The sequence below is a fragment of the Theobroma cacao genome, chromosome 1, assembly GCF_053813885.1.
Source record: "Theobroma cacao isolate CCN51 chromosome 1, ASM5381388v1, whole genome shotgun sequence".
Lineage (NCBI taxonomy): Eukaryota > Viridiplantae > Streptophyta > Magnoliopsida > Malvales > Malvaceae > Theobroma > Theobroma cacao.
Genome location: NC_142639.1, coordinates 32,855,943 through 32,928,031, shown reverse-complemented (window position 1 = coordinate 32,928,031; position 72,089 = coordinate 32,855,943). Strand labels below are relative to the sequence as shown.

Sequence of the window (72,089 nt, the reverse complement as noted above, 5' to 3'; positions counted from 1 at the left end):
TATATACATGATGTCTACCCTTTCTTTTAAACATCATTAACCCATGTAGTTTCCAATTTATTACAATTTTAAAAAAATATCAAAATTTTCTATTATTTCATACGATTATGACAATTTTATTTTGAAATTTGAAATTGGCCTATAAATTCCAGCGTTATATTATAAGACTTAAAGTGGAAATTATAATTAGGGCCTTAATTTTATTTGGGCTTAAGGTAAAATATGTTAATTGCTTTTGATCCCAATCGGCTAATAAGATATTAGGCTAGTCGGCTAGATGATTCAAATTGCATTAAAATATAATAAACATCATATTTATTTATGTTTATAAATTATTGATAAAAATTTTAACTAAATTGAATGCAAATCAAATAATATATCAAATACCAACATTTAAATATGTCAAACGTTTAGGCTTGTAATAGCAAATCAAATAATTAAAATAGGGGTGGTCAGTTCTCAAATACCAACATTTAATTGCTTATCTATACATCTTAGTCACCTGCAAAATTAGACCAAAACCCAATCTTGTTTTGAAGCAGACCGAACACTGCTTTTATACTTCCAGAGCCGACCTTAGCCTTAAACTAAAATTAAAGCAATGAAACGTTTAGGCTTGTAACCCTAAATCAAATAATTAAAACACAATAACATCATTAAAAAAACCTAGGGCGCATCAATTGATAAACAAATATTGATCAAAATCAAATAAACAAGATATACAAAATTAACCCATAGGGCTGGATTTGTGGAAGGGATCGAACGGCGAGTAAGGCAGCACCAAGGGGACTAAGGCGACGGGGACAGATTCATTCAAAGAGTGTTTGGGTCATGACGGCAAAGGTTCAAATCGGAGAATATGGCAGCAGGACGACGGGGCCAAAGGCAATGGAGAAAGACCGATTACTGTTAAAATAACGTCAGAACCGAAGTCAAGCCACCGGGAACGCCACGGAAGTCGAGCAAAGGTTTTAGAGAGAAGGGAAAGCGCCACAGGTAGAGAGCGAAAATGGCAATTCAAAATTCGGGTTTGGGGAGAAATTTGTGACTTTATAGCTAGGATTTTATGGATCAAAACTACGTCGTTTTGACGTAGGGTTAAAGGGACCGAATTTTGGCAGAACGGCAACGTATTGGGCCAAAGGCAACTAATATTCATTTTGGTTTAATACCCAATTAACTTTGGGAGATAAGTTTTAAGTATGGGCTGGTGGAAGAAATGGTTATCTTTTAACTCTTTTAACATGTGGGCCAAGGTTCAAGTCTTGACAATAACAGTACTTTTAGATTTATTTTATTTTCATTCAAAAAGTTTTTTTTTTAATATTACTCAATATAAGTAATAGTCAGATATGACTAAATTTTTTATATACATATATAATGATCACAACTTATAGGTTATACATTGATATGTATTAACCAAACTTGTATAATTAATTATCAATATGATTTTTATAAAATGTATGATTTTTATCCTATTACATTAATAATTATAATCGTCAAAATAAAATTTACTATAATCTTACATAAATTATATATTAATATATATATGTAGACCCTTATTTAATATATCTCATATAATAAAATGATATTTTTTAAGCACAAATATTAATAAGTTTATTATAAAACTTCAATCTTAATTTACATATATTAGCTACTTACAATTAAAACGTAAATAATGTAATACATATTTTTTTATATGATTTTTATATCTTATCATGGTTTTTTATAAAATATAAAATTTTACATAGTTATTTTTTAAAATTTTGGAATAATATAACATTACCCTAATTTGGTATTATATTTCAATATTGTATGATTCATTAAAGTTAAAAAAATTATACAAAATTACTCAAAGGAAAACATATTTAAACTTTAAAAAAATTTTACTCCAATAACTATGTATTTGGTTTTAGTAATATCTAATTTTTTAAAAATAATTAAAAAAATTATAAAAATTTTAAATTTTATAACTGGAAAATTATGATTATTTCCAACGAAAAATTCCGCTGGAAAGTTACTTTTTTCAATGCATCATTGACTCTTTAACTTTTCCAACGAAAAATTTCGTTGAAAATAATTAACAGTTAAACATGTGTTCTGAAGATGAAATTTTCAATGAACTTTTTCGTTGGAAACTGTCAAGATTACACCCTTTTTTTTTAAAAGTTTAAAGTTCCAACGGATTTCCAACGGAATATTCCGTTGGGAATTTAATTTTCCAACGGATTTTCAATGGAAATTTTCGTTGAAAAATTTCCAACAGAAATCCGTTGGAAATCCGTCGAAACTAGTATATAAAAATTTTAATTAAATTCCGTTGGAAATCCGTTGTAAATTCGTTGAAAATAAAATGATTTTTTGTAGTGTTCCTTTTATATATCTTTGGAAAAAAGTCTTTTAAAAAATCATCTGCAAAACCTGACCTTATAAACACATGTCATGACATACATGCACTGAGTAGCATGTTATTACGCTAGGAAAGTCCCTAAGAATAGACGTAACTCGGTATTGTACCTAACGGTACACTTGAGTTGATTTAACCGCGAACTAGTTCAAATAGGAATCGTAGGATGAAATTTAATATTTTATAGTCCAGGAATGACTAAAAATGATTGTTCGGAATTTGAGGGTTCATTTGGAAAAAAATTGAAAATTTTGATGTTCAGGGGTAAAATCGTCATTTTGCCACCTAAGATAATAATTTGATCATGGAGTGAAATTTTTGACCAAGATTAACTATTTGTAGTATAATTTAATGATAGTAAGTAAAAATTTCAATTCCGGCAATTTTCGAAACATAGGGGCAAAACGGTAATTTTGTCGCCCCAATGTAAAAACCGTAATTTTCACCACCCAAAACTTGTCAAAATCATAGGATTTACTTATTTTTGGTATGAATAACTATGGTATGTTAAGTGGTGAAAAATTGAAGTTTAAAGGATGAAATTTTAAAAACGGGCCAATGGAAAAGTGACACATGGCACTTTTTAATTGTTTAATATTATTTTAATGGAAAATCAGCCCATTTAAACCCCACATCAGGTGATGGCCCGCCATAAGAAGAGAAGAAGAGAGAAAATAGAGAGGAAAGGAAGAAAAGAGAAAAACCAAAGGAAAACTAGAAAATTCAAAGGGGAAATCGCGTTTTTCGTTCGTTTACGCGTCTAACGGTAAGATTTCTCTACTTTAACTTGATTTCTACCTTTCCTATGCCTTTGTTTTCATTTAGCATGCTTGAGGAGAGAGATCAAAAAGTGATACCAAGGGCTGGCCGAATTTCAAGGGGGAGGATTTTGAATTTTTTAGGTTTTGATTCTTAGTTAAATTGGTAATTTTAGTTAGTTAAATGTGTATAGAAATCAAATTTGGCAAGAAAGCATGAAATTCTCACAATACCCACCCTTGGCCAAATATTCAATGATGTACAATGATGATGAACTGATTTTTATTCTAAGAGAAATGAAGAGAAAATGATGAAAAATTGTTAAATGTGATAGAAAAATAAAGTGAAAAATTAATCGAGTTAATGTCCCATTTTTGGCCAAATTTTCCAAGGAGAAAAGTGAGCTGATTTTGATGATTTTAGAAGGTTATTGGCTGATTTTTAATGGTTAGAAATGTTGGAGAGAAAATGGGACAATTTAGAGCTAAAATGGAGCGCGTTAACAATTTATCGGGTAAAGTGTTAAAAATAGGTTAATACCGCGTTTAAGCCGTTTTAGGCTATTGCATTTCATACCATGCATTAGTATAGGATTTAAGTCAATTATATAGTAATTTAGCATCAATGTGGTGAATTGTGTAATTTTTGCAATGTGTCTAGGAGAAGAGCCTTCCAGTAAAGGTAAGGAAGTCGTACCAGACGAACAGTGATCAGGGCACCTAAACAGCATTTAATTTGTACAAACGATGAGTAAACCTATTATTATTGTAAATTATCTAGAGTTTATTTTTAAATGATCTTTATATATTTTATGAAATGAAAATGAGATTAAAATGGGACTTTTGATGTTTTAGAAATAAAGGTGCCAAATAAATTCATTGTGTTGATTATTTGAAATAAGAAACTTTTAACCATGAAATTGAGCAATTGGAGGCTGCCAATTATCTTGACAAATATATTTTCTTATGAATGGCTTATGATATATGAGTATATATGTGGCCATATTTGATAATTGTATTGAAAATTTATGTAAGCTGTCTTTTACTATGCAGGCTGGGTAAATAAATAAAAGCCGCGTTATACTGTCAAAATTTTATTAAAGTTGGTGGGTTTAGTCACTGCAGTGACAGGTTTCCATGGATTGCCTATTAGAGGGGTACGGTAAACCCGGTTATATAGTTACTCCGATAGTAGAGGCGAAGAGGGTAACTCCCGGGGTAGTGTTAGAGTTCACTTCACGTCGAACCTCCACGTGAATGTGTAACTCGGCCAACGCCAAGGAACGACTTGTTTTCAAAACTAACATGTGTTTAACATGTAAATATCTTAACAACCTTGGTGGACTCGGTTAGATGCCTTGGTCAAGGTATCCCCGAGGATTAGTTTTTGGTTTGAGCCCTGTTTTTAATAAAAGTCATAAGCCTTAATAACTGTTTTGGTAAATTACAAATATTTTATGGTTTAAGAAATAAATTAAAAACCTTATGAAATTGTTTGTGATTTATTGTTTAAACTAGCCTCCATTTTACTCGCCTTTAGATATTTATAATAATGTTTGTTTACTCATTGGGATTGCAAAATCTCACCCACCTCCTTTCCAAATATTTCAGGCCTGTGGTAGTTTGTAAATACCCGATTTTGTCAAGGATTCCAGTTGACCCCTCTATCTCACAGACAATAGGTTACTATCACCAACGCTTGGTGTATTTACGGGCCATTTGTCATTGTAATTATTATTGTACATTATAACTTTGTAAATTATTGTATATATTAATTTATTTTACTTACACGTGTTTCTATAAATATTGTTTTATATAAAAATGTTATATTTTAATCAATATTTTGATTAGTAATATTTGTCTATAAATCCTTTTAAAATAATTTTGTCTTTTGATTTACTTGAGCCGAAAACGATTGGTAATTGTTAAAAACGGAATGTTTAACAACGATTGCTCACAAGAAAGGTAAGAAACTGATACGTAAGCCTTGCGAGGTTTCGATTGGCATTTCGAATAATGAGTGTAAATCAAGACATCGTGGCTATTGTCGTGGGCCCGAGAGAAGTTCCGAGTCGTGACATTATCCATGGAAGCCACTCCACCAGAAACACCAAGATCATATCTAAGAAGGGATCCTCCCATAACAGCAATAATGCAAGCAAAGATAAAATAATTGGTAATTTTATACTCAAAGAGATGAGCTTTCTTCAAAGTTCTCGTATCGTCGTCGAACCCTCCACCAACTATGTCTCTGATCTCTTTTTTCTCTTCCTCCTTTCCTTTTCCTCTCCCTCTATTTGTGTTTCCTATTAGCACCCTCTGAAAAATGCACCAACATAAGGAAAAAAATAACACAACTTTTGCTATTATGACATAATTGGTGAGGTTGATTGGAGGAATTGAAGATTCATGAGTTTATTTTAAAAAGAAAAAGAAAAATTAAGATAAAAATTAAGTAAATATAACTGAAATTAAAGAAAAAAGAAATGGGGGAGTACTTAAAAATTGGAAGGAGATTGAGAGGGAAGACACGGAGCTTCGGTTGCATCCAAAGCCATGATCACTTTTTCTTTGTGTTCCAAAATACTGTTTTTTTTGTTGAACAACTTGGAATATTCAATCCAAACTTTAACTTGAAATTCGAGAAGCTGAAGGTTGAAAAAATCCTAAATTATTTTGAGTTCAATTTGTTTTATTTTTTCTTAAAACATAAATTAGATGATTTAGTTTGTTTTGGAACATAATGTTTGTTCAACGGAATTGAGAAGAAGGTAAGTAGGGTTGTTTTTTTTAAATCTTTAACCAATCATTTTTGAACATTTGTCAAGTTAAAAAGGTAAGCACATGAATCTTAATCAGTAGCTTTTAATGCCACATGGGCTTCGTGATAGATGACGTGGTATAAAAGTACCACGTGTACCATTGACTAATGGAAACTTTCGTTAGATAATGGTTAGTGGGAGGGGTTCATTTAATTTGAAATAAAAGTTTAGGAGCTTATTCTAATTTAATAAAAAGATAAGGGTTTAATTAACTTGTCATGACTCGGAACTCCCCATCGGGCCCGTGACAACCGCCGCGAGGCCTCGATAAACATTCTTCACCCCGAATGTCGATCGAAACCTCGCAAGACTATCGTATCAGCTTTCACACTTCCCCGGTGAGCAATAGTTATCAAATATCAAAAAACGAAGGATTACAAATCATTTCCAAATCAGAACATAACATTTTTTTTTTGCTCATAGGGGCATTTTCGTTATTTTTGTCAAAAATCTCAAAACTTGCTAAAAATGTAGTAGGTAAGCAGAAAATATATATTTAATGATTTAAAAACAAATTAAGTATCTAAAATGTTCATTTGAAGTGAAAATTTGACCATTTGAATATAATAAAAATATTCAATAAAATAAACTATTTTCTTGTAAAATAATTTTCATAAAACTATCGGTACATAATTCTTATAGCGTAAAAGTTAATTATATTCATATATACTATAAAGTAAATAACCAAAGCATAGAATTTCTTTTACAGTGACACATGGGCCCACATCTAACCAAAATGCATCGGAAGCTGGAAACCTACAGCTTTTACCGATTCGAGTCCAAATGAAGGTCCTTGTCAAAGTCAGCTAACTATGGAATTCCCCGAGCTTGAAATGTGAGGAAATAAGGGTGGTGAGATTATAAAATCCCAGTGAGTAAACAGATACCATCTAAACTATCTAAAGTCGAGTAAATGGAGACAATTAAAATAAGTCATCATACTGTAATTTCATTACTTTTCAACTCATTTCAACCAAATAAAATCAATCCATATAATCGAGTAATCAACTTGGCTTATGAATTTTTTAAAACTTTGGCTCATGCCAAAATTCATACTCGGTGATACCTTGCGCAAGGCATCCAACCGAGTCCGCCAAGGCTGTTAAAATTTTTGTATACACTTAAAATATATTTTTAGTTTGAGAAAAATACAGCCGTTCCTTGGAGTTGGCTGAGTTCCCCTTCACGTAGTGGTTTGGTGTGAAGTGAACCCTAAACTTTACCCCAGGAGATACCCTACGCACCTCTCCGTTCGAGGTTAGAATATAATGGAGTTTACCGTGCCCCTCTAATAGGCTGGACCACGAAACTCCCTCTACAGTGAATAATTAATATATACTCCACTAATCAATAAAATTCATTCTAGCATGACATGGCAATTTATCGCAACCTAGCCTCTCAAGGCTGAATACTCAGTACAAATAATTTTAACACCAAAGTCAGTTTAGCCATTCATGCTCATATATTGTCATAAGCCATTCAATTTAAAACCATAAATTTACAACACTAGCAAGCAGTCTCCAATTACTCTATTTTTAAAACCAAAATTCGATTTTTCAGAATATTTATAAAATCATTTTATAAAATCACAGTTTCTCTTAAAACATAGCAATTTACCATTTAAACCCATTTTTCATAAAATCGCACAATTGTATAAAACTACTCTAGATAATTAAGACGATAATAAGTTCACTCACAGTTATAGGAGTCGATGTACTCCTAATCCCAATCTCCAAGCACAATATCTGTACTTTTACCAGTGTACTTTGCTCACCACCTATCCACAATGTATAATACATAATTCATCACATCAATACTTGACCATTATAAAATCAATTCAAGCTCGGTATATATGCATGATATGATATACAACTTATCCAACTACCACTTAAATGCGATGCTGACCTAATTCGGCCTATTATCTCCAATTTAACTCCAAATCAATTCTTCTCACTTTCTACACTCCAATTATACTTAAATTATCTTAGTGATTGTGAATGAGATTCAATTTATCAGTCCCGGTAGCAAATTACGGAAACACCCCTAGTGGGTAAAAATTCATATAGAAAATTTTCATTATTTTTCTAGGCTCATAATTCATCATTATTCATCATAATTCCTCAAATAAACATCAAGATCATCAACCAATATTCCCCTAAAAAATTCGACCAATAATGGTAATGGAGGAAAATAAATTCTTTTCTTGTTGTTCTGTTTCTAAATATGCTAAACTAATTAAAAACACTAACATAACTTAAAATCAAATTAATCTAACTTTCTCTCTCCTAACCCATTTGATCAGCCATCAATTCATTATGAAAACATGTAATTTAATCATGAAAAATAAAGAAAAATGCTTGGGAATAAGAAAACTCAAGCTTAATAGAAAAAATCTCACATTTTTCACTTAATTTCCTTGAAAATTCACACTTTTTCTTTGATTTTCTCTCTCTAGGGTTTTGCTTTTATTTGCTCTCTCTTCTTGCTAGTTTGGCCGGCCATGGAGTGGAAGATGGACTGATTTTTGTGCCTTTTAAAAAGAAACATAATAAATTAATAAAGGCATGACACGTGGCATTATGTCATTGGCCCATTTTTAAAACTTTAAAACTTTTAATCCTTTTTATCTCCACCACACAATTAGTCAATGGTCAAAATGAGGATAAGAGATGACCATGTGCTGGAAAAATGTCCTGGTGGTAGAAAATTACTATTTTACCCCTAGGGTGGTAAAATTACCATTTTACCCATATACTCCAAATTATATCGGAATTAAAATTTTTCACTTCTAAACCTCAAATCATACTCCAATAAGTCAAATGGGGCCAAAAAGCTTTTCTAAAAATTCCCATTTTGTCTCTAAGTGGCAAATGACCATTTTGCCACTAGATAGCGAAAATTTCAGTTTGACTCCAAATTGATCATCGAACTCCGAATCACCATATTAAACTATTCTGAGAGTTTAAAATTCTTAATTTCATCGTAAATTCTCTATTTGATCTAGTTCGAGGCTTAAATCAACTTTGTTGTACCTCTAGGTACAATATCGACTTTTGTAAATTTTTCGAGACTCTCCTAGCATGCAAACATGCTATCCATCGCATGTATGTCATGACAAATATTTTTATAGAGTCGGGCTTGTCATCTTCTCTCCCACTTGGATCAACCATATGATCCTTCTTCATGATTGATTTCGATATCCGGCTAAATATTAATATTTTAATATTATTTTATTAATAAAATATTATTTTATTCTAAAAATTTTATCTTGTCTCCTTGGTTCCCAAAATACCTTATTATGCCTCATTTGACTTTCGAATCGCCTTTTATCACTTTTAAACATTTTAATTGACCTCAATTTGCATTCGATCAACTTTATTTATCACCATATCAAAGTATGAGGTATTTCATAACTTTGTTTTTTACATAGTTCAAGAGTTTATTTGGGTATTTAACCTTTTTTTTTATATTTTGCTATCAAGATTTATTTGGTATTTTGCGTGGGTGATTATCACGAGGTGGTTAAGGCCTAGATTGTTGAACACTTTGGCGCAAGATCTATATTGATTAAAGACTCTAAGAATTGTGAGTACTATCATTACATAAAATCTTATGAGTTAATATTTTATGTACGTAAAAATAACATTCATCACAAAATGTACAAGAATCATTTTGTCGTACACGCAATTTAAAAAGATGTGTCAATTTTTTGGACAACCTTGCAAAGGCAAGATAGTATATATAATACAACAAAAAGTGATTGTTGTGTGCTTTGCTTTTGTCATGTGAAATATACTTAAAATTAAATGTAAAATACAAAAAAAGATTACGTGCAAGTATACGCGATCGCAACAAGTAATAAAGTGGTAAATAGAGTGTCGATCCCTCGATGAGTCGGTTTACTAGTTGTTGCTAATTACTAAAATTAAAATAAGTTAATTTTATCCAAGCACTAAATTTTGAGAAATGATTAAAAAGTAATTTGATTAACTGATTTTAATCTAAGAAGTGCAAATAACAAATTGAGGTGGAAGTAATGGTTTAATACTCTAGGATTATGGTATCCTTTAATATTTCATTTAGAATTGTGTTTACTTAATTACTTAATCTTAATGGAAATTGATGCTAGTTTAGAATCCTAAAGCATGTGTAATTCTCTATCAAGATATTACAATTGTTACCTAACTTAATTGAATCGCTATATGTTTATAAGAAACAACTAAATTAAGTTCCTTAAGCCAAGGTTCTAAAAATTGACCATATGCGGCAACTAGGTGTATATCTACCCTAATTGCACATCAAAACACTTAAATTCAATTCTAAGTGTAGTGAACACACATTACCCAAATCAAGGTTTAATTTAGACTAACACTCTCAAGTATCATCTAAATAGCTAAACATATTAAATGGTGATCAAGCAAATAAATGGGCAATCAATTCAGATTTGAGTAAACATCAAAGTTTCCATAGAAAATAAGTAATAGATCAGCACAATATCCAAGCTATATATTAAAATCCACCATAACCCTAGATTAAGAGTTCTTGCTCAATATATTAAAAATACAAACACAAATCTCAACAAGATGAAGCATTTCTTTAAAAAAAAGTTGGAGAAAGAAAATCAAATCTAGAGTGACAAATTCTCTAAAACAACTTTTTGATCCTTCAATTTCTTGATTTCCTCCTTCTTTTCCTTTTCTGGTTCTAGCCTCTTTTTTCCCAAATTAGTGTCTGAATCTTCCTTTATTTCTGAGCCAAAAAATATTATATTTATACCCTATTTATTGGACATTTGATGTAAAATCGAATGTCCAATAATTTGCAGAGTCACATGTTGATGCCTAGGTGCCCAAGGTTTTACCCTTGGTCTTTTCAAGGTGCTGTGCTACACCTTCAGCACCTAGGGGCCCAAGCTGCTGTCCACATTGCATGCAGTCTACTGCAGTCAATCAACTCCCTCTACAGTTTTTACCATGATCCCTCCTGAACTAGGTGAAGTGTTGAACATCAAAATTGTAGCTCTTCCTCTTAGCTTTTCACAGTTGAAGAATCATGTTGATCGGAGTTTTGTATCTCAAGATATGCTTTGATTACTATAGCATAGTCTAAGGTCAACTTAAGCAAAAGTGCATTATCCTTTACAACCTTGACTTCTAATCTCTTTTACACCTTTACTAACATATAGCACAATCAATAAAAAGTACAAACAAGACTTAATAACATGATAATAAACTCAAATTACTTAATTAAACTACTAAAGTATGCATAAAATAAATACTAAGAAAAATGTAAAAATAAGACCTAAATTAATTAAAAATAAGAAGACATTAGTCATTTTTAAGCTCAAAAGAATGCAAGATAACTCTATAAATTAGAGTTATGAGTGATCTTAGAAAATTGATTTTAGATTTTCAACCAATTCTATTATGTTCATGTCTAGTGCTGCAGCAAATATTAAGAGTTTGGTTTTGAGAAAAAATATGATAATAATTATAGGACTATAAAAGTTTGATTTTGAGAAAAATATGATAATAATTATAGGACTAATAAAGCTACTCAATCATGACTTATTGATAAGTTTTTACCTATTTTTTGTAAGGATAAATACCATTATAGGATATATATTATTTTCCAACGAAAAGTTCAAATGTGAAGTTCCAAAAACAAAAAGAAAAAAAAAAAGAAGACATTAGATGTTCTCTCACTCCAACAGATGCTACGTTAGGCTTATAAATAGAGTAAATACTCTCCAAAACTTCATTAATATTAAGAGTTGTTATGAAAATATAACTTAAAGAACAAATAAAGACAACTTGAAGGAATAATTAAAAAGAAGAAAAAAAGTATTTAAAAGGAGAGAAGATATCTTATTGAAGTGTGTGTTTACAAATGAACTGAGGGGGGCTATTTATAAGTAAATAACCCCATTATCACGATAGAATTTACAAGATGAAGATAACACTTAGGGATTAGATAGATTAAATCCTAATCCAATCTAATTTATATCAAATCTAGATATAGATAACATAAATGAATATTCACAAAAATATTCATAATACTCCCCGTTGAATATCCATTATAATAAGAATATACCTCATTAAAACTTTACAAAGAAAAAACCTTATGGAAAAAATCCGAGTAAAGGAAAAAAAGTACATAATTCTTTTCAAGAATACGATTTTAAGATATTACCTCATTAAAAACCTTATCAAGAAAAATCCAGTGGGAAAAACCTTGAAAAAGGAAAGGAGTACAGTACGTATTTTATTCTTCTTAATGACTGCATTATTTAAGATTTTTAAAATAGCGCATTCCGATCTTTTGTTCCAACTTTTCAAATGTTGTAATAGGAAGGACTTTAGTAAACAAATCCGCTAGATTTTTACTTGAACGAATTTGTTGAACACTAATATCACCATTTTCTTGGAGATCATGAGTGAAGAAGAATTTTGACAAAATATGTTTTATTTGATCACCTTTAATGTATCTTTCCTTTAACTGTGCTATGCAAGTAGTATTATTCTCGTATAATGTTGTTGGAATTTCTTTCTTAGTTGACAAGCCACATGTTTCTCAAATATGTTGAGTTACAGATTTTAACCAGACACATTCACGACTTGCCTTGTGAATTGCTAAAATTTCTGCATGATTAGAAGAACTAGAAACTATAGTTTGTTTTACAGAACGCCATGAAATAACGTACCGCCATATGTGAATAAGTAACTTGTCTGGGATCGAGCTTTGTGTGTATTTGATAAATATCCTGTATCTACGTAACTAATTAAATATGATTTTAATGCATTTGAATAATATAAGCCCATATTCATTGTTCTTCAGAGATATAAAAGTATATGTTTAATTCCATTCCAATGTCTTCGAGTTGTAGAAGAACTATATCTTGCTAATAAATTCACAGCAAATGATATATCAGGTTGTGTATTGCTAACAAGATACATTAGTGCTCCAATTACACGAAGATGTGGTACTTCAAAACCAAGAAGTTCTTCATTATCCTCACGAGGTCGAAAAAGGGTTTTTTTTTACATCTAATGATCTTACAACCATTGGTGAACTCAATGAGTGTGCTTTGTCCATATAAAATCATTTTAGCACTTTCGCTATATAATTAGATTGATGGATAAAAATTTCATTTGTCAAGTGTTCAATCTGAAGACCCAAACAAAACTTTATTTTTTCAAGGTCTTTCATCTCAAATTCTTTGTTTAAATAATCCATGACTTTTGATAACTCTTTAGGAGTTTCAATAATGTTTAGATCATCAACATAAACAGTAATTATCACAAATTTAGATTTGAACCTTTTTATAAAAACACATGGGCATATAGGATCATTTTTATAGCCTTCTTTTGACAAATTGTCACGACCCGAAACTCTCATTGAGCTCGTGACAACCGCCACGATACCCCGATAGACACTCATTTTTCAGAATGTCAACCGAGACCCCACAAGGCTTAATATCAGTCTCTCAATTCCCTCGTGAGTAACTGTTGCCAAAAATCATGTTCTAAAAGATTTAAGCTGTTTCCAACTCAAAACAAATAAAATAATAATTTTCGTCTCACAAGGGTATTTTAGTCATTTTTCTTAAAAAATTTCGAAACCGGTTAAAATGTAATATACGAGTACAAAATATATAATTCATAATCAAAAGTGAGGTTTAAAGTCTAAAATCTTCATTTAAAATGAAATTTTGATTATTTGGATATAATAAGAAAATAAAAGAAATGTTAAGTAAAATATTCTATTTTCTTATAAAATAATATTTGTAGAGTTATACGTAAATAATTTTTGTAGCGTAAAAGCTAAATAAATTCATACATAATGTAATACAGTAAGTCAGAGTATGTAATTTAATTTACAATAACAAGAGGGCCCCCGAATAAACAAAAGTAAAGAGGACTGTGAACTTACAGTTTGGAAAATGCAGATCTAACGGTAGTCCTCGATGAGATCAGCTATCTACAGTCTATACTGAACCTGAAATAGATGGAAAAAGAGGGTGGTGAGATTATAAAATCTCAATGAGTAAACAGACATCATCATAAACATCTAGAGTTGAGTACATGGAGACAATAAAGTAAATCATTGTAAATTGGGTCACAGTATTAGAATACATTTCATTTAAAATACGTGAAGAGGCTTATGAATCTCAACAAAACTAGGCTTGTGCCATAAATCCATTCTCATGGACACTTTGGTCGAGGCATCCTACCGAGACCACTAAGGTTGTTAAAAATTCACATTTCACATAAATCATATTTTTATTTTGAAACATAGTCGTTCTTTGGCGTTGGCTAAGTTCCCCCTCACGTGGTGGTTTGGCGTGAAGTGAACCCTAAACTTTACCCCAGGAGATACCCTACGCGCCTCTCCATTCGAGATAAGAATATAATGGGGTTTACTGTGCCCCTCTAAAAGGCTGGTCCACAGAAATCCCCTACTGCAGTGATTAATTAATATATATCCACCATATAATAAAATTTTGACGGCATGACAAGGCTAATGAAATACTACCCAGCCTGCAAGGGTAAAATAAAACAATTCATATAATTCATAAAACACAGCCTAGCCAGTCATGCCAACACAATAACAATATAACAGAAGCCATCAATTTAAACAATCAAATTGCCACAATTAACAGTCTCCGTGTACTCTATTTTTTTCAAAATCATTATTAGTTTCAAAACAATTTATAATTTAATTTCATTGGAACACCTTTATTTATAAAACATGAAAATTTACCTTTTAAATCCATTTTTCTATAGAATTCATGAAATTATCTAAAAAGCACCCTAGATAATTAAAATAACAGTAAGTTTACTCACAATGTCTAGAATGCAGACTTTCGAAGTACTCTGTTTACTGGTCATCAGATGCAATTTCCTTACCTTTATCAGAGGACTCACCACCTTAACACAGTACAAAAATTGAGAAATTCACCACATTGATACTAAATTGAAATTAAATTAATTTAGGCTACTAATGCATGATATGGAATGCAAAAATGTTCGAATAGCCGTTCAAATATGGCATTCGACCTAATTCGTACTATTCTCGGTCTAATAAGCTAAAATCTTCAATTTAACTCCAAATCGATTTTTTCATTTTCTACACTCCAATTATACCTAAATTACCTTAGTGACTGTAAATGAGGTTCAATTTATCGATTCTGGGTAAATAATTACACATGTTTATATGTTGAGCAAAAATTCATATTTTTGCACCAAAATTTTCCATTTAATTTCTAGCCTTACCAAACATCAAATATCACCAAAATATCATGAAATATCATCAAATTCAGCCACAATATTCTCCCTAGGAAATTCGGCCAATGATGGTAATGGGGGAAAATGAATTCTTTTGTTGTTGTTTTGTTTCTAAATATGCTAAACTAACTTAAAACACTAACATAACTTAAAATCAAATCAATCTAACTTCATTCTCTCTCCATACCCATTTGGGCAGCCATGAATTCACCATGAAAACATGAAATCTAACCATGGAAAATAAGGAGAAAAACATGGGAAAGTTAGATCACAAGTCAAAATCAAGAAATTTTACCTTTGATTGCTTGATTCCTTGAAATCTCACACTTTTTCTTTAATTTTCTCACCTAGGTTTCTTGTTTTTCTTTTTCTCTCTTTGTTCTTGCTATGGCCGGCCACATGAAGAGAAAATAAGCTGATTTTTGCTGATTTTAAAGGTAAAAAAATAAATGAATATTAACATGCCATGTGTCACCATTTCATTGGCCCATTTTTATTTCTTAACTATTAAGCTTTCTTTCTCCACCATATAAATCCCTTCAATTATCCATGATAAAATTGGGTAAAATCCATGTGCTGGACAAGTGTCGAGTGTGTAAAATTACAATTTTGCCCTTGGAATGGCAAAATTACCATTTTACCCTTATGCTTCGAAAATACCTAGATTACAATTTTTTTCACTTATCAACCTCAAATTATACTCCAATGAGTCAAATGTGATCAATCTTGATCAAAAACTTCTTTCAATATTTCAATTTTATCCTCAAGAGGCAAAATTATCATTTTGCCCCTAAATAGTAAAAATTCTGATTTGACTCCAAATTAATCCTTGAATTCCGAATCACCATTTTAAGTCATTAATTGATTGTAAAATTTTCAATTTCACCATAAAATCTCTATTTGATCTAGTTCGAGGCTTAAAGCAACTTTGTTGTTCCTCTAGGTACAATACCGACTTTTGTAAATTTTTCGGGACTCTCCTAGTATGCAAACATGCTATCCATCACATGTATGTCATGACAAGTATTTTATAAGGTCAGGCTTTACACAAATATTCACTAAGGTGATTATACCACATGGGCCCGGATTGTTTTAATCCATATAAAGATTTATTTAATTTGATTGAATAAATTTCTCGAGAATTTAAATTTTGTGCTTCAGACAACTTAAATCCTTTAGGGATTTTCCTATAGATATCATTATCAAGTGAGCCATATAAGTAGGTTGTAACTACATCTATGAGATGTATTTCAAGCGTTTCATGTATTGCTAGACTAATTAAATATCCAAATGTAATTACATCCACCACAAGAGAATATGTCTCTTCATAATCAATACCAAGTTTTTGGGTAAAACCTTGTGTGACAAGCCGTGCTTTATATCTCACAATCTCTTCTTTCTCAATTCATTTCCGCATAAATACTCATTTATATCCCACTGGTTTTACACCATTTGGTGTCTAGATTATAGGTCAAAAAACGTCACATTTTGCAAGTGAATTCAATTCCACTTTGATTGCGTATTTTCACATTGGCCAATCATTTCTACGTCTATATTTTTCAACAGATGTAGGTTCAAGACCCTCATTTTCTTTCATAATATTGAGCGTTACATTGTATGTAAAAATATCATCGGTGTTTTTTTCATTTCGATTCAATCTTTTTCCCGTTATGACATAATTCATTGAGATCTCTTCATTTTTATTGATTTCAGGTACTTGAATTTTTTCTAGAATTATGTCAGGGGTCTTTTCTAGAGTTTTTGTTTCCTCTTCTTAACCATCTTGAATATTTACTCCTTTTCTTTTTCGAAGATTTTTATCTTTAGAATAGATTGGTCTCCCACGCTTCTAGCATGTCTTAGACTCATTAGCAATAGCCGATTGTCCTACATCAATTTTGATTAGAGCATTTACAGTTAGTATATGAGATTTAATTACTCTTTTTAGGTCAGTAAATGCGTTTGGCAGCTATTTTGCTATATTTTGCAAATGAATTATCTTTTGAAATTCTTATTCACATTGATTTATGTGAGAATCAAAACTAGATAATGATAATGTATTCCAGGATATTTCCTTTTCTAACTACTTATTTTCTCCCCCTAATGTCGAAAAAATTATTTCATCAAAATGACAATTAGTAAACCTTGCAGTGAATAAATCTCTTGTTGAGGGTTCTAGATATTTAATTATAGATTGAGATTCATATCCAACATATATTCCTAACCTCCTTTAAAGACCTTTCTTTGTGTGTTGTGGTGGAGCAATTGGAACATATACCGCACATCCAAAAATTCTTAGATGAGAAATATCTGGTTCTTGACCGTAAACCAATTGTATAGGGGAGAATTTATGATAACTTGTTGGCTTAATGCGTACAAGTGCTGCTACATATAAAATGGCATGTGCCCAAACAAAAATTGGGAGTTTGGATTTCATAAGTAATAACCTTGCAATAAGCTTAAAGTGTTTGATAAACGATTCTACTAGACCGTTTTGTGTATGAACATGACTAACACATTGTTCAACATTTATTCCAATTGATATGCAATATTCATTAAAAGTTTGAGACGTAAATTCACCACCATTGTCACGACGAATTGTCTTGATTGCATAATCGGAAAAATATGCTTGCAAATGAATTATTTGTGCCAGTAATCTTGCAAATGCTAAATTGCAAGTTGATAATAAGTACACATGTGACCATCTTGTCAATGCATTTATTACAACCATAAAATATTTGAATGGTCTACATGATGGATGTATGGGTCCACATATATCACCTTGAATACGTTCCAAAAATATAAGGGATTCAATCCCAACTTTAGCTAGTGATGGTCTTATAATTAATTTACCTTGAGAGATGCAGTACATAAAGAATTCATTAGATTGAAAAATCTTCTGGTTTTTCAATGGATGATCACATGAATTTTCAATAATTTTTCACATCATTATTGATCTAAGATGGCCTAACCGGTCATGTCAAACATTGAAATTATCAGTAAATTTTTAGTTTACTATAGCATAAGTTTAAATCATTTTAATTTTTGTGTAGTACATTCTAGATGACAAAACGGGTAATTTTTTCAATACACATTTTTTACCCAATATAATAAATGTAATATAAAGGTATACAGTGTCTCTTTCATTCGTCATCTCAATATGATATCTATTCAAATAAATATTTTTAAAACTTAATATGTTTCTTTGAGACCTAATAGAAAATAATACATCTTTTATTATAAACTTTGTTCCTCCAAGTAGTGAAATATTGGCTCTTCCGAAACCTTCAATTAATTTTGTACTACCAGATATTGAATTGACATTAACTTCTTCTGTTATTAAGTGAAAAAAATATTTTTTATCTTTAAATATAGTGTGCGTTGTAGCACTGTCTATTAGACAGATATCTTCATCATTGATTTTGGATTTAACCAGATGAATATCCATATTTTCTTGCAAGAAAATAAAATATATATAGTAAAAAACTTACATAAGAGAATATTAAATATAAACTTTATTATTAAAACACATAAAAAAAACTTCTTAATAGACATATTAAAATACATAAATTTCTTAATAGAATTATACTAAACATATCAAGTTCCTAATAGAGTTGTACTAAAAAACATCAACAAACAATTTAAGAAATTTCATTATTGGGATTTCAATCACCAATCAAATGATTAATCCATCTTTTAGGGTGAGCAAAAAAAATCAGCAACATCTAAGTGTGTTATATCAACTTGGCTATCATCTTCAACAAAATTTGTTTCGATATTTTTTCCTTTATCTTTTAGTGATGCTTGATAAAGTTCAATAAGATGTTTTGACATACGACATGTACGTGACCAATGGCTTTTCATGCCATATCGATAACAAACATTTTTTATATTATTTTTATTTTGTCCACCTTTATGTTTTTCTTGTATCTCTTCATTATTTATCTACTCTGATGGGTGTTTTTATTATCAGAATAATAATTTGTGTAACCACTACGTTGTGATGACGACCTCTTCCACATCCACGACTAGAATTTTTAAATGATGTCGCATTCACTTCAAGGAATAGAGCAGAACCAGTTGGGTGAGATTCATGATTTTTCACAAATAGCTCGTTTTTTTCCTCAACCACAAGGAGACATTAACTTAGTTTAGAGTATTTCTTAAAGCATTTTCACAATATTGCTGTTGCAAGAGCACATTTGAGAAGCGAAAGTAGAGAATGTTTTTTCTAACAAATCGACATCAGTCCTTTTCTCCACACAATTTTAGTTTAGAACTAATTATATATAATGCTAAGTTATAGTCACTTATAGTTTTAAAATCTTGAAATCGCAAATGCATCCAATCATAACGAGCTTTTGGTAGAATTACTATTTTCTATTGGTCATATCTTTCCTTTAGACTTTTCCAAAGATCAATTAGATCTTTTATTATGAGATACTCAATTTTTAATCCTTCATGAAGGTGATTGCGAAGGAAAATCATTGCTTTTGCCTTATCCTGATTGGATGCTTTATTTTCTTCTTTGATTGTGTCTCCAAACCCCATAGCATCTAAATGGATTTCAGCATCTAGAATCCAAGATAGATAGTTCTTGCTAGTAATAGCAAGAGCCATAAATTCAAACTTTGTAAGATTTGACATGGTAATAGCTTAAAAGAAGAACAGAAATGTTAGTCTTACACAATATATGGTAATTGGCAAGCAAATCAATAAATTGGCTAATGAAAAACGATTAATATAAAATTGAAAATTAACTTATTATAAATTGGTAAAATTTGGGCAAAACAATAAAATGACAATAAACAAAAATTACTTGAAAAAAAATTGAACTTCGATTTTGAGAAGCTTGAGAGTGAGAGATTAGAGAATCATGCTGATAACGTGTTATGAAAATATAATTTAAAATAACAAATAAAGATAACTTGAAAGAATAATTAAAGAGAAGAATGAAAGTATTTAGAAAGAAATTTTATTGAAGTGTGTGTTTACAAATGAATTGAGGGAACCTATTTATAGGTAAATAACCCTCTTATCTTGATAGAATTTACAAGATAAAGATAACACTTAAGGATTAGATAGATTAAATCTTAATCCAATCTAATTTACATCAAATCTAGATATAGATAATATAAATGGCTATTCACAAAAAATATTCATAACAAGAATTATATTTTAAACATATATTTGTAGTATTTCACTAATAATCTATTTGATTATAAAACAACTCAAGCCAAATAAAGAACAAAAACAACACCAAAATTGAGCATGAAAGAAACTCTTTCATTTTCTCAACCCGCTTGACAATTTCAAATATAGAATAATAAAACCATAAAATCAATGCATTTAAACTTGTTTTAGTTGAGTTAGAAATTAAACAAATTTGAGCATACACATCATTTACATAAAAAATTTTCTCTCCTATCATAAATATAATATAATCAAGAAAATCATACCAAAGGCAGACTAAAAGGGAAATACTTTTGTTTTGTACTCCCTTAAAGGTTATTAGAAAAGGGTAAAAAAACAACAAAAGAGATCTAAAAAAGACAGAACTTATATATATATATATCAATGTATTAAATCAATGAAGCTTAAATTATTCACATTTTTAGCATAAATTCACAACTTTTAATATCAAATGTTGATAAAATTTTACCAAATAAAAAATCATGATATTCTGGCAACCAAACTTTTGTCCATTATAAATCCCATTGCATAATGTGAGTATCTTCTAGTTATTGTAAAACTTAAAAATCTGCTTTTTTTTTTCTTTTTTTTAATATTATTTATTTTCCATTTCATACTTTTAGGTTTGTTTTTTTGTATTCTTCTTTAAACAAATGAATGATTTTTTTATGTTAAAATAATCATTTAAAAATTAATTAAAGTAGGGACCTAAGCAAAGGTAGATTGGAAAACATGTATGGTATTTTTTTTTCTATGCTTTTATCGTGAATATTAAATTGGAAAATTTTTAATACTTTTCATTATTTTATATTAAAAAAATAATAAAATAATTAAATAGATATATCTGTTTTTAGAGTTTAAAAACTCGATATATAAAACAATAATTTTGAAAAAAAAATTATACTTACAATAACAAATAGTGAAGTGTAATGTTTTTTATGAGATCAAGTGAATAATTGGGGACACAAAATTATATGGACATCACATGGACATTAAAATCCATTGATATGACAAACAAGGCCCAACTAAATTTCAACGTAAATGACAGATCCACAGCCCAACGAAGAGAGTTAAGAATCTAAAGTAGAGGTTTCCAAAGTTTTTTACAGAGGCTGATGTGAATCAATGTGACACCTGTTATACAGCAATCGGTTAATTAGAGTAATATTTTTTTTTATTTTTATTTAAGAAAACAAATAATTAAAAACCTTAGAGATGAAGTTTTTCATTAAAACGAAAGTTTTAGCTTTAACAAAACAAAAACAAGTCCTTCTTCTGCTGAAACAATGCTTGGTCACTCAATCTAAAAACCCAACAAAAAGAGGTATTACTCACCTTCACGTCTCCTTCCTTCCTTTATTATTATTATTATTATTCTCACCCAGAAGAAATTATTTTTCATCCAGGAAAAAAACAGAAGGAAAGGGTTTAGAGGGCAAAACTCTCTTTAAATTCTTGAATTGATTAACTTGTAATTTTAAAACGATTCACTTCTAAATAATTTTTTTTTTTATTTTTCTTCCACGCAACCAAAACCCTCTTCTTTTCTTGTCTTTCCCTTCTTCCAATTCTCCAGCATCATTCAATCTTTCTTTGGTTGATTTTTGTGTCTCTTTTGCCGAATTATAGTTAGTGGATATCGGCCAAATTCGTTGTTTTTCACTATTTCTTCATTCTTTCGGCTGATATTGGAGCTGCTCGTTGGTGGGTCGGAGGTAAATTCGACTATTTTAAGTTATTTATTGTGATAAATAATCTTGGCATGGAGTTTCTTTCAGCTAATTTTTTTTTTTCCTTTTGAAGAATTTATATGGATATAAATTGGGTTAACGTTCGGTTTAATATAGTTTGTTTTTAATTGTAATTGATACTAGCTTCTTTGGTTGACTTAAAATTCGCCAAAAATTGCCTCCCCTTTTTAGCATGTTTTGCTGCTAAGCTTTTGACAGAGTAATTTTTTTTTCTTCTTCTTTCATTTCTTTGGGATATTCAAAATTGATTTAGTTGAATGAAGAATTGGCACCAATTTACCTGCTGGTTGAAATTTTATCTCTGTTTGATGTTTTTCTTCCTAATATTTATTTTTACTGTTTATGTATTATTGTTTTGCGTACAGTTGCTACCATTTGTGTTCAAGGATCTGCAAAGCTACTGGGTTCAAATTGTTGCATCTTTTAGCCTGTTGCCAGCTGGTTGATTGAGGAAATAATTGTGGTGTTTGTCCAACTTATGATTTACAGGTATTTGGACTCAATTAATCAGTTTAAGGTTTTAGAAAAAAAGAACTTTGTGATGATGTGTTCTTTCCATGTCTTGTTTAAATGTTGTTTCAGTACTTGGATTCTAATATTAACATGATACTGGCGCTAAGTTCTGTACGGTCAATGATGTCGCTTAGTCTCTTTATTGTTGTGATGCACTTTATGATGGATTAGTTTTCTGTTTTGCTTCTATTTCCCCCCTCTTTCTGTACAAGTGAGCATGTGCATACATCATAAAATGGAATTTGTCTGATTTTTTTCTTATTGGCAGAACCTTGCCATAAACATTTGTGTATTTTGGGGAATGGACTGGCTGCTTTTCCTCAAGATTTACAAATGATGTTCAGGGTGCAAAAGGCTGCAAATGCTCTTGGCATTAGGTGGAGATGGAGTGGTGAATCCTCTTTGGCCACAGGCTTGCTAGGTGATGTGCCTCCTGAGATTGAGTTGTCTGACTATGGGAGGGTTCCACCAAGTCCTGGTAGTGAGAGCCCTTCGGGGCTTCTTAATGGTGAGAGTCTGAATGTAGAACCCATTGCTGATTTGGACTTGTTCTTTGAACGGCTTTATAGCTACTATTGTGAGAAAGGGCTTTGGTGCATAATTATAAAGTGGATTGTTGAACTTCTGAGCCTGGGCTTTACCATATGTTTCTCGGGGTTTTTCTTATTGTTTGTTGATTGGAATGGTCTCCGCAATGCAAAGTGTGGGATGGATGCATTTGAGTCTGGAATTAAGCCATGTGATCTTGCTAAGGAAGCTCTTCACCAGCGCCCATTAACCCCTTTAACCCTTTCAAAAGCTATTATTGTTGGATATTTGGGGCTATTTTCCTTCTATTGGATATTCTGTTTTTTGAGGTTTTTTGCACAATTAAAGGACACTCTTGGAATACGTCATTTCTATTTTAACAGGTAAGTTTATATTTGATAAGTTATAAGTTGGAAGTTTTTATTTTCCTTTTTGGTAGAGCATTTACTTTTAGCAATATCTTATATATATTTATAATGATTTTACTATTTTGAAATTTAAATTGGCAGTCTCCATGTTACTGACAATGAAATTCAAACCATGCCATGGGCAACAATCCTTGAAAGGGTTGTCCAGTTACAAAGTGCACAACAACTCTGTGTGGTCAAGGATCTTTCCGCTCATGATGTGGTTATGCGATTGATGCGAAAGGAGAACTACTTGATCGGAATGCTTAATAAAGGAGTGCTTGCTTTTCCTATCTCAACCTGGTTCCCTGGTGCTGGTCCAACTGTGAAATTTGGCCCTGGTGGAACACCGCATCGGCTGATACTAACAAAGACACTTGAATGGACCTTAAATTGGTGTATACTGCAGAGCATGTTTGACCGGTATGTTTAATTTCTTATGAACATTTGACTTTCTTCTTTATGTACGTTACTTTTCTGATAATTGCTGTTATGGATATAATCTCATGATATGTTCCTAGTTGTATGATGGGCTGGCCTTTCAATGTGTATCTGTAGCGAAACAATCTATAGAGGCAGGTGTCATGACTTTCTATTTTCAGACTAATGATAAAATTACTTATTTCTTCAATTTAAATGCATAATATTTCAACTTCAAGAATGCTGTATAGTCCTTATTGTTGAGAGGAGCTACAAGATGCATCTTTGGTGTTGAATGCGAAAATTAAATGCTGTCATTTATTTGTTCTTGTGTTTTTCTGAATATGTTGAGAGTGGCTATTGTGGATCACACTGGAGAAAATGGTTAGGGCCATTGAGACCTGTACATTTTTGTACTATCGAGATGATGTATATATTCTTCATTTCTTTGTATCATCCAGTACATGGTTTTGGTACCTAACTGCTGACTGTGGTGTTGCAGCTTTAGGAAATCTTAGATTTTGCATTTTTCCTGCGAAGTCTGTCACGTTGGGTAGTCCTGCTTAGGTTGTGTCTTTGATGGTTGATATTGTTTCACGAAGTAGCAAGAAAAGAGTTGGTTGGAAATTAGAATAGTGTTTAATTGCTGTTTCTTTTATAATGCTGCATCTTTGTTCATTCTTGACCAGCACTGCATGTCAAAATGCTGAAAAAGTTTTACTGATCCATTTTTTTCTATGTTTAGGGAGAAAATCCTTTTATTAAGGTCTTCAAGTTACAAATGTAACCCTGAAACTAACCTTGACAATTTTTTTGAGGTTTTGTTGATATTTGTTGCCAAAAACATTTTCTATTAGTATTTTTTTTTTTGAAAAAAAAAAAAATTCTACAGGTTTATGACCAATTTTTTGGAATGTGTGTTTTTTGCAGAAACTTCTGTGTTAGAAGGGACTTTGTTTCTAATCCTAGAACATTGAAGAAGAGGCTTATGGTTGTCGGGCTTGCTATGCTTCTTCTCTCTCCATTTCTTGTTATATTCATGCTGGTTTATCTCTTCTTAAGGCATGCTGAACAATTTTATAACCATCCAAGCACAGCTTCATCCCGGAGATGGTCAAATTTGTCGAAGTGGATGTTTAGGGAATTCAATGAGGTATGGTCATTCCCCCTTCTCTCTGCTTCATTTGTAAGTTAAATCATTTTCTTTTGTGCGGTAAAGTCAATAAGGATTTGGTCACTGCCTATCCTCACAAGTTCGTGTTATTATTTTTATCTAGTAATCTTGAGCTTTAGTCAAATGTTTGAAGTTACATCTTTGTGTCTGATTTGAAAATCTTAATTAGTTTAAATCGAAGCAAGAATTTAAATTTATTATGAGGAAGAAAAGTTGTTTAGAACCTATTGTAAAAATAAGATGCAATATTTGTTTCTTGAGATGGATATTTACACTGCTAGATCTCTTGTTCTTACATACTGTAATGCTGTATTATACTGTTGTCTTTGTCTTTACAGGTTGACCATTTGTTCAAGCACCGGATTAATAGCAGTGTACTGCATGCTTCTGAGTACCTAAAGCAATTCCCCTCACCAATTATTTCTATCATCGCAAAGTTTATCTCTTTTGTATCTGGTGGCTTTGCTGCTATTTTGATCATTATTGCCTTTCTGGAAGAATCTTTGCTAGAGGGCCATGTAATATCTTTGAACCTTTACTGTTTAAGATTATTGTATTTTCTGTTAAACTCTTTCATGTTTCATTTCAGTTATTTACACACTTCTTTCAAATTTGTAGATATTTGGTCGGAACTTGTTTTGGTATGCAGCTGTTTTTGGAACCATAACGGCTATTAGCCGGGCTGCAGTTACCGATGAACTTCTGGTCCTTGATCCAGAAGGAGCCATGTCTATGGTGGTCCAACATACACATTATATGCCAAAGAGATGGCGTGGTAAAGAGAACACTGAGATAGTGCGGATAGAGTTCGAAACTCTATTTCAGGTAATCATGCTTAGTTCCTATTTTTGTTTTACCTGTAAACTAGGAGTTGTATGCTTTTTCAATTGTAAAAATCTTTGAACATACGATGTTTTACCTGCCATAGAGCCATATGTTTAGTTTGCATTTGTCGTTGCTTTTCCTTATTGTCTGAAGCTCAGTTTGGAAGATATGACAGATACTTCTAGTACTTAATTTTACAACTCACAGTAGTCTATGGATTTTCAAGTAACAAAACATCATTTCTTCTGACCAGTTTACTTCATCAAGTTCTAGCAATCAAATTTCTAGGCTAGCCATGTTTTCTCTGGGCATTGTTAAAATTGGATTGGGAGATACAATCAAATTAACATTCATATGAGAAATGCTTTTAGTTCTTTGCTCTTTACTTTGACTTTTTGAACTTTTTTTTTTGCTCAGTATACTCTCCTTTATTTTATTTTGTGATGCAGTATACTGGGATGATGTTGCTAGAGGAGATGGCCTCAATTTTCCTCACTCCATTCTTGCTTCTATTTGTTGTCCCAAAGGTTATTGATTTTTTTTTTTTTGGAAAGTATAGTTATTGTCATTTCTTATACTATACATGTAAGATTTTGAACTAAAATGCTGTGTTTTTGTATTTTGCAGCGGGTGGATGACATTTTACAGTTCATTGCAGATTTTACTGTGGATGTCGAGGGTGTTGGTCATGTTTGCAGGTAGTTCTTTTTCTTTAAATTTTTTTGGACCAGTTTATTAGTAGCTATATCATGTGCCCATCAAATGAGATAATGTGTTTGATTATTCCCTTCTTCATTTTGCAGTTTTAGTGCCTTTGATTTCCAAAACCATGGCAATGGCAATTATGGCTCTCCGCATAATGCATCTCGCTCACAGAGGAGTTCCCAAGGGAAAATGGAGAAATCATTCTTGAGGTATGATTATAGCAAGGTTAATCAAACTTGAATGGTTGCTCTATCCTACGCCTGCACGTATCATTCTTGCTATTTGCTAGGTGAATATGGTGTTGGAAATCCAAAATCACCTCAAAATCTTATATCAATATTCTGTGATAAAAGCTGACAGAAAGTTTTGATTTTCATTTTAAAATACCATCTGATGAGACATAATATGCTATTGCTTTGTACAAAATGCCTTTATCTACACCTAATTATTATTTTTTGGCTGATTATGTCAAATGCCTTCCTGTCCTTCTAGAGTTATTACTTCCCCCAATTCTTTCATAATTTGTTTTTCTTTCTTTCTAATTTCTTTTCTCTCAAGTTCAGTTTTTTTATTTTTCTTGGTTGTGGTGCTTTTTCTCTCATTGTATTGTGTTGAATCTCCTTTCTAATTTTTTTTTTTCTGCTGTATAATTTCATCTTGTATTATTTAATTATGATTGTAGTTTCCAGAGTTGCTACCCTTCATGGGAGCCAGATGCTCAGGGTAAGCAGTTCTTGTCAAATATTAGAACTTTCAGGGAGCAAAAGTTGCAAGGGCAGGGTGCCAGACATGCATATTCTCCTGGTAGATTGTGGCGAGGTAGCCCAATGAGAACTTATGGAGATAGAAATGGCCTTTTATCAAGGGAAATGCAGCAGAATATTCCTGCCACCGGCTACAATTTGGGTTCTTTATGGCTAATTGATGCTGATCAAAAGAATCACCCATATCTCCTAGATTGGTATTATACCTCTCGACCTCATCATGTAACCAGTTATAGGAGAGACACTGCGATGAGGCCGTTTGAACCAACTGAGCGACAGCATGGAGATTTTTGGGTGCCAAGCAACATGACACATAATGAAGCAAGAGATGAAGAATACTGGCCACACCATTATGATGATCGCACACGGTCGCATCTTGAAGCTTCCCCATCACCTCATTTCTTCCATGACAGCGTGCTTCAGCATCATGATACAAATGACTTGGCGCACCATACTAGGAGCCATTGGTGGGCTAGAAGTGGTTCACATGGTGCACAGCCCCAAGCAAGTTTTCTTGAGCCTCCTGATTTTAACCGCTATTCTATGGACCGTCATTATGATAACTTCTCTGAGAGAAGTGTAGAAGAGCAAGAACAATTTCTTGATTGGAGGGATTCTCGGAGGTTATCCCGGACGACTTACCAGGATGATCTTGAAGCTGGAGGGGATGTAAATCTTCATTTTGATGATATTTATAGCAGACCTCCTGAAACTCCCACTGTAAATTTAAGGCCCCTGAGCTTCCATTGATCAGTAAGTACGTTGATTGCGGAGTGGTACTTCCCTTCAGATGAATGGTACTTCCCTTCAGATGAATGAAGTGCAAATGGGTTTCCATTGCTGGATTAGGGTTTTATGTTCTATTATTGAAAGGAAACTCTGTATTCTTTGTTGTATATAGATTCATCATGAGGTTAGTTTCTAGAATGCCTCAACTCAGATTCGGAAGGCAACATAATACTCCAATGAGTTACTGTTATCCTTCTGATAGTGTATAAACAAACAATTACAAGCCATTGATCATTTAAAATTACATTCAATTTCTATATTTCTTTGTACATATTGTCTTTGGTCAAGCAAATTAATATTGGCAAAATAGTTTATCTGCTTTGCAGCCTACATTTGCAAAACAAGGTTTACATTACACAAAATAGGTGGAGGAATTTTTTGGTGTCGCAGAAATCAGGGCACTACAACCAAACGCTCAAGTGAAGAAACGACAGCGTTTTAGTACTGCTCCTCTCTTCCTCCCCCTGTTACCCTTGCTTACAAAACGAAACAGAGAAAGTCACCGCAGAGGGTTTTTCAAGGGTTTAACCAAACCGAAGAAAGAAAAACCTAAACTCCCAAAATAACTAAAATCCCTCGAGACTTCTTAATTTCACAATGAAAAAGGCTTCACTTTCACTTCTTTCAAACTTCAACGGCCGAAGATTCAGGACAATTGTCCCTCTTCACTATCAGAATTGCACTTCTGACAATTCTCCATCATCATCTTCTTCGTCGCTTCACTCAACCGCCCGCCGCCTCCAAACCTGTGGCAAAATCCATGGCTTAATCCTCAGAACCCACCAATTCCAAACAAACCCATCACGTAATCTGGATACCCTTGTGGAAAAACCAACCCAATCGTCCTCCAGGCAGAGAAAACTGAGAGAAAAATCTGATCTTGAGGAAGCTTTTGAGTCGGCTAAAACCGCTGAAGAAATGCTCAGAGCATTTAAAGAAATGGAAGCATGTTTTCATGAGAGAGAGCTGGGGTTAGCTTCATTGAAAGTTGGACTCAAACTTGATCAAGAAGGTGACGACCCTGAAAAGGCTCTTTCTTTTGCTGATAGAGCATTGAAAGCATTGGATCAAGATGGTAAACCTTCTTTACTTGTTGCTATGGCTTTACAATTGATGGGTTCTGTCAACTATAGTTTAAAGAGGTTCAATGATAGTTTGGGCTATCTTAATAGGGCTAATAGGTTGCTTAATAGGTTAGAGGAAGAGGGTGTTGCTAGTGTCGAGGACATTAGGCCGGTGCTGCATGCGGTGCAACTTGAACTGGGGAACGTGAAAACAGCAATGGGGAGGAGAGAGGAGGCTCTTGGGAATCTTAAGAAGGCTTTGGAAATCAAGGAGATGACTTTGGAGAAGGATAGTAAGGAATTGGGAGTGGCATATAGGGAGTTGGCTGAAGCTTATGTTTCAGTTCTAGATTTTAAGGAGGCCTTGCCCTTTGGTTTGAAGGCATTGGACATTCATAGGAAGGAGCTGGGTCATAATTCGGTGGAGGTTGCACATGATAGGAGGATTCTTGGAGTTATTTATACTGGTATGGAGGAGCATGAGAAGGCATTGGAGCAGAATGAGTTGTCTCAGAAGGTTTTGAAGAACTGGGGTCTTAGTTCTGAGCTGCTCCAAGCAGAGATTGATGCTGCTAATATGCAGATCGCATTGGGGAAGTATGATGAGGCTATTAATACTTTGAAAGGCGTAGTTCAGCAGACGGAGAAAGATAGTGAGAATCGAGCTCTGGTGTTTATTTCAATGGGAAAGGCTCTTTGTAACCAAGAAAAATTTGCAGACGCAAAAAGGTGTTTGGAGATTGCTTGTGGAATTCTTGACAAGAAAGAGACAGTCTCTCCAATTGAAGTTGCTGAGGCGTACTCAGAGATATCAATGCAATATGAGACTATGAATGAGTTTGAGATTGCAATTTCTTTGTTGAAGAGAACGTTGGCTTTGCTTGAGAAGCAGCCTCAAGAGCAGCACTCAGAGGGAAGTGTGTCTGCTAGAATAGGGTGGTTACTCCTGTTGAAAGGTGAGGTGCCACAGGCCATTCCTTACTTAGAGAGTGCGGCTGAGAGATTGAAAGAGAGCTTTGGTTCCAAGCATTTTGGGGTTGGGTATATTTACAACAATTTGGGGGCAGCCTATTTGGAATTAGATAGACCTCAGTCAGCAGCACAGATGTTTGCAGTTGCAAAGGACATCATGGATGTCTCTCTTGGTCCTAATCATGCAGATTCAATTGAAGCTTGCCAGAATCTTTCAAAAGCATATGGTGCCATGGGAAGGTAAGATTGTTTTGCTTAGTTTTTTCTTTTTCACCATGCAAGATGCTTTTATTAGTTCAGTATTGTTGGAGTTGCATTTCAATTACCCTTTTGTTGGATTAGTTACATGGTGACATCTTTCCTGCTTTCTAACGAAGTGTGTACTTATCTGAACTCTGAAGCCTTTAATTATGGCAAAGTTAATATATTTCTGCTGAACAGTCATATCTACCTATACTAATTGCATCAAAAAGCGGTTTACCTCTCGTTCATTGTTAAATGGGAAACAATTTGGGTATTTGGTTTTACTGAAAGAGTTGATGCTTCCATCTTATTGTATGTTGGCTTTTAATATTTGATCACAGTTTAGTTAGTTTTCTAGATGATAGTTTAGTTATTTTTTGTTTCTTGTGTTAAAGTAATAGGTAAAATGGATTTCAAAAGTAAATAAATGGAAACTATTGGTGGTCGCACAGAAGACTGTAACCTTCAGTGTTCACAGTTCTCTTTTCTTCTTGTCCTGTACTTATTCTTCCTTGACCGTCACTGTCTAGCCATTGTGCCTTTGTCATCTTTATGGGTATCTCATTGATAGATTTGTACAAATTATTGCTCTGAATTTAAGCCAAAAATATCCTGCTACCTCAAACTAATACATATTGGGCTAATCTAGACAGGTTGTACTCTAACTTGGACCTTTGGTACCTGGGTCTTCAGCTCTCTTTCTTAATGCAATTGTGTGAAGCTTTTTTAAATAATAAAAAGGAAAATTCCAATTTGACCTGGCACCAGTCATTGGAAAGTTTCCCTTTTCGATTTAGGATTACCACTTGGTGAGAGTTAGCCTTGGGCATTACTGAAGTGAAATCTGTTCCAGGCCATTCAAGGAAGAGAGAGAAATTGAATATTGAGGGAAAACAGATTTCAAGGAGTCTAAAGGTGAAACGTTCAAGGTCCAACAATGTAATAAAGTGATAGATAGGCTATGTTCTTGTACATTCGTGCAGCTTCTTCTGCCAACAAAAAAGCTACCACTTGGTTTAGAAGAACTTAAATTCTAATGTGTTATACAAAATTTCCATGCATGTTGCACTGATTCATTTTGCACATGTAGATGTACAAGCATGCATTGTCATGGTAACATCTATTGAAACAAGTCTGTCTTGCAATGTATTTTGCCCTTCTTAAATTTGGATAAAAAATTCATTTCTTGAATGTATCAGCTACGCCCTTGCAATGGAATTCCAGCAGCGAGTAATTGATGCCTGGGAGGGCCATGGATCAAGTGCACAAGATGAACTCAAAGAAGCCCAACGTCTTCTCGAAGAATTAAAGACAAAGGCCCGTGGTACATCCACTAACCGGCTTCCGACGAAGGCCTTGCCTTTGCCACAAAATAGTCTCGCTTCCAAATTTTCCATACCCGGTGTTCCTGTTGACCAGAATTCAGCAAGCTCAATATAGTAGACTTGTATTAGTAGCTGTGATAGCAATGTTTGTGCAGTTTTGTTTGGGCTTGATTTTGTCAGTGAAATGGTTAGGAACATTTTTTGTTCTATTTAATCTTTAGTATAGATGTGCAGCTGGTCTTTTAAGGCACTCAAAGTAGATTCTCTTTCTTCCCCAGCCCTTGTTGGAAACAACTTTGGACATGCCAATCTGTTAGCAAGTTTTGTGCGGGAAAGCTAATTAATATAATGCTGCTACTTGTACTCAATTTGATGTTCTCTTAAACCAAATATGTTTTTCATCTTTGTCAGTGCGGTTGCCTGAAGAATGCAAATGAGATAGATGCGATAAAAAAAAATTTGGTCGAGTGAAGAAGTTAAATTTTAACCTGTTGCATGATACCATCATTACTCTTTAAACTTTCTTATCAATAGGCATTGTTAAGAAGGAGCAGTGTAGTCTCTAAAGTCTGATGACCGACCGTGCCCCCTGAATTTTAGTCTCTGTTCCCAGGTCGTGAGTCATTGCTCTGTCAGCATCAAGCAAGATCATGGTTGTCACCCAATTTAACACTTCCATCGTCTTTCGAGCATTTAGCCACTCGTCCCCCATTGTCTCTTAGCTCAAAATAATGGCATAATTAATGGTGTAAGAACAAATTTTTGGTTAATTAAAATTGAACAAAATCATCTTCAGCAGTAGCAAAATAATTACTGCAAGACAAAAGAAGTCGGTGATCATTGCTAAAGGACCTCCGTCGTTCTACCTTGTAGAATTATAGTTACTCATTGTTGGGCCCCTACCCTCTGGCTTCCATTAAAATGCTCCTCTTTGCCTCTTCTCTTCCTCTCTGTCTCTCTCTGAAACTCTAAACAGAAGCGCATGGAAGCAATCATTGTCATTCATGAAGAGAAACAACTCATTATTGAATGACATCAATCTTATCCACACATAGTGCCTTAAGCAATGATTCTCACACCCATGCCTGCGTTTTCGGTAAGGAACTAAGAACCCCATTTGTTTTTCTCACTATGTAACATCAGTGAAAACTGAAAAGTCACTCACTCTACACTCATCTGACTCTCTTTTTTGTTATACTCATTTGCCTAACGAAATTTTCCAACTTAAAACAAATTAGCAACCAAAATTAAAGTTAAACAATCTCTAATTATAAATCAAATTCAACAGGAAGTACCGCATTTCTGGGTCGTCGGCCGTGTCCAAATGGAAATAAAGACCTCCGAGCTCCATTACTGCATTCTTCGGTAGTATTAATCTCGCCAGGATGTCTGTTTCTTTGAACAATGGCTTGAACAGATAAGAAAAGTTTTCGGTCCACAGCAGAATCCAATGAGAAAGATCTCCTGATGGGTTGGATCGAGAACTGATCATCTTTCTGTCTAACGTCAATGCACTCATCTCCCATAATTGAGACATGGTGGCGCTTTCTTGATTTTAAGTTTCCGGGCTTCTGCTCCAGCTTTTTTGGCGATTGAGCTCTAGGCTGCAACTGCATTAATTCTTCTCTTGAATTGTCTCTCTCTTGTTGCCTATGTGGTAGTAGATCACCTCCATCTTCTCCTCCAAGTTCTATCACTACAAAGTCCTCGTCTCCACCCATCAGGCTATCCGTGTAAGGCTGTGAGTCTTGAGGGGAAGAGCTAGGTGCTATGATTTGATTGATTGGATAGCGCGTAGTGCCTGAAATGCTTGTTCTGCAAAGAGGACAATTGGCACTGCTTTGGAGCCATATATCAATGCAATCTAAGTGGAATGCATGGCCGCAGTTTGGAAGAACTCTAAGCATGTCATGCTCTTGAAACTCATTCAGACAAACCACACAACCATAGATACTTCTCTCATCACCTTCCCTTTTGAACTGAAAAGTTGGGATTTCTCGAATGACTGATTCATCAAGCCCGCGATTCCACATCATTGGAGAGAAGGCAATGAATGTATCTTCCTCTTGTCTTGCTCGAAACAAAGATATTCGTCGTAGCAGATTAAGTTGGTGCCAGTTAGAGCCGCAGCATCTGCTCACGAAGATATAATAGCTAACTAGCAAGAAAGCTGTACCCATGATGCTTAACACAGCAATGGCTAATATAGGAAATGCAGGGTCTGAAGTAGGCAAGGGAGGCTGAGAAGTTTGGTTTTTCTGATCTTTGATGGGGGAAAGAGATTGAAATCCGAGGTTGTGGAAGTGTCTATAGTTTGGTGCCATAAGGAAATATGAACTAAGTACAGTCTGACTTATTTGAAAGATGCAGAGAGTGAGATCCTGAAGTGAATGACACATAAAAAGTGAATATCACCTAAAGAATGTCTTGAGAAAGAATTAAAGAGTGATTGAGCGAGAAAGAGACACGGGGTTTGAAGGAAATACCAAAGTGAGATATTGAGAAAAGAGGAGTGCGTAAAAAGCTAAAGCCAAAGATTTTGATTACTTGAAAAGGAGAACCCAATTCAGTGCAGGACAGGCACACGTGCTTCTATCAGTGTGCATACGCTGGACGATAAGGTTTTGAGAGATAAATATGGGAAATTTAGTTTTCTTAATAACATTGGTGCTGATAAAGAGAAATAAGAGCGCTTAATATTTCAGTGATCACCAGGTCACCCTCTGAGGGGAACTCCGCAGGTCCCAAGATTCATACTGCCTTGCTTCATCTGGTCACCATTCACTGTTTCTTCAACGCAATTTATATTAGACCAGTACTACAGAAATGAGATTGGTGAACCTCTGCCGTCTGGCCTATTGGATCATTGTAAATAGCCAACTTTCGCTCATTCTCAGAAGTTTTGGAAGTGGATGTGATCTTTCACAAGAACTTTCCGCCTAACTATTAAATGCTCCGAAGATCAAAGAAGCAGTGTCAATTTGCCAACAACAAGTAATGCCTTAAGTCAAAGTATTTAACCATTTTGAAGTACTGAGATGCATGTGTATTCAAATAATTCCCTGATGCCAGCAACTCTTTCGTAAATAAAGGAGGGTGGGTGTTTGATAATATATACATGAGGGCCATACAGCTAATTAATTCTCCAAAAATTGTTGCTTGAAATCCAAGTAGTTGAGTATTTTTGAAGTGTTGAGGCCTAAATTAATTTCCCATGCCAACAACCCTTTTCAGAATATAAATGAGAGATGTTTAGTGAAATAGCAGAGGGGGGAGGGCATAGATAAGAATGTTGTGCTGGAATTCAATTCCTTCAATTGATTCTTTGAGACTTATTTTTGGATTTTGGTTGTAGAATGCAAAATCCAGTTTCCAGAAAACACGGCATTACTAAGTTGGCATATCTATCTTTATTAGGAGCTTGGCTTGCCGGCTTTTAAAGTGGAGAATACATTGAATATGTCTTCATAAATAGTGTTGTTTTCTTTGCACTGCTTGTTGGATGGATGCATGGAGTTGCTTTTCCTTTGGTCATTTTCATTTTGTAGTCAATGGTTTCTACTTTACTTATTGCAATCACCCATGTAGTTGTTCATCATGTAGTGGTTAGCAATACGTGATTGTCGGAAATTCTATAATTAACTATCTGTAAGACAGTTTTCCTTAACATTACTAAGCTTTAGCCTAAAAACAATCCTTATTATATTCCGTGAAGTAAGCAAACTTGAAAATTTTCACAATTATTTTAAGACCGAGAACAACCATTCTTTGTGTTGCATGCATTTGGGGATTGAGGGAAAGCTAGAAACGGACAGGTCACTTTGACAGAAGCTTTTCAATACTCTTTTATTTGTATCGAATTGATCAGTGATGGAAAATGGAAAATGGGACATTTGATGTGGCTGCATAGCATAAATGACAGGTCTACTAGTGTTGTGGCAAGCATTTTGTCAAACTCTGCTTTAATTTTGCACAATCCCATCTTTAATGCTGATCTAACTAGTAAGAATGGCATACATTTCATTTTCATCATACTCGAAAAGGTTAACCTTAATCTCAGTATACATCATTTTAGAATTACGTTGTTTCCTGACTCCCCTTCTAAGCAAAAATGATGGCTTAACCATGCATCATATGCAATCAATAAACAATCTTCAAACTTTCTTTTATCAAATCGACATATCTTTTCATCATTTATAGAAAACCATGAAGACGGAGTCTAAGATGCCAATCCCACGAATCTGAGAAATTTTGTACTTATACGGAACTATACATTTCCCACCAAGAAATAAAATAACAATTCATTCGTCATCACCTCGGAACAAAGAAAGGTGGAAAAACAATGTGAACTAAATTTATAATGTCAACTTGCCAATTCAATATCTTCAGCCAAATCATTGCTGTATTCTTAGAAATTTGATGATGCAGTGCATTTGCCTACCGCTGATTATAAAAGGCAAGCTTGCCAAAGATTTTTATTGTTTATTTATTGGTCAACTTTCCAGTAAGGATTTTAATGCCCTTTACTTCCTCTAGCTTGGCCTCAAAGTCTTTCACAGCATTGAATAAAACTGTCTTCTACTTTCAAACATAAGCGTTGAATTGAAAATCATGGAATTGCTTTCAAGCTGGTGTTATGATGGTTCCTTACCAGAAAGCTATGTAATGCCACCAGAGAGCAGACCTGGAAAGCTCATTGTTCCTCTAGGACAATCAATTCCAGTGGTTGATCTTGAGCGGCATGATCGAAACGAGACAATTCAGCAAATTCTGAAAGCTGGTGAAGAGTACGGATTTTTCCAGGTTCAGTCAGTGCCTATCACATTTCTCTCTTAATATTGCTTTCTTAAATTTTCATCAAGAATCGAAGCATCTCAACAAGCTATGCTGTATATGATCACATTCGTATTTGTTGTTTTTTGAGGCACTTTTTTTTCGTTGACTAATTCTAAACCATACATATTTCTGAATCGGCAGGTAATCAACCATGGAGTTTCTGAGGATTTAATGGATAAAACCATGAACGTTGCAGAGGAATTCCATGCAATGCCTGCGGTGGACAAGGAAAGGGAATGCTCCAAGGACCCAAGTGGAGGCTGCAAGCTGTACACAAGCAGCTATGTTTATCCCAAGGAGGATTTTCACTATTGGAGGGACGCCATGACGCACCCATGCCTTCCTTTAGAGGAATACATTCAATTTTGGCCTGAAAAGCCAACTAGATACAGGTAAACTATCAAGTCATATATATAAGCTTGACATAATATCTGAAACTTTCCAGCTTTTTGCATGAAAATTCCTCGCCTTAATATGTGTTGACGTTTTGAGAGTTTGACCCACCCATTTCTTAATGTTCATTATTTCAGAGAGGTGGTTGGGGCGTATTCGGTTGAATTAAGGAAGCTGAGTTGTAGAATTCTGGAGTTGATCTGTGAAGGGTTAGGACTTAGCGCTGGATATTTCAGCAGCGACCTCATTCAAGCTCCAAAAATCATGATTAACCACTACCCTCCGTGCCCTGAACCAAGTTTGACGCTGGGATTATCTAAACACCGTGACCCTTCTATCATTACCATTCTTCTTCAAGGCCACATACATGGGCTTCAAGTCTTCAAGGATGGCCATTGGATAGGCGTTGAACCTCTTCCTCATGCCTTTGTGGTTAATATAGGCTTTCTGTTACAGGTAGGCATCCCTCAAACATTTTTTGTCATGGTCATTTTATACTTACTATAATAATTAGAAACCTGACGCTGAATAATCTGTCAATTTACTTCTCATATCCTTTTAAGTATTTTTTTCTTCCTTATTGCGGCTCATTCGTTTAAGTCATGGTAAATTTTAGATTATAAGCAATGGGAAACTCAAAGGTGCAGAACATCGAGTGGTGACCAACTCAAGAGATGCTAGGACAACTATTTCCTACTTCGTTTACCCTTCTGATCAAACCCTAGTAGAACCAGCAAAGGCTTTGGTCAATGCATGCAATCCTACACTGTACAAGGCCTTCAAATTTTTTGACTTCGTTTCAGCCTTCCTACTCAAGCCTGGCAATACTGGTGAAGCTGTAAAGGAGCTTATAAGCGCGCCCCACACCCTTAACTGCTAGTCAATTAGTAGCTGGTTCATATCATACACATGCATTTTGTGTACGTGTTTTGCTTTGTTTTTCTTTTCCAACCAAGCATCTTTGTGTGAAGTCAAATGGAACCACGTTATAAACATATAGCAACAAAAGCATATTGTTACAAGGCTATTATAAACTACTAGTCAGGTTTGCTTGGACAAATATTAGTAGTTGTGGGCAGTTTTATCCATTTGGAAGTTTAATAAATCTTATAGACCACTATAATGTTAAGGTGTGCTTGTTAGAAAATTGTATTTTGTAGCATATACTGGCTTAAATACAGGATTAGAGCTATACAATTTTGATAAATCACAACGGGTTTTTCCCTATTACTTTGGTTAAGTGAGCTCAATGAATTAGAATCTTAATATAATATCAAATATATCATGACCATTTAAAGAAACAAAGTTAAAGTTTGTTTCAATATTTTTTTCAAAGAAACAAAGTGGAAGTTAATTATATAGTTTCTAATAACAACTAAATATTTTTAAGAAAAATGCTTTTTGCCCTAAGTATTTGCTTACTTTATGTGTTAATATATTATTTATTGGTCCAATTCCAATATTTCACTATGAAATTGTAAATCACAACCGTATTGGTTGACCTAACATTTTATTTTATACAATAATATCACGTTTTTATTGAAACTATGTACAATTATAATACAACAAAAATAACTGGTAATTTTTATTTTTTTGAAATTAAAGGATCTACAATGATACTAATAAATATATTATTTTAAAGCAGGAGAAATTAACTTCTCTACTCTCGTGTCATAAAATATTTCGATTCATTCGTGCAGAATATTTTGATGAAAACTTTGTGTTTTTGACTTCAAACACACATTATATATATATATATATATATATATATAGTTATTTATTTATTGAATCACTTTCTTCTTTTGAAAAACTTCATTGAGATGGACTGGACTTTGATTGCCGTCGCCTCGCCTAACCTCAATTCAGATACTTAAATGAATAAATTGATTGTGATTGTTTAAAAAAAAAAAGGGAATGCAGCTTATGCTATAGTCTATAGATGGCAATAGGAATTATTAAATGAGGAAAATGACCCACTTCGCTGCAAGTTGGTAAAATTAATGTTTCTTTTTTGAAGAAGTTGGTAAAATTAATGTTGATAACATTAACTTTTGTATTTTAAAATTATAAATTAGATATATTAGGTTAGGAATTAGTTTTTCTACGTATCATGATAATAATAATTTACAAAAGCGTTTTCGATTGTCTTTGAAAACGATTTTGTCACATTACATGCAATTCATTGTCCAATCATCCTATACTCATGGGTTGGACCAGTGATAGTTATAGTGCTGGAAAATTCAATAATGAATTTAGGATTTTATATGAGGAGTGATTAAAGAGTAATTATAAACATAATTATATTATATATATATTAAGTTATATATATATAATAAAAAAATTAAAAATTAAGAGGTGGCAGCTGCCATCCCCTGTCACCTCTTTGACTCCGCCTTTGCTTAGAATTGACATTATTGATAATTATTTTTTATTTTTTATATTTTTTGCAATTATATTTTCAGATTTATTGTAAAGGTGATTGTTCGGGCATTATCATCAATTAAAATATAATTCATGAAACATTACTTAATTATAAAGGAGAGAACATTTGAGAAAGAATAGATTTGTGATGTACATTAACCATTAAGGAGATCAAACTATATCACTGTGATTCTTTAGATTCGTAGTCTATTCTAATAAATTTGTAAGTGATATTAATCATTTTATATCATGCAGTAAATCAGAAAAATGGTTTTTTACGTATGATTTTGTCTTATTGCATTATAATTCACTACTTATCGTTCAGATTTTATTTGTGAATTGTTTCTTTTTTTTTCTTTTTTTGTTTAATCATTTCTTAGAATGGCTATTGTAATGTAAGAGATTTAGGGAGAAAATTCTTAATATGAATATTAGAAATTCAAGAAAATAACATGTATTACATTAAGGGAAAATAGAGAAAAAAAAAAGAATTTGGAGAAATTAAATCAAATATGAAATTAAAGACTATCTTATCAAGGTTAAAATAGGATAACAGATGATTAATTGCTATTGATTTTTGAATGAGTGTTAGATGGTGTTAATATCTTCGTGTAACCATATATATTCCCAAACTCTGATTCTATTTTGTTGACCAAAACCTAGCCCTCTTAATGAATCTAAGATAAGTTTAAGATTTCATTAAAAAAGATAAATTCAACTAGGTAAATATATCATGACAAAAATATTGGTGGTGACTCTTCTATTTAGCGAGTGTTCAGTTTTCAAGCTTGCACATTATGCTAGCTTGGTGACTCCTTGGGAAACTTTTGAGAGTTGAGCTAGTTGTAAACACCTCATATTATCCAGATCTCCATTTCTAACTAAATTTGCCCATTGTGAGGCTTGATTCTGTCACATTTCTTATAAAATTAGCTTTTCGAATTAATCTGGATCTTGATTAACTTGTGCCATAATGTGCAAGTTTGAGAACTTGATCGCTCGACGTAAAAGAGAAATCACCACTAATATTTTTAGTTTTCGTGTGATTAACTACATAATTGAATCTCTCTTTCATAAGAAGATTTAATACTTGACTTAGATTCATAAAAAATAATAGATTCTGATCTACGAAATTGATTTAAATTTGGGACTACAATTATGCATAGAGAAGATATTAACACCCCACAATGTCCATTCAAAGATTGGTATCAATTTATTATGTGTTATGCTATTTTTAACCTTAATAAATGAACTTTAACCTTAGGTCAAGGGTAGATTTTTGTATAAGGTGCGTGTGCTTTAAGATTTTTTTTTTTTATGGTTTGGTTTTATATTCAGCATGGGTTGTTTGACCTATGTCCGGAAGGACTCTTTTTTGTTTTCCTATAAAAAGGGCTTATTTCTCCTTTTTGTTAATGAAAGCTGATCTCTAAGTTTCAAAAAATAAAAAAAAAGCTTTAACCTCATATTTAATGTTATTTCCCTAAGTTATTTTTATTTTTTGTTCTATTTTTATGATTTTGTTAAAAATATTGGAACCTTTTTTTAAGTTTTCCTAACAGTTTTGGCAAAAATTAAAAGAGTTACCTAGCTTCAAGAAAATTAAAAATAACACTTATATCCTTGAAGAGATTTGTTGGATTTTAATATTGTATGAAAAAAATGTTTAGGTTAAATCTTTTTCTATTTCTTATTTTTTTATTTTAATAAATATTCTTTCGTGTTGAAATATTTTGTAAATTCTCCAACACTTTTGGAAATGCTTTTCATGATTTAGAAAATAGTTTCATAACCTTTCAATTTCATTCTATCTATTGTCATATAGCATTAGTATGTAAAATGGCCTCCATAGTTGATTGATGATCATCAGCAGATTGGGTATTCAATGTTTAAAGCTTCCTTATCAAATATGACTAACATATTAAATATGTTAATCATATTTGACAAAGCAGATTCAGAAATGGAATACCTAATAAGCTAAAAATTTTCAACCGATTAAGGAAGCGGTTTTACATACTAATACAATAAACATAAGCAATGGAGTGGAAGGCTCATGTTAATCACTAGGTTAGACCTCGATCCTCCATAGAGTCTCGAGGCATACGAGGCACTGAACGAAAATATGCATTAGACGAAGAACGATTTAATGAACTTGGAGTCTAGCATCTCCAATTGAGTGAAGCAATCAATTGTCCATGCTGAATCATCATCAAAGGAGTTGGTAAGCTCTTTTAATAATTAGGATGCACGACGAAAAGATGATGCTAGTGGATATATTTGTTTTTTTATCCATTTGTATTCTTAATATAATTGTAAGTTTTTTTTTTTTGTAATTTTTATTAGTTGTAATAAATATAATATTTGTAAGAGGTCGATATTGAAAGGGTGGAACCACGAGATGAAAATCGGTAGCCCAGCTAGGGGTAATGGTAATCTCATGGAATCAATCAACTATTGAAAGAACGATCTTTTCTCGATATACATCAGCAATCTTAGTCCTAAGACAACATGGCAGCAGTTGAGATAAGCTTTTCAAGATTACAGTGTGCTTGTTGATACTCTCTTATGGAGATCGAAGGCCTTCAAATAGTCAAACAGGCCTTTATTTGCCTTATTTGCTATCGACATCTTGATGAAATGAGAAAGGGCATAGCTTTAGGTAACGAGCAAACACTGGAAGGATAACAGATCATTGTTAACAAAGCCATCTCTACTAAAAGTAAGAAATGAAAGGCTAACAGTAGGCCCAAAGGTTCAAGGAAAAGTAAAATGTTTTACAAGGAGGCATTCATAGATGTTGGCAAAGATATCTTACCCAATTGCAGGCACTCAAGTTGCCAACTGAGGTTAACATTAAACAGAGGAAAGACGTGATTGAACTTTAAGTAGAGATTCTTAGAAAGGACATCGAATTGGTTAGAATGAGTGTCATTGTCACCATGAGGGAAGCTTTCAGTCCCAAACTCATTCAAACCAGGTTGGTTTAAGAAGGCATACTAATCTTGATATAGTTAATTGGAAAACTCAAAACCTTTATCACTTTTGAAAATGAAGAAGAGATGAACATCATCATCAAGGATTTCCTAGGCATCTTTTTTCACTGGTTCATCACCTTCACCCCATATAATCTCATAATGGAGCGCTGCACTAAACTAGCTTAGATTAAGATTGAAAACCTTCTTCTTCATTTGTGGCATGATACAACTTTTAAGAAAATTGAAAGTCTCTGAGGGAAGGCGATCAAAGCCAGTAGTGTTGTAGCCTGGTTGGAACACTTTGACTTTGCTAATGTCCTCATCATGAAGGAAAAAAGCCTAAAAATCCCTCTATGGAAAGATTTGATTATCAATGGGTGTAAAATGCTGCTCAGAATCAAAAAAGACATGCAGGAGCACAAAAAGATAATTATTGCAGTAAAGGCATTTGCTAATTGTTCTAGCGGTGTGGATAATTTTGCTATCCATAGTGATAAGGAGATTATCGAGATTACACCTGACAAGTTAAGGACAGGTAATTCTTTTTCCCAATGCAATTTGAATTTTGAATATGGCTCAATGAACTTGGTCCAAAGGTGTGATAGACGGGCAAATAATGAGCCTTGGATTGGCACGAATGGGCAAACAGTTGGCCCTCACCCATGAGAAATTAGCAAACAAGTGCACTAGTGTTAATGAGCTTTAATCTCCCTTCGAGGCCTTAGGGCCAAGCAAAATGTTTGTGGACGTAGACTAGAAATCTGAAAGTAATGAGTTCCTCTTGAATGGAAGTCCAAGAAACTTAAGAGTTGACTTTGAGATTGTCACAAGCCAAGATTTGATGTGCAACAAGCCTTCAATGAACCAATATGTGGGCATAGGCATTTCGTGCTTTAATCCTTCAAGTGTTGCCCAAGTAGTTGATTGGCCAAGACTTCACTTGTCACTTGAAAAGTTTCCTGAAACTTTGGGTAAAAAGGATCTTGCAAAGGGAGCCCTCAAAAAAAAAAAAAAAAAGAATCACTGCCTGCATCAGCGAGGAAAGAGTTATGGATGAAGTTAATAAATTCATCAACTCTAGTTTAAAGCAAGTTACTGGTGCAAAATTTTTAAGTGGAGCTAAAGAATTTTTAAAAGAAGTGCAAACTAGCCCAATTGATGGGAATTAGGAGATTTTACTAGTGGATGAAAATGAGCTAAACGCTCTAATGATGGAAGAAAACTTTAGTGAGCTGAAGCCTCAAATGGTATGGCTTACATAATGATGCAAGCAATCTATTAGCCAAACACTCTAATAATGGAAGAAAACTTTAACAAGTTGAAACCTTAAATTGTATGACTTACCTAACGACGCAAGCAATCTATCAATGTAAGGCATGGTAGATGGAAAAAAAGCACAAGAAGTGCTGCTAGAGATCGAAAAAGCTTGGATCACCAAGTAATTGATGAGGCTGGCAATCAAATTGATGATAAGGATATAGTTAGGTGAAATGCCACAATGTTCAGGGAAGGTGTAGATACTCTACACATGGGTTAAGATATTAGGCTGGTGTTTGATAATAGTGACAACAATATGGTTAGAGTGTTTATGGAGTTGGCGGAGAAGACGAACTAACCTTTATCAGCTCATGGGTTGCAGGGAGGTATGTTATGCCTTCCTTGTTTGTGTGCCTGTTTATCAATTAAATGTATACCATCTTGTGGAATATTCGAGGTTTAGGTAGGTAAGAAAAGAATAGAGACATGCAGAACTTATCTATAAACTTTTAGCCTAGTATCTTGCTTATTCAAGAAACAAAATTATAAAGTGTGAATACCAAAACTATTGAAACGGTGTGGGGAAAAAGTTCTTGAAGTTGGCTTGCATCGAATCTTCAGGTGATTTGGGTGGCCTTATTAGTTGTTGAAATAATAATTGTTTCACTTTTGATTAGTTTATTATTAGTAAGAGATCTATTCTCGTGAAAGGGAAAATCTAAAGGCTTAATAATATGTTAGGATTGGCAACATCTATGCCCTGAACGATGTGGGTGAAAGGGAAGCCTTTTGGGAAGAATTACTCAACGTTATTAAAACATGGGATGTGATTTGGTGCATTAGTGGGGATTTCAATGTCATCAAAAGTATGGAAGCAAGGACTAATTGTGTCAGTATGGACAGGTCGATATGACACTTTAGTGATTTTATTAAAGAATTGAAACTCATGGACATCGCTTTGGTGTGTGGCAGCTTTACTTGGTGTAACTTTCATGACAAATGTTACTTTTAGTAGATTGGACAAGTTTTTTCTAACGATGGAGATTATGGTGAGGTACTCGAACCTTGTCCAAAAATGTCTCCTTACCTCCATCTTAGACCATAATCGGATAATGTTGTGTTTGAATGACTGTAATAAAGGCCATAAACCATTCAAATTCTTTAACCACTAGTTGGAAGAACAGAGCTTCAGTGATATATTTATTGAAGCATAGAAATATATGGAAAATCTTAGCAAGAAAAAGGTTGTTGTCTGGCATCGAATGCACAACATTAAACAACATATTAAGAAATGGTAGTAAGAGGTTTTTGGTAATATTAATGAGAAAATCAACAACATTGAATTGGAGATTGATCAAATATCTGAGGCTTTATAACAAGGTGTGGTGGATGGGGTTAAATGCAGGGAGTTGGCTAAACTTAAAGGTGAATTGTGGAAGCTTCTTAGAGTCAATGAGCGTATTTGGCATTATAAGTCACGTGTTAAATGGTTCTTGGAGGGTGACCATAACACATGGTACTTTCGTAATGCTGCATTAGCCAGACGTTGAGCTAACAACATTACTAAGTTTTCATGCCAAGGTCTTGATGATCCGACAGAAATTAGGGAAGATGTTGCCCATTAATTTGACTCTTTCTATATGCCTTAAAATGTTATTTGACTTCAAGAACTTAACAGTGGACTTTTGAACTTAAAAGAGCACTCTGCCTCTTTTCTAGAGTCCCCGTTTACTAAAGTAGAGATATGAGAGGTCATTAACAACTATGATGGTAATAAGACCTTGGGGCCTAATGGGTTCAACTTCAATTTTCTTAAAAAATAGGGGTTGCCATTAAAGAGGACACGATAAGATTTGTTGTTAATTTTCACAATATTGGAGCGCCTGAAAAAGGTGTGAATGCCTCGTTTATTTCCCTTATCCTTAAGCATGCCAACTTGTTCTCTCTCCATGATTATAGGCCTATAAGTTTAGTTGGTTATCTTTATAAGCTCATCACCAAAGCCCTTACGTTGTGCTTAAGGAAAGTCATTGATGAAATTGTTGGGGTCAATCAGTTTGCTTTTATCCAAGGTAGACAATTACTTGATTGTGCCTTCATTGCTAATGAAATGATTGATCTTATGGAAAAAAATAAGAGAGGTGGGATCCTCTTAAAGGTTGATTTTGAAAAGCTTTTGACAACATTTTTTGGGATTTCTTGGAACTTGTCATGAGAAGTATGGGGTTTGGCTATAAATGGCATTTGTGGATTAGATCTTGCACTTTGACTACGATTGTCTTTATCCTAATTAATGGTTGCCCATGAAGGAAGTCTAGATGAAATGAGGCTTTAGGCAAGGTTGCCCTTTGTCTTTTTTTCTTTTTAGTATTGTGGTTGAAGCCCTCAGCTTTCTTATTTACAAAGCTGCTGAAAAGTAGTAAATCAAAGGGGTTGTGGTCAGATCCTCGAGCGTTTATGTCTCTCACCTTCAATATGCTGATGACACAGTAATTTTTTATGCTCTTAAGCCCATTTACCTCACTGATGTTAAAAGATTGCTTTGATGTTTTTAGGTCGACTAAGGTTTAAAGATTAACTTTAAAAAAAGCTTCCTTTATGGTGTTGGCATTGAATAAAACTTGGCACAGCAATGGGTGAATCTTATCAAATGCAAAGTGGGCATTTTCCCCACCATGTACCTTGGTCTCCCTTACGAAGCTACATCAAGTGCTACAAGCATATGGTAGCCAGTCATCCAAAAGATTGAAGGTAAACTTACTACATGGAAAGCTAAAAGTCTATCCATGGGAGGTCGAGTCATGCTTTTACAGTCAGTTCTTAGCATTATGCCTTTTTTTCACATGTCATTTTTTCAAATACCTGCCTTTGTTTGAACTTCTATTGAGAAAATTTTGAAAGGAATTTTATGGGGAGGTCCTAATCTTGTCCAAAAGTTTCATCATGTTAGTTAGGCTTTTGTGTGCAATCTTTGTGAATTAGGAGGTCTTAGGCTAATGGATCTTGATTTGAAAAATAGGGCGTTGTTTGGTAAATGGCTAAGGAGGTATGGTAATAAGCTTGAGAGCTTTTGGAAACATATCGTCAACAAGAAACTTGACACTCATAGCAGTAGCCTCATTCCGTGTTAGAAGAATGGTAGCAAAGCCTCGAGCTTATGGAAAAACATTTTAAAACCTCTCAATGGAATCAGTGATTGTAATCACTCCACTATTAATGATCTATTTATCTTTATTGGAAATAGGAGCATGATTAACTTTTGGGATGATGAGTGGATTGAAAATTATATTCTAAAGTTTACTTTTTCAAGAATTTTTGCCTTGATCGTCAAAAAAGATGCGAAATATGTTGAATTTGGAGAACGTATTAATAATGATTGAGGCTGAAATTTATATTTAAGGAGAGGTTTTTTCGATTGGGAAAATGAGCAATGGAGAGAATTCAAGAACTTAAACAAGTCTCAAGCTATTGGTAAGGACTTTAACGACAAACTGGTTTGGAAATGGAGTCCTAGTGGCGATTATTCCTTTAACTCTTCTTGCACGTCTGTCCTCACCTTTAATACTGCGTCTATTAGACATTGGAAGCTGATTTGGTCTAGTCTTGCACCCCATAAAATTGAGGCCTTCTACTAGCAGCTTGTTCGAGGGAGGTTAACTGTAAAGGACACTCTTCTTAAATGAGGTATCGTTAGAGTCAATGTAGCCACTTGCCATTTGTGTAAGCATGAAATCAAAATGGTTGACCACTTTTTCTTTATTTGCAAAAAAACTTGGCCTTTGTGGTAGTAATGGGGAGATGTGTAGAGTTTGGATTGGGTGTCCCACCACACCCTTGAGGTATGTTTCATTTCTTGGTTTGATTTTGCTACCTCTTTGAAGAATGAGTTAATTTGGAAAATGGCATGGTATGCCATTTTTTGGGGTATTTGGATTGTTAGAAATGATGTGGTTTTCAAAGTTACGGATTGGGATGGTTGCCTCACTTTTAAACTAATTAGAGTTCGTGTCGCATGGTGGGCTAATGCTATGTGGTCTAACTTTAATTTTTCTATTAAGGATCTTGTCTGCCTTCCTAATGAGGGTGTCAACATCCACTGTTATCAAAAGGCCAAGAAAGGTGAGGCTTGGGTTAAACCTCATAGTGGATGTGTCAAATTTAATATCGACGGTGTTTCTAAAGGTTGCTCGGGTGAATAAAAAATTGGTGGTATTTTGAGAAATGAACATGGCTCCACACTTACCCTTTTTTCAAAGGCTATTGGTATTTCAGACTCTAGTAAAGAAAAGCTTTTTGCTGTGAGAGCCTACCTTTTTTTTTGGTGCATCGAGATCGAATTCCTTTCATACTCTCTCTATTGAGGCCGATGCCAGCAATGCTGTTAAGTGGATTAAAAAGCCCAAAGACATGCCTTGCAGATTTAGATAATTGATTATTCAAATTCTTAATCTACTTGGCAAGATCACTTAATGGAATATTTGTCACATTTTGAGATCTGCTAATGGCAATATCGATTCTCTTACTAAAAAAGGTGTCTCACGCCCCCATGACTAGTTATGGATAATCAATGATACATGAGTTAAGGGAAATCAACGGCTAATTGCTAACTTTGAGCCTTTTTCTGTGCACTCACACGTTTTGGCTGGTTATCAATAAGAGTTGGTTTTTTCCACTCTATTGCTTTTCCATGGATGATGCTAGTTTTGGTGTAGGATGTTTACATTTTCAAGTGTGCAAATCCTCGTGCTTTATGCCTCTGGTTTATTATGCTGGTTACATTTATATATTTTTGCTAGACATCATTGGTGTTAAGCTTTGAATTTGTGTACAGAGGGGGTTTCATCACAAGTTTTGTTGGAGTAGTTTTTGGTTTATTTTGTCCTATGACAAGTTAAGTCTAGGGTTGATGAAGTTGATGGTTTCCTCTGTTTTTGCCTTTGGTTTGAAGCTTTTTGTTTACACTTCAAACTAGTTGTATAGGTTCTTCATTATTAATACAAACTTGCCTTAAAACAAATATTTTATTGATGAAATTAGGGGTAGTATTACCGACGGACTTAGACCGTCATTGACAGAACACGCCAATAAAGATTTGTTGTGAATTACGTTGATAAAATCTCAAGGAAAATCACTTACAAAAATCTATTGATACTGGTCAATTATGCTACCAACGGATTGGGTGCTTTGCCAATTGCATGTCTGAAAGAATATTCTTTTGGAGATTTATTGATGGAATGAGCATTACTAACTACAGTATTTTTGACTAAATAGTAATGAAATATTCCATCAACATTCTGTTGGTGATTTATGTTATCGAAAGTATTTTATCCTTTATCAACAGAAAATTTCATCGATGAAGGCGTTATCTTCTATTGTAAAGAAAAAAAAAAAAAAACAATTCATTGTTCTTTGGTGAAATCTAATTTTGAATTTTTTTTCTTTTTAGATATAGAAGGGAAGAACAAAACGACTGACAGCAAAGTAGAGCAATTTCTTTTGCAATATTTGTAAAAGAAATTATAAATTGCTTAATGGACTTAAAACACATTGAAGATACGCATAGGAATACGGTTTTATGCAACAGATGCAATAGGGTTTCAGCTTCAGCAGTGGACCTGAGGCCACATTGAATTCCTAATGGCTTTTATGGTGCCGATTCCTCAAGAAATTGATTGCAAAGCTAAGATAGATTAAAGACAACATATGAATCGGTTTACAGTTCAATTTGAAAGTAGCATCACCTAACTATAGACCTATCTTTGTATACTATATCTTCGTATGGTCAATTAGTTTAGACTTCTTATACTTTCTATACATTGAAAATAATTAGTATAAAATCAATGTTTAAGCTTTAAGTATTTAACTGTTTTCAGGAAACATGGATCAACCATGAGTTTATCTAACATCTGAATTCATCTAAATTCAAAGTTCAAAACACAGTTACGTATTTCCTTCCATTATAATTAACTGATTAAAATATTTACATGCAAGCATCATATCTACAATGGATAACTTACCCACTTTGACTGCCATAAAACCATTTGGCAGATAATTAACTTAAAAGATTTAAATTCTGGTAAGGCTAAGTTCTTTTAGTGCACAAAACCATTTGGGAATGAGCAAGAATGGACACCTTTGGCAGATAATCAAATGGCCATATTCAAAAAGGCTCAATTTAATTGGACCATAACTGTATAATAGAAAATAGGTAGCCTACCACAAATTTACAACAAAATGACTTTTAACTAATCAAAGAAAGAAAATGTGAGATCACACATTTGGTGCATATGTATGATAGACCTTGTAGATTAGGATAAATTTCATTTTGTCAAAATAGGGTTGAGCCCACCCTCGATTGACAGCAATGAGACCCTAGCAATTATAAACTGTCTCAATAAGTCACTTATTATAGGTATAATATTCAAAAACGTCCCTTAAATTATTTATGGAAATTTAAAAAGGTTCATACTCTTTTTTTACATTTAATTAAACTTTTATAATTTTATTTTGAACCAAATAAACTCATATAACTAACTCTATATTAGCGCCACGTAAATATAAAATGATAAGTTACATTTTGATTAATTATAATTAATCAATCATTAATTATAAAAGATTATTTATTCTAAAATAAAAATATAAAAATTTAATTAAATATAATAAAAAAGGTATTTATTTAAATTTTTATAAATAATTTAGAGATTTTTTTTGAGTATTATGCTATTAAATCATATAAATTCAAACTTTATTACTTAAGAAAATCTAACAATAATATGAGAAGAGAAAAAATCTGTGGCCAGCCACCCCCACCCCCACCAACCCTTTGTTTATTGAATCAAGGTGTGTTTGATTATTATTGATAAAGACACTTTGTTGTGCATGATGTGTTGGAGAATGTACTGGGAAAAAGCCCAAATATTTAAGGATCAAACTTAAACTAAACCACCCACAGTTTAAGCCGAGGAGTCATGGCTTTGACAAGTATATGTACATAAAGTCTCTTATTTAAATACTAAATTTTCTATATAGAGATCATTTTCACCTATTTTTTATCAACATTGACATTTTCTTCATTGTCACTATATCCATTGATATACTTTGATGCTACCTTGACGTCATTGTTAACGTCAACATTAAAAACCAAGTCTTGGGGGGATTTTAGAAAATATTTTTGAAAACATAATTGGACCCAATATTACAATTAACACAAGATAATACAAGCTTTCGGTGGCACTTAGCCTTTGCATCATTCTTCCATTAATTATACCTTAACCTAATTATTTCGTGGCTCTTTTTTTTTTCTTATTTCTAAAATTTGTTTTCACCTAAAATATGGATCAATCATGCTAGCTGAAAATCATCCGGCTGACGTGTTCAACTACCAAGTGTTAGTCATAATCATGCTTTATATATAATTATTATCCTAGGAGAAATGTGTTAGGATTGTCATCCAGCTATTGCAGAATCAGATTCCAACTTCCTTTTTTTGTTAAATTTTAAGCGAATTTGGAAGACTTTTGCAATAGAATAATGTTTTGAAAATTGCTACATATGCATCTTGGATCCTGTAGTTGTCTCTGACTCTGATGGATTGCTAGTAATTCAACTAAGAGCCTCTTTCTTATGCATCTCAGTACGCCATTATAAATATATCTCACTTTTGGATCTTCAGTTGCATCATTAACCAGATTAATAATTTCATAAAATAAATCCATGCTTCTTTAGAAGATTAGGCATGGACAAGCTTGTTTCAGACTGGTGCACTGATCAATCTTTGCCCGAGTCTTATATTTTCCCACCAGAAACAAGACCAGGCAAGCTCAGCATTCCTAGTGGTGATAGCATTCCAGTTGTTGACCTCGGGGAAGCATCAATTAATCGAAGCAATACAATTCAGAAAGTTCTGAAGGCTAGCCAAGACTTTGGATTTTTCCAGGTTGTTCATACTTTATTCTTAAAGAAAAAAATGTTATCAAATTGTTTTTGGTCTTCCATGCCTAACGAGCTAGCAGGGCTTGAATCTTTTTTCCACTAACTAGATTACTTTTGGCCTCACCCATCATGAACAACTTTAATCCAATTTTATTTTTGAAAATTTTCCGAACAATGTCATGGGTTGTTGATTTGATTTGTTTGGGTTTCCCTTTAGTTTTTTTCCTTACTAAATATAATAATTATTTATGTGTGTTTACAATTCCTTGGTTGTGATTCTTATTTGTTACTTAAATTTCATTTGGAAAAAAAAAAAAAGAAGAAGAAGTTGCTTCGTGTCTAGAAGGATTGAGGTCGAGGATATAATTTTTTCTATATCTGAACCTCTTGAATGGTTACATAATTGACAATATTTATGTTTGTCCTATGAAATGCCGAATCATAAACTTGATTATTCTTTCTTTAAAATAGGTTGTTAACCATGGAGTTTCTCAAAAAGTATTGAATGGCACCATGAGCGTTGTCAAGGAGTTCTTTGAGATGCCTACCGAGGACAAGACAAGCCTCTACTCCGAGGACCCAAAAAAAGTCTGCAGGCTGTACACAAGCAATGCAAACTACGGTTGCGAAAAGTTTCACTTCTGGCGTGACGTTTTGAAACACCCTTGTCATCCTTTAGAGGAATGCATTAAACTTTGGCCTGATAAGCCAACTAGTTACAGGTGGGGCCCGAGCAGTTCACAAACTACGACTTCACCATTTCTTTTTTCCTTTTCTTCATCATGTAATCTTACTCATCTCAGTAATGTTCTTTATAGAGAGGTTATCGCAACATTTTCAGTGGAAGCAAAGAAATTGGGTTTAAGAATCCTGGAGTTGCTTTCAGAGGGCTTAGGGCTTGAATCTGGGCATTTCGAGAAGGATCTAAGTGAAGCTCTGCTGTTAGTGGCTAATCATTACCCACCATGTCCGGATCCAAGTTTGACCTTGGGATTACCTAAACATTGTGATCCTAACCTCATAACTATTCTACTTCAAGGAGATGCCTGCGGACTTCAAGTCTTCAAGGATGGAGAATGGATTGGTATTGAGCCTTTGCCTAATGCATTTGTGGTTAACATAGGCCACCAGTTACGGGTATATTCTTCCTCTTTTTTGATTATGTTCACATGGTAAACTCCAAATAAAAGTTTTCCAAAGTCATCATATGATTAAATGAAGGCAGCATGAAGAGAATCCTTATATTTACTTTTGATACTCTGCATAGCATACTTTACATCTATGGTAAATATATATATATATATATATATATATATATATATATATATATATATATATATATATATATATATATATATATATATATAGATGATATAGATGAATAAAGTTGTTTCTTTTTCGGACTAGAAGGTAGGGTAAAGCAATTTGGTTTACATTGCTGCATGAAATTTGTTAAAATTAGAGTATTCAAACTTATGGATGTTTGTGTTGATTTATGCATACATATATATATATTAGATTGTCAGCAACAACAAATTGAAAAGTGCTGAACATCGCGTTGTGACCAACTCGGAGATGGCTCGAACTACTGTTGGCTTATTTATCAGTTCCTGTGATGATAGCATTATAGAACCCGCAAAATCCCTTACCAATGCAGGCGACCCTCCACTGTATCGAGCTTTTCAATACAAAGATTTTATAAGTAACTACGTCTCCATGATGGGGGACACTGAGTTAGCTCTACAGCCTTTTAAGTTGCAATTTCATTAAGGGCTGATTTGATGTTTATGGCATATATCAATTCCACCATATAATTACTTGTAAATTTAATTTTACTTTCCTAAGTACTGTTTTCCTTTATATCTATATATATGTTTACAAATGTCAATATCAACACTATATATGAAAGTACATTAAAAGTAGAGAAAATTGTGAGAAATAAGTTTTTTTATAAGTTTAATTCAAAAATATCTCTCATTATAATTTTAATTGTTTTTATCTAATTTTGGCATGACTTGAAAACAATGCCTTTTAAACAATTTCCTCCAAATTAAATGGTTCTTATTTTCTCTGTCCCGCCATGCAGACAAAAATTTTAGAATTAAATCTCGATTTTTCTCTCTTGCCAAATACTATCTATCTCACAATCCAGCTCTTTTTTGCCATCCCAAAGAGTAGAGATGATATCAAGATATGTGTTTTGGGTTCTTGGGTTTATTGGTTTATATTCATAGAACCCCAAAGTAGAGAGGTTGAAATTGATTAAGAGCTTGTTTGGCCTAACTTTTTTTAAACTTAAAAGCTATTATTAAGCTTTTATGAAAAATAATAATTTTTAGAATTAAGCTAAAGCTGTTTGGCAAACTGTTTAACAAAATAAATTATGTAAGCTCCAATTTCGGCTAAAATTATCATAAAGGGTATTCATGCCATCTTTAATCACCTAATAAGCTATAATGTAATGCTTCAAGTTTATGCATAATTTCAGATGTTAAAATCGAAGAAATCAATAAAAAAAAGGAATAACTTTCAAACTTGTATAATAGTAATAGTATTAGATTTTTGTTGATCTAACAAGCAATCAGACCATAATGCTTCAATTCCCAAAAAAGAAGAGAAAAGAGAAAACGATGTATTTAATATTAAAATCTTTTTTGGTGAAAAAGAGAGAAAATCTTTAAATAGTATTTGAATGCAGTTTTGAATTTTAAAGTTTTTTTCTCTTAATCTTTGTAAGAACAAAAAAATTCTAGATTTTGATATTCTGTTGTTGGGTTTTCTATTTTTTTTATTAGTTTTTGTAGAGAGAGGTAGAGAAGAGGGAAATCGTGATTTACGTTGAAGAATGGTAATTTGTAGAAAGAAAGAGAGGAGAGGGAGATTAATTGAGAGAGGGGTATTTCCTAAAAATTAATGTGTTTTTAAAAGAAGAGAAGAAAAAGCTCCTCCCTAGAGCTTTTTTTTAAACTTTTTCTTAAAAATTTTGTTATAAAAAAAGTAATTTTTTTAAGAGCTTCTCAAAAGATCATGTTTGGCCTAGCTTTTGCTTTTAAGAGGTAGATTAGCTGAAAAAAAGCTAAGCCAAACATGCACTAAATATATCTATAAATTAGCACACTGTATGGCTTTGGCAACTTAAACCTAGCTGTGAGTAAGCAATTCAATTAATTAATAGGCATTGTGCAATTGGTTTTTAGGCATTGCATCATTGGCTTTTAGGCATTGAGAGACGGGTTTTTAGGCATTACGTGATCACTTAGGTATTGTGAGACATGCTTTTAGGCATTGCGTGACTTAATCATTGCGTCTCTGGTTTTTAGGCATTGCGTAACTTAGGCTTTACGTGACTGATTTTTAGGCATTGCGTGACTTAGGTATTACATGATTAAAGCATTGTTTGGCTAGGTTGTAGACATTGCTTGATTGGTTTTTAGGCATTGTGAGACTGCCTTTTAAGCATTGCATAACTTAATCATTACGTGTCTTGTTTTTGGGCATTGTTTGACTGGTTTTTAGGCATTGTGTGACTGAGTTTTAGGTATTGCATGACACATTTTTGATAAATTGATTGTGACACTTATTTTTTGTTAAATTTCAGTGACGTGCCAAATGTGAAGCTTATGATTACATACGGTGGTCATTGGGTTGATGACACTTACAAAAGTGATGAGACATGAATGAGGGGTGTTGGGAGTGAGTTGTCATTTTTAGGCCTGATGATGCTAGTTGAAGATGTTGTTGGGGTAAACTCATAGAATCACAAAATCGAGCTACATGCATTGCTCAGTCATGCCGTTAGGGTTTCACGCCCAGTTATTAGGGATAATAAAGGTTTAGTAAGTATTCTGCGAAAAGGAATGACATACAAATGTTATGCTGTATGAACAAGTTGTCCAACATAGTAATCACCTAAATTAGATTTATACTGCTTCACACATACCAGACCATGCAGTCCTTAACTAACAGTAATGGCAATCTGTCACGACCCGGAACTCCCCATCGAGCCCGTGACAACCGCCGCGAAGCCTCGACAAACATTCTTCACCCCGAATGTCGATCGAAACCTCGCAAGGCTCTCGTATCAGCTTTCGCACTTCCCCGGTGAGCAATAGTTATCAAATAATCAAAATATGAAGGATTATAAATCATTTCCAAATCATAACATAACATTTTTTTTTGCTCACTGGGGCATTTTTGTCAATTTTATCGAAAACCTCGAAACTTGCTAAAAATGTAGTAGGTAAGCCGAAAATATATATTTAATGATAAAAAAAAATTAAGTATCTAAAACGTTCATTTGAAGTGAAAATTTGACCATTTGAATATGATAAAAATATTCAATAAAATAAACTATTTTCTTGTAAAATAATTTTCATAAAACTATCGGTACATAATTCTTATAGCGTAAAAGATAATTATATTCATATATACTATAAAGCAAATAACCAAAGCATAAAATTTCTTTTACAGTGACACGTGGGCCCATATCTATCCAAAATGCATTGGAAGCTGGAAACCTACAGCTTTTACCGATTCGAGTCCAAATGAAGGTCCTTGTTCAAGTCAGCTAACTACGAAATTCTCTGAGCCTGAAATGTGAGGAAATGAGGGTGGTGAGATTATAAAATCCTAGTGAGTAAACAGATACCATCTAAACTATCTAAAGTCGAGTAAATGGAGACAATTAAAAAAAATCATCATACTGTAATTTCATTACCATTCAACTCATTTCAACCAAATAAAATCAATCCATAAAAATCGAGTAATCAACTTGGCTTATGAATTTCTTAAAACTTTGGCTCGTGCCAAAACTCATACTCGGTGATACCTTGCGCAGGGCATCTAACCGAGTCCGCCAAGGATGTTAAAATTTTGTGTATACTTAAAATATATTTTTGTTTGAAAAAAATACAGCCGTTCCTTGGCGTTGGCTGAGTTCCCCTTCACGTGGTGGTTTGGAGTGAAGTGAACCCTAAGCTATACCCCAGGAGATACCCTACGCGCCTCTCCGTTCGAGGTAATAATATAATGGAGTTTACCGTGCCCCTCTAATAGGCTGGTCCACGGAACCCCCTCTGCAGTAAATAATTAATATATAATCCACCAATCAATAAAATTCATTCTAGCATGTCATGGCAATTTATCGCAACCTAGCCTCTCAAGGCTGAATACACAGTATAAATAATTATAACACCAAAATCAGTTTAGCCATTCATGCTCATTTATTGTCATAAGCCATTCAATTCAGAACCATAAATTTGCAACACAAACTAGCAGTCTCCAATTACTCTATTTTCAAAACCAATATTCGATTTTTTAGAAAATTTATAAAATCATTTTATAAAATCACAATTTCCCTTAAAACATAACAATTTACCATTTAAACCCATTTTTCATAAAATCACATAGTTGTATAAAACTACTCTAGATAATTAAGACGATAATAAGTTTACTCACAATGTCTAGAATGCAGACTTTCGAAGCACTCTGTCTACTGGTCCTCGGATGCAATTTCCTTGCCTTTATTAGAGGACTCACCACCTTGACACAATGCAAAATCGAGAATTTCACTAAGTTGGTACTAAATCAAAATTAAACTAATTTGGACTACCAATGCATGATATGGAATGCAAAAATGCACTGGTAACTATCTAAATCCGGTATTAGCCTAATTCGTCTTATCACCCGATTAAATTCCTAACGGGTTCGTTTAAACTTCAATTTAATTCTTTTCAGTTTCTATACCTCAATTGCACCCAAATTAACTTAATGTCCCTCACTGTGATGCAAATTATCAGTCCCAACAGTAAATTACGAAAATACCCCTAGTGGGTAAAAATTCGTATTTTTGCTCCGAAAATTCCCATTATTTTTCTAGGCTCATAATTCATTATTCCTTAACCAATTCTCCTAGAATAAAATCAAACTCATCCTCACTCACTACATGGTAAATTCAGCCATTAATAGTTGGGGGAGAAAATAAATTCTTTTCTTTTTGTTTTGTTTCTAAATATGCTAAACTAACTAAAAACACTAACATAAATTAAAATCAAATAAATCCAACAACTTTCTCTCTCCTAACCCATTTTTTCAGAATTGAATTCATCATGAAAACATGTAATTTAATCATGGAAAATAAAGAGAAATGCTTGGGAATAAGAAAACTCAAGCTTAATAGAAAAAATCTCACCTTTTTCACTTAATTTCCTTGAAAATTCACACTTTTTCTTTGATTTTCTCTCTCTAGGGTTTTGTTTTTGTTTTCTCTCTCTTCTTGCTGGTTTGGCCGGCCATGGGGTGGAAGATGGGCTGATTTTATGCCTTTTAAAAAGGAAAATAATAAATTAATAAAGGTATGACACATGGCATCATGTCATTGGCCCGTTTTTAAAATTTTAAAATTTTAATCCTTTTTATCTCCACCACACAATTATTCAATGGTCAAAATGAGGATAAATGAAGACCATGTGCTGGAAAATGTCCTGGTGGTGGAAAATTACAATTTTGCCCCTGGGGTGGTAAAATTACCATTTTACCCTTTTACTCCAAATTATACCGTAATTAAAATTTTTCACTTTTAAACCTCAAATCTTACTCCAATGAGTCAAATTATACTCCAATAATTTAAATGGGGCCAAAAAATTCTTTTCTAAAATTTTCATTTTGTCCCCAAGTGGCAAATGACCATTTTGCCCCTAGATAGCGAAAATTTCGGTTTGACTCCAAATTGATCCTCGAACTCCAAATCACCATATTAAACCATTCTGAGACTTTAAAATTCTTAATTTCATCATAAATTCTCTATTTGATCTAGTCGAGGTTTAAATCAACTTTATTGTACCTCTAGGTACAATACCGACTTTTGTAAATTTTTCGGAACTCTCCTAGCATGCAAACATGCTATCCATCACATGTATGTCATGATAAATATTTTTATAGAGTCGAGCTTGTCATCTTCTCCCCCACTTGGATCAACCATATGATCTTTCTTCTTGATTGACTTCGACATCTGGCTAAATATTAATATTTTAATAATATTTTATTAATAAAATATTATTTTATTCTAAAAATTTTATCTTGTCTCCTTGATACCCAAAATACCTTATTATGCCTCACTTGACTTCCAAATCGCCTTTTATCTCACAAATTTTCCTCTGATAAAATTATTATTATTTTATTATTATTTTCTCACTTGCGAAACATTTTATCCTAAACTACTCCTTTCATCTTTTATCACTTCTAAACATTTTAATTGACCTCAATAAGCATTCGATCAATTTTATTTATCACCATATCAAAGTATGGGGTATTTCACAATCACCATTAATGTATGCACATGAGTTTGAGTAGCCCGGTACACACACGAGGTATTTGGAAATGTTGTCTGCACAAATTCGATCAACATGTGCATCGAATCAAATACTTCGTTCTTGCCAACAAATGCAACCGTTGCCCAATACTACAGCGGGTCCATTACCATTCTTAAATGACACTGCGACGAGCATGAGTGATGATGATGCATTTGATCATATGCATGATGGTTGTGTAGAGGATGACATTGCTGAATGGAATGATGATGATTATGTTGGCGGGCATAATGATTGTTTAAAGGATGACATGGGTGATGACAATGATATTCGGATTGTAAGCATGTGAATGGTGGTATAGAACATGCCACAACTGTTGTCTTAGTAGATGTTCAGTGTGATGACCCTATTTACAACAACCCCATTATTGGTGACAAAAGGATTCTTTCACCCAATGACAGTGATCAAGAAAGGGTAAATGCAAGTATATCTCATCAATGGCTTATTCTGGGTGCAGATATGATCTCTTTTGAAACAGTTGCCATCGAGGAGTCCAAATCAACCGATGACCACTTATATTGAGGAAAAGTGTCACGACCCGGAACTCCCCATCGGGCCCGTGACAACCGCCGCGAGGCCTCGACAGACATTCTTCACCCCGAATGCCGATTAAAACCTCGCAAGGCTTAGCATCAACTTCCGCATCTCCCCGGTGAGCAACAGTTATTAAATCTCGTATTTCAAGAAAAATCATAAGTCATTTTCAAATAAGAACAATAAAATATTATTTTCTGGCTCACAGGGGTATTTTCGTAATTTTTCGTCAAAAATCTCAAAACTTGCTAAAAATGTAGTAGGTAAGCAGAAAATATATATTTAATGATTTAAAAACAATTAAGTATCTAAAACGTTCATTTGAAAGCAAATTGTTGACAACTAGTACTATTCAAAAATAATAAATAAGATATTCTATTTTCTCATAAAATAAATTTTTATAGAAATATTCGTAAATAATTTTTCGCACATGAAAGTAAAATAAAAATTATATGAATAGAAATACAAATAACCAAAATATAAGTTTTGATCTGCACTGACACGTGGGCTCCAATTGACCAAGAGGATGTAAGACTGTGAACTCTTACTTTTTATAATGCAGTTCCGAGCTTAGTTCTCGTCCTACTCGACTATCTACAAACTGTCCTGAGCCTGAAAAATATATAGGAAGAAGGGGTGAGATTTTATAATCCCAGTGAGTAAACAGATACCATCTAAAGTATCTAAAGCCGAGTAAATGGAGACAATTAAATAAGTCATCATACTGTAATTTCATTACCTTTCAGTTCATTTCAACCAAATAAAATTAATCCATATAAATCGAGTAATCAACTTGGCTTATGAATTTCTTAAAACTTTGGCTCGTGCCAAAACTCATACTCAGTGATACCTTGCGCAGGGCATCCAACCGAGTCCGCCAAGGCTGTTAAAATTTCATATACACTTAAAATATATTTTTAGTTTGAGAAAAATACAGCCGTTCCTTGGCGTTGGCTGAGTTCCCCTTCACGTGGTGGTTTAGCGTGAAGTGAACCCTAAGCTTTACCCCAGGAGATACCCTACGCGCCTCTCCGTTCGAGGTAATAATATAATGGAGTTTACCGTGCCCCTCTAATAGGCTGGTCCACGGAACCCCCTCTGCAGTAAATAATTAATATATAATCCACCAATCAATAAAATTCATTCTAGCATGACATGGCAATTTATCGCAACCTAGCCTCTCAAGGCTGAATACACAGTATAAATAATTATAACACCAAAATCAGTTTAGCCATTCATGCTCATTTATTGTCATAAGCCATTCAATTTAAAACCATAAATTTGCAACACAAACTAGCAATCTCCAATTACTCTATTTCCAAAACCAATATTTGATTTTCTAGAAAATTTATAAAATCATTTTATAAAATCACAATTTCTCTTAAAACATAGTAATTTACCATTTAAACCCATTTTTCATAAAATCACACAGTTGTATAAAACTACTCTAGATAATTAAGACGATAATAAGTTTACTCACAGTATTAGGAGTAGAAATACTCCTATTATCCGCCCTCGGGTGCAGTCTCTTACCCGAAACAATTGAGTCACCACCTATCCATAATCCATGACACAAAATTCAATAAATTGTGTCAATTTCTCATAAATTATTTCAGGCTCTTACCCATGCGTATGCACTAGATAGGATTTGAAATGTCTAGACAATCGCTTAATTGCGATGTCCGACCTAACTCGCCTATACACGGTGTAAATTCCTAAAATCCCCAATTCGACTCCAATTCCATCCATTTCAATTTCAATTATCCAATTATATCCACAATACCTCAATGACTGTGAATTTGGTCCAATTTATCAGTCCGAACTATAAATTACGCTTCTACCCCTAGTGGGTAAAAATTTCAATTTATTGCATCGAAAATTCCCATTTAATTTCCAACCTCATAATTCATCATTTTTCCACCCAATTCTCTTAAAATAAAGTCAACCTCATCCTCACATACCATTGGCTAGATTCGGCCTAGGGAAATTCATGGAGAAGATAAATATTTTTCTTGTTGTTTTGTTTCTAAATATGCTAAACTAACTAAAAACACTAACATAAATTAAAATCAAATAAATCCAACAACTTTCTCTCTCCTAACCCATTTTTTCAGAATTGAATTCATCATGAAAACATGTAATTTAATCATGGAAAATAAAGAGAAATGCTTGGGAATAAGAAAACTCAAGCTTAATAGAAAAAATCTCACCTTTTTCACTTAATTTCCTTGAAAATTCACACTTTTTCTTTGATTTTCTCTCTCTAGGGTTTTGTTTTCTCCTTTCTCTCTCTTGTTTCTTGCTTGGCCGAATGTTGAAGAAGAAGAATGGGTGGGCTGATTTTTTTATGCCTTTTTTATTGTTTAATGAAATAATATTATTTTATTCATATTTTAAATATTTTATTAATTCATTTGTTTTTTCTAGCCATCCATTTGTCCTAATTTTTCCACCATGCATTCCCTTTGACTTATCCAAGCCTTAAGTGAAATTTCCAGATTTTTCCAAAGTTTTGGTGGAGCAAATTCTTCAAAATTACACTTTTGCCCCCGAACTTTTCAAAAATTACATTTTTGCCCCAAAAATTGAAAATTTGCCATAATGCATAATTTGCACTCCTCATACTCATTTCACACTCCAAATAATTAAATTTGATCAAAATCCTTTCAAAAAATTAAATTTTCGATTTCGAATGGTAAAATTACCATTTTACCCTTTTACTCCAAATTATACCGAAATTAAAATTTTTCACTTCTAAACCTCAAATCTTACTCCAATAAGTCAAATGGGGCCAAAAATCTTTTCTAAAAATTTCCATTTTGTCCTTAGCTGGCAAATGACCATTTTGCCCCTAGATAGCGAAAAGTTCGGTTTGTCTTCAAATTGATCATCGAACTTCAAATTACCATAATAAACCATTATGTGAGTTTAAAATTCTTAATTTCATCATAAGTTCTCTATTTGATCTAGTTCGAGGTTTAAATCAACTTTGTTGTACCTCTAGGTACAACACCGACTTTTGTAAATTTTTTTTTTTTTTTTTTTGGGACTCTCTTAGCATGCAAACATGCTATCCATCACATGTATGTCATGACAAATATTTTTATAGAGTCGGGCTTGTCATCTTCTCCCCCACTTGGATCAACCATATGATCCTTCTTCATGACTGATTTCGACATCCAACTAAATATTAATATTTTAAAAAAAAATTTTATCTTGTTTCCTTGGTACGTGAAATACCTTATTATGCCTCACTTGACTTCCGAATCGCCTTTTATCTCACAAATTCTCCTCTGATAAAATTATTATTATTTTATTGTTATTTTCTCACTTGCGAAATATTTTATCCTAAACTACTCATTTCGTCTTTTATCACTTTTAAACATTTTAATTGACCTCAATTTGCATTCGATCAACTTTATTTATCACTATATCAAAGTATGGGGTATTTCAATCTCCCCCACTTAAATAGAATTCGTCCTCGAATTCCCGTCGATGTTGCATTATCAATCTCCTTCTATTATCCTACTCCTTGTTTCTTCTATAGGGACATTCAATTTATTCACCTCATTCACCTTCAGTTCAATTAAATGCTTTATTTATGGCACTTATCATCCTTTGGAACTGGATCAGTAATACTTTTCATAACCATGATCTCTTATATCGAGACACTAAGCATGCCTTTATCACCATTATTAAATTTGAACCATAACTTCACCTCAATTATACTGATTTCGATCACATATCATACTTACTTATGTATACCTAATCATCATTTTATTAATTCGCTCCGTACCAAATTTCTCAACCTTGATTCATCCATCTTATACTGGTGCATACCCTTCCTTTATTAGAGTTCCATTAAGAACTTAAACAATTCAAGGTTTACCTTCAAAGTCACTCATAACTTTCATCGTTCATTGCATGTCCGTTAACACTTTAGCTCACTGACTTCTCTAGACACTATTTCAAAATCTCTCAATTACTGAGAACCATTCTTCACTTTAGTTAGTAAAATTATCAATTTCATATATACATATATACATGCATTTTCAAATGTCAACATCTCTCTTTATATATAGGAATCCATGTGTTCACATGCCTTGGACTACATTCCCCCTTTATTCATCCGTATCCCAATCCTAGTTTCATTATAATAATTCTTATAGTGCATGTCAACCTTCTTATTATACTTGTGTATAACTTCATATCATTCATATCATTTCCAACCATATGTTTGAATTTCCTTATACTATATATCATTCATCACAATGTCATCTCCATTGAATTATAATCTATTATGCGTTTATGCTTTATAATCCTATTGATGCCTCAAAGATTTATCTCAACTTGATCATTGCATCTCATGCAATACCACAATTCCTAAGAGTCATCCTTTTGTCCATAATCATCTTTCATGCCTCTATATTACCTTGTATCTTTCTTGCATTACGATATTGATTTGTCACTTAAGACTCGAACCCATTTGAATCATGTATGCCTCAAGCATTTTCGAATTCCAATTTCCATAATATATTAGGAAAGTTTCATTATCTGACTTCATTGTCAGGGTCAACTTCTATTATCCTTTGTTCCACTCCTTCATATGAACATAACATCATTCTTCCTTAACCAATCTATAAATTGTACTTGAAATTATAAAACTTAAAACTAGATTCTCCTCAAGTATTTTTCAATATTAATACTAATATCACTCTCAGTTTACAGCTTCCTTTTTATAATCACATAACTTAGTGCTTGCTTTAACGAGATCCAGAGCAAAGCTTCTCTTGAGTATTTCCTTGGGAATATCTATCTTAAACTTATGTATCACAGCATGTGATCCCTTAACTTGTGATTTAGCCGTTAGGCTTCTCAGCAAGTTTTAAAAATTTTACGTTTCATACTTGTTGTGTATGATTATAATCTCTTCTCAAAGATGTTTATGTATTCCTAAAACACTTAATCTTAAAGATATATAAATACGTACTCATCCATTCAATCCTTAACTCGTCTTCATAGGTTTCCAGGGTGCCATACAATTAGCCTCATGTTGTTACTAACCCTTGTCATTTTACTGTATCAAAACAGATATTACAAATTCTCGTAATGATATTCTATATAAACTGATTTTCTATACCAGTCTCGTAATTCTTCCTTCACACTTTCATTATTTGGTATCTCATCTCAATATAGTCATTTCAAGAATCTTTCAATTTTTTTTTTTTAATTATATGCCCATATACAACGCAATAAAGAAGTTTTTCAATTCATTTGGGTGAACATTCTCCAGAATATTTAAGACTCTCAGATAACAAAACACAATGACCAACAACCAAAATTCAATTTGTAAGCTCATTATCGTGTCACTCCCATCTTACTCATGCATCATAGGCGTGAGGTATTCGGAGCAGTGTAACGTTGAACAGTCAATGCTGAAGTACTGTAGCTATTAGAAATTTTTCCATCAAAGCTATTTGTCTGCATTCAAAGTCACCACATCAATCATTCTCAACCAGTGGATTCCCTTTTAGATATATATCATGAGTTCCATAAGTATAGATACCTTCTATTTTCTTGTCATACACACTAAGCCAAGTTAATACTTTCATCTCATGTCATCTTTTGACTTTTATCAACGTTCATAAAATTCCACCTCATAACATCCTTTCCATACAATGTAATAAATTCATGATACATATACCACTCCACACATAAGTTGCTTACTATCTACAACTTTCCTCAAATTTATTGTCATCCCTATCCAATTATCTTCTTTGTCTTATACTCCAATAATCTTATTGACTTTCGGTATAATTAACTACGAAAATAGCCCAGCTTCCTCCTCACTTTATTCTCGCAATCCTTACTGAATTAAAATTTTATATTCCCCATATTCCATAATTTAACTTCATTTGGTTATATTTGTGCCCAACTATTACCTCATAATATCATAACATCACTGAATAATCCCCTTCATGCTTAAATTACAATCATTAATGTAATCACATTATCCATTCCGAATGTCATTTATAACCTTATTGCTTCCTTCTATAACCTTCCTCAATAATTATATTACCAATTTATCTCTATCATACTAAAGATTCCCATATACTTTCAGTTACTGAAACAACCATTTTATAATACATTCTAGTCCTATATTTTAAAAGCCAAACTATTTTTACTTCTTTATATAGATAATTATTATCTCTTTTACACAACATCTACTTAGAGTTAAGGTAGTGTAAAATCATATGAAAATATTACATGTCCTTGGGATCATCATCTTAATCTGATCTTATCGGAAGATTCTACTTCGAGTCCTCCTAAAGATTCTCTTCCAGGTTTTCCTCCTCATAAGATTTCTTTCTTTGTTTTTCAATCCAAGCTTGTTGTCTTCTCCTAATTTACTTGGCACTCACCGGTGCAGCATTCCTTCCACATCCAGGAGGAAAATGGCGTACAACGTTTACCCCCTTCTTAAGACGAATATCTCCCCTTGCAATTGCCTTCCTCGTATGTTCTCTATGGTACTCCTCGGATTGTTTCAAAAGGAAATCTATTTCAGTTTTAGATTATTGGAGCTACTCTCACTTTCAAAATTCTGGCTACTCTCAAAGCTTTCCTTATTATGAACCCATTCTGCTAAGTTCTTAGGAATTCTATTATCAGGAATTCGGGATGGACCACCTTCCGAATCACCTGTATCAAGGTGCCATTTGCTTCTAGCCGTAGAATCTAAAGATCTCTCGCTATCACTATGAGAGGTATCGAGACTACCACCACTTCTAGACATGGTGTGTATGTCACCAGTGCACCTCAAAACCTATATGTAATCAAATAGTAATTGCTTAATTATTTATGCATCTCAAGAGTAGGTAGATTTCTATCTGAAGATGCATAAATACTATTCAATCTAACCTAACTTAACTTATCTTAACTTATCTTAACTTAACTAGACTTGGGGCCACGCAGTGTCAGTGTAGATTCTTTAAAATAACTTTAAAACCAAAGACTTTAAAATCCAAAGCTTTAAAATCAAAATATCTGATCTCTAAACCATGCTCTGATACCAATAAAATTGTCACGACCCGGAACTCCCCATCGGGCCCGTGACAACCGCCGCGAGGCCTCGACAGACATTCTTCACCCCGAATGCCGATTAAAACCTCGCAAGGCTTAGCATCAACTTCCGCATCTCCCCGGTGAGCAACAGTTATTAAATCTCGTATTTCAAGAAAAATCATAAGTCATTTTCAAATAAGAACAATAAAATATTATTTTCTGGCTCACAGGGGTATTTTCGTAATTTTTCGTCAAAAATCTCAAAACTTGCTAAAAATGTAGTAGGTAAGCAGAAAATATATATTTAATGATTTAAAAACAATTAAGTATCTAAAACGTTCATTTGAAAGCAAATTGTTGACAACTAGTACTATTCAAAAATAATAAATAAGATATTCTATTTTCTCATAAAATAAATTTTTATAGAAATATTCGTAAATAATTTTTCGCACATGAAAGTAAAATAAAAATTATATGAATAGAAATACAAATAACCAAAATATAAGTTTTGATCTGCACTGACACGTGGGCTCCAATTGACCAAGAGGATGTAAGACTGTGAACTCTTACTTTTTATAATGCAGTTCCGAGCTTAGTTCTCGTCCTACTCGACTATCTACAAACTGTCCTGAGCCTGAAAAATATATAGGAAGAAGGGGTGAGATTTTATAATCCCAGTGAGTAAACAGATACCATCTAAAGTATCTAAAGCCGAGTAAATGGAGACAATTAAATAAGTCATCATACTGTAATTTCATTACCTTTCAGTTCATTTCAACCAAATAAAATTAATCCATATAAATCGAGTAATCAACTTGGCTTATGAATTTCTTAAAACTTTGGCTCGTGCCAAAACTCATACTCAGTGATACCTTGCGCAGGGCATCCAACCGAGTCCGCCAAGGCTGTTAAAATTTCATATACACTTAAAATATATTTTTAGTTTGAGAAAAATACAGCCGTTCCTTGGCGTTGGCTGAGTTCCCCTTCACGTGGTGGTTTAGCGTGAAGTGAACCCTAAGCTTTACCCCAGGAGATACCCTACGCGCCTCTCCGTTCGAGGTAATAATATAATGGAGTTTACCGTGCCCCTCTAATAGGCTGGTCCACGGAACCCCCTCTGCAGTAAATAATTAATATATAATCCACCAATCAATAAAATTCATTCTAGCATGACATGGCAATTTATCGCAACCTAGCCTCTCAAGGCTGAATACACAGTATAAATAATTATAACACCAAAATCAGTTTAGCCATTCATGCTCATTTATTGTCATAAGCCATTCAATTTAAAACCATAAATTTGCAACACAAACTAGCAATCTCCAATTACTCTATTTCCAAAACCAATATTTGATTTTCTAGAAAATTTATAAAATCATTTTATAAAATCACAATTTCTCTTAAAACATAGTAATTTACCATTTAAACCCATTTTTCATAAAATCACACAGTTGTATAAAACTACTCTAGATAATTAAGACGATAATAAGTTTACTCACAGTATTAGGAGTAGAAATACTCCTATTATCCGCCCTCGGGTGCAGTCTCTTACCCGAAACAATTGAGTCACCACCTATCCATAATCCATGACACAAAATTCAATAAATTGTGTCAATTTCTCATAAATTATTTCAGGCTCTTACCCATGCGTATGCACTAGATAGGATTTGAAATGTCTAGACAATCGCTTAATTGCGATGTCCGACCTAACTCGCCTATACACGGTGTAAATTCCTAAAATCCCCAATTCGACTCCAATTCCATCCATTTCAATTTCAATTATCCAATTATATCCACAATAACTCAATGACTGTGAATTTGGTCCAATTTATCAGTCCGAACTATAAATTACGCTTCTACCCCTAGTGGGTAAAAATTTCAATTTATTGCATCGAAAATTCCCATTTAATTTCCAACCTCATAATTCATCATTTTTCCACCCAATTCTCTTAAAATAAAGTCAACCTCATCCTCACATACCATTGGCTAGATTCGGCCTAGGGAAATTCATGGAGAAGATAAATATTTTTCTTGTTGTTTTGTTTCTAAATATGCTAAACTAACTAAAAACACTAACATAAATTAAAATCAAATAAATCCAACAACTTTCTCTCTCCTAACCCATTTTTTCAGAATTGAATTCATCATGAAAACATGTAATTTAATCATGGAAAATAAAGAGAAATGCTTGGGAATAAGAAAACTCAAGCTTAATAGAAAAAATCTCACCTTTTTCACTTAATTTCCTTGAAAATTCACACTTTTTCTTTGATTTTCTCTCTCTAGGGTTTTGTTTTCTCCTTTCTCTCTCTTGTTTCTTGCTTGGCCGAATGTTGAAGAAGAAGAATGGGTGGGCTGATTTTTTTATGCCTTTTTTATTGTTTAATGAAATAATATTATTTTATTCATATTTTAAATATTTTATTAATTCATTTGTTTTTTCTAGCCATCCATTTGTCCTAATTTTTCCACCATGCATTCCCTTTGACTTATCCAAGCCTTAAGTGAAATTTCCAGATTTTTCCAAAGTTTTGGTGGAGCAAATTCTTCAAAATTACACTTTTGCCCCCGAACTTTTCAAAAATTACATTTTTGCCCCAAAAATTGAAAATTTGCCATAATGCATAATTTGCACTCCTCATACTCATTTCACACTCCAAATAATTAAATTTGATCAAAATCCTTTCAAAAAATTAAATTTTCGATTTCGAATGGTAAAATTACCATTTTACCCTTTTACTCCAAATTATACCGAAATTAAAATTTTTCACTTCTAAACCTCAAATCTTACTCCAATAAGTCAAATGGGGCCAAAAATCTTTTCTAAAAATTTCCATTTTGTCCTTAGCTGGCAAATGACCATTTTGCCCCTAGATAGCGAAAAGTTCGGTTTGTCTTCAAATTGATCATCGAACTTCAAATTACCATAATAAACCATTATGTGAGTTTAAAATTCTTAATTTCATCATAAGTTCTCTATTTGATCTAGTTCGAGGTTTAAATCAACTTTGTTGTACCTCTAGGTACAACACCGACTTTTGTAAATTTTTTTTTTTTTTTTTTTGGGACTCTCTTAGCATGCAAACATGCTATCCATCACATGTATGTCATGACAAATATTTTTATAGAGTCGGGCTTGTCATCTTCTCCCCCACTTGGATCAACCATATGATCCTTCTTCATGACTGATTTCGACATCCAACTAAATATTAATATTTAAAAAAAAAATTTTATCTTGTTTCCTTGGTACGTGAAATACCTTATTATGCCTCACTTGACTTCCGAATCGCCTTTTATCTCACAAATTCTCCTCTGATAAAATTATTATTATTTTATTGTTATTTTCTCACTTGCGAAATATTTTATCCTAAACTACTCATTTCGTCTTTTATCACTTTTAAACATTTTAATTGACCTCAATTTGCATTCGATCAACTTTATTTATCACTATATCAAAGTATGGGGTATTTCAAAAAGTGTTTCCTTCCAAGGTTGAATTGAGATGAGCTCTGAACATGTTGGCACTAAATGAGAATTTTGATATTAGAGTTACAAAGTCATGTCACGCTCGTTTTGAGATTGCTTGTAAAGACAGGGCATGAAAGTTCATTGTATGTGCAACAAAGTTACCTGACAGAGATTATTGGTAAGTTCTCACATTCCACAAGGTACACAGGTGTACTGTTGATGGTTTTCAAGGTAGGTACCGAATACCGAGCGTAAGGTTAATTGGTGAACTTATGTCTCCCAACCTATAAGGAAATAATGTAACACCATTGAGACTTAAGGAAATAATGAAAGAGATCAATCGTAAGTGGGGATTGCAATGCTCGTATGGTAAGGCCTAAAAAATGAAGGAGTATGCGGAGAGTCTTGTTTTTGATCCCTTGGAAGAGTCATTCCAACTCCTACTCTCGTATTTCCATATGTTGGAACGTGGAAATCCCAGAATAGTCACAACTGTGGCTACCGATCAGGCACAACAATTCAAATATAGTTTATGGGTGTATGGAGCATGTATTTGGGGGTTTAGGGTTATAATATAGCCTGTAGTTGCTCTCGATGCCACACATCCAAAAGGTAGATTCAATGGTATTCTATTTGTTGCTGTCTACAAAGACGGGAACAAGCAAATATATTCGGTTACATTAGGCATTGGTGACGTTCAGGACGAAGAGTCTTGGTCATGGTTGAAAGGGATTCAAATCATGCTAAAGCGAATCATACGTAGCGGAATATTAAAATTTTAATCCCATAAGCCATGGATCGCTTTAATTGAAACTAATATAAACAAAACCACAAGAGAAAGATTTCGGCATATCTGAAAGTTTGATGTTTGCTTTCTTTGGTGGAGTCCTCATTGGCTTTTCGTTTTTAACTTTTGTACACCATTTAAGATTTATCAAACCATAGTAGCACAATTGTCCTACCTCTAATGGTGATCCACACAATGATTTACGAAAATCTCTTCACTAATAGTGTGTGAATCCTTAAGCCAAAGTTTGTGCTAGCAAATTTTCAACTTTGAGCTCTCTTGTGTTTCTTTCCTTTTGGCAATGATCCTATCTCAACAAATGAGAAAATAAAAGTAGAACTCTTTTGTATGTTCAAGAGACGGCTAAAGGATTCTTTTAGAGAGTGAATTGATCTACTTTATATCCAACAAGGATTAGAATATGTCTTGGGCTAATTGAGCTTTTATTTAATACTCTATCAAATCATATTTGATTTAGCCTAATACTTAATTGGATTAAGCCTCTATAAGATCAATCAGATCACATCCAATTAAACTCAAATTAATTTTGACAATTCACCTTATGTGTGTGACCCATTAGGTACCCAACATGTTGTCAATAAATATAAATTAATTCAATTAAGAATTTAAATTTATATTTATAGATCATGAGTGGTATTTAGCAATACATCATGACCACCCAAATGCTAGGACAGTCAATATAGTTTGACTAACCTTTCAGTGTATAGTATCTCACTTTAATTCGATCCTTTCATCATATATCCCGAATAGATAGAAAGCTTGGCTTAGTGTCTACTTTCTAATTTATCCATATTAGTCTTGCAGCTTCTATATTGACCTATCAAGATTGCCTTGGCCAAAGACTTTTAGTCAATATAAGCTAGGAGCAAATGAGATATGTCCCTTTCAAATCACTTGGGGTGATGAATCCTCTCTAGACTACTTATTCATCTTCACGACTTAATGTTAGACCTAAAAGCACCCTATTTAGGCATCTGGTCATCTCCAAACTTGTAAATGTAAAATCAAAGTATAACAATTCACATACAAGATGATCTAGTATCACAAGTCTAAAGATTACTTACATTGTTGACACATGAGAGT

At 33.3% G+C, this 72,089-nt stretch overlaps 4 protein-coding genes, 3 long non-coding RNA genes and 1 pseudogene across 7 annotated transcripts; 4 read left to right on the top strand and 4 right to left on the bottom strand.

Moving 5' to 3' along the window:
- The first annotated feature begins 21,687 nt into the window (after positions 1-21,687).
- APG9 (autophagy 9 (APG9)) lies at positions 21,688-28,602 on the top strand. The gene is made up of 12 exons (XM_018127107.2): positions 21,688-21,791; positions 21,874-22,182; positions 22,584-22,707; positions 23,000-23,642; positions 23,769-24,089; positions 25,017-25,239; positions 25,599-25,778; positions 25,879-26,085; positions 26,535-26,612; positions 26,713-26,783; positions 26,889-26,999; positions 27,473-28,602. Exons 4-12 carry the CDS (start codon positions 23,065-23,067, stop codon positions 28,302-28,304), a joined length of 2,601 nt encoding a protein of 866 aa, XP_017982596.2. The 5' UTR covers positions 21,688-21,791; positions 21,874-22,182; positions 22,584-22,707; positions 23,000-23,064; the 3' UTR covers positions 28,305-28,602.
- A 163-nt stretch (positions 28,603-28,765) lies between these two features.
- Positions 28,766-32,337, top strand: LOC18613164 (Tetratricopeptide repeat (TPR)-like superfamily protein). Its single transcript, XM_007050261.3, has 2 exons — positions 28,766-30,619; positions 31,822-32,337. The coding sequence occupies exons 1-2, from the start codon at positions 28,941-28,943 to the stop codon at positions 32,060-32,062; spliced, it is 1,920 nt and encodes a 639-aa protein (XP_007050323.3). The 5' UTR covers positions 28,766-28,940; the 3' UTR covers positions 32,063-32,337.
- Positions 32,338-32,696: 359 nt separating this feature from the next.
- LOC18613163 (RING-H2 finger protein ATL16 pseudogene) lies at positions 32,697-34,366 on the bottom strand (annotated as a pseudogene).
- A 2,093-nt stretch (positions 34,367-36,459) lies between these two features.
- LOC18613162 (hyoscyamine 6-beta-hydroxylase-like) lies at positions 36,460-38,305 on the top strand. The gene is made up of 4 exons (XM_007050259.3): positions 36,460-36,750; positions 36,925-37,175; positions 37,314-37,632; positions 37,793-38,305. Exons 1-4 carry the CDS (start codon positions 36,559-36,561, stop codon positions 38,054-38,056), a joined length of 1,026 nt encoding a protein of 341 aa, XP_007050321.1. The 5' UTR covers positions 36,460-36,558; the 3' UTR covers positions 38,057-38,305.
- A 13,129-nt stretch (positions 38,306-51,434) lies between these two features.
- LOC18613161 (hyoscyamine 6-beta-hydroxylase-like) lies at positions 51,435-53,605 on the top strand. Its single transcript, XM_018116071.2, has 4 exons — positions 51,435-51,765; positions 52,233-52,483; positions 52,580-52,898; positions 53,280-53,605. Exons 1-4 carry the CDS (start codon positions 51,565-51,567, stop codon positions 53,529-53,531), a joined length of 1,023 nt encoding a protein of 340 aa, XP_017971560.2. The 5' UTR covers positions 51,435-51,564; the 3' UTR covers positions 53,532-53,605.
- Positions 53,606-56,126: 2,521 nt separating this feature from the next.
- Positions 56,127-58,083, bottom strand: LOC148764747 (uncharacterized). Its single transcript, XR_016024595.1, has 3 exons — positions 57,952-58,083; positions 57,219-57,302; positions 56,127-56,350 (listed from the first exon to the last, which is right to left on the bottom strand). It is a non-coding gene; the product is annotated as an uncharacterized LOC148764747 (long non-coding RNA).
- A 1,815-nt stretch (positions 58,084-59,898) lies between these two features.
- On the bottom strand, positions 59,899-62,285 carry LOC148764746 (uncharacterized). The gene is made up of 3 exons (XR_016024596.1): positions 61,873-62,285; positions 61,143-61,216; positions 59,899-60,274 (listed from the first exon to the last, which is right to left on the bottom strand). It is a non-coding gene; the product is annotated as an uncharacterized LOC148764746 (long non-coding RNA).
- A 4,665-nt stretch (positions 62,286-66,950) lies between these two features.
- Positions 66,951-69,372, bottom strand: LOC148764745 (uncharacterized). The gene is made up of 3 exons (XR_016024168.1): positions 68,960-69,372; positions 68,230-68,303; positions 66,951-67,361 (listed from the first exon to the last, which is right to left on the bottom strand). It is a non-coding gene; the product is annotated as an uncharacterized LOC148764745 (long non-coding RNA).
- Positions 69,373-72,089: the final 2,717 nt, after the last annotated feature.

Bases quoted from the DNA above. Each gene is read 5' to 3' on its own strand.
- APG9 (XM_018127107.2), top strand. From the start codon at position 23,065: ATGATGTTCAGGGTGCAAAAGGCTGCAAATGCTCTTGGCATTAGGTGG. The intron at 23,643-23,768 runs GTAAGTTTATAT...TTAAATTGGCAG, and splicing joins CGTCATTTCTATTTTAACAG to TCTCCATGTTACTGACAATG. The intron at 26,784-26,888 runs GTAGTTCTTTTT...TTCATTTTGCAG, and splicing joins GGTGTTGGTCATGTTTGCAG to TTTTAGTGCCTTTGATTTCC.
- LOC18613164 (XM_007050261.3), top strand. From the start codon at position 28,941: ATGAAAAAGGCTTCACTTTCACTTCTTTCAAACTTCAACGGCCGAAGA. The intron at 30,620-31,821 runs GTAAGATTGTTT...TGAATGTATCAG, and splicing joins GCATATGGTGCCATGGGAAG to CTACGCCCTTGCAATGGAAT.
- LOC18613162 (XM_007050259.3), top strand. From the start codon at position 36,559: ATGGAATTGCTTTCAAGCTGGTGTTATGATGGTTCCTTACCAGAAAGC. The intron at 36,751-36,924 runs GTTCAGTCAGTG...CTGAATCGGCAG, and splicing joins AAGAGTACGGATTTTTCCAG to GTAATCAACCATGGAGTTTC. The intron at 37,176-37,313 runs GTAAACTATCAA...TCATTATTTCAG, and splicing joins GAAAAGCCAACTAGATACAG to AGAGGTGGTTGGGGCGTATT.
- LOC18613161 (XM_018116071.2), top strand. From the start codon at position 51,565: ATGGACAAGCTTGTTTCAGACTGGTGCACTGATCAATCTTTGCCCGAG. The intron at 52,484-52,579 runs GTGGGGCCCGAG...TGTTCTTTATAG, and splicing joins GATAAGCCAACTAGTTACAG to AGAGGTTATCGCAACATTTT. The intron at 52,899-53,279 runs GTATATTCTTCC...TATATATATTAG, and splicing joins ACATAGGCCACCAGTTACGG to ATTGTCAGCAACAACAAATT.